Source organism: Anabrus simplex, chromosome 1 (genome assembly GCF_040414725.1).
Source record: "Anabrus simplex isolate iqAnaSimp1 chromosome 1, ASM4041472v1, whole genome shotgun sequence".
NCBI lineage: Eukaryota > Metazoa > Arthropoda > Insecta > Orthoptera > Tettigoniidae > Anabrus > Anabrus simplex.
Window position 1 is genome coordinate 1,333,150,729 of NC_090265.1, and position 72,089 is coordinate 1,333,222,817.

Here is a 72,089-nt window from a genome sequence, read left to right on the forward strand (position 1 = left end):
TGATCCCAGTTACTTAATAAATAATAAAATATATTTAGAGAGATCCAAAACACCTTTAAATGACAAATTAGAGATGATGATCAACAAACTTAAAATCATAGATGAAGAAATCGCTTCAATTAAAAGGAGAAAGAAACATGCGTGGTGGAATGGGGAATGTGACAAAGCAATTCAAGCAATGCACAAGGCATGGATAAATGATCAACAGAGGCAAACTGAAAAATCTCGAGAAGAACTAATCAATGCCAGAAGACAAACAGCTAAAGAAATTAGGACAATTAAAAGGAATTATCAAAAGGAAATGCTTAACACTATAGAGGAAACATTCAATCAGCATAAAACAAGAGACTATTACAAAACATTCAAGCAATATCAATCTAAGTTTAGGCCTACCCCTCCCACACTTATGTTAAGAAATAAAAATGGGAACATGGCACACAATAATCAAGATAATGCTAACATCCTTGCAGAATACTTTAAAGAGTTACTTAATTGTGAGGATCCTGTGGAAAATTTAGAATTTGACCCTAATCCAAAAAATAAAACTCCATTACAAAAGATTATACCACCAGTTTACAATGAAAACAGCAATTAATGCACTTAAAAACTACAAAGCAGCAGGATAGAATCAAATAGTAGCAGAAATATGGAAGAATGCTAATGATCAGACTAATCAAAACATACATAAATACATCATTGATATTTGGAACACGGAGAAGCTTCCCGAGGAATGGAATACAGCAATAATCCACCCGCTGTATAAGAAAGGTGATCGCTCCGATCCGAACAATTATCGGAGGATATCCTTGCTTGATATTACATACACGATTTTATCCAAGATTATATACACAAGAATCCAAGAACAACTCGACCAAGAACTTGGAGAATATCAGGGAGGATTTTGACCAGGTAGAAGCTGTCCAGATCAAATCATTAGTTTAAAATGGATAATAAAGTTCCAAAGAGTTCGAAGTAAGGGTCTAGTCATCACGTTTGTAGATTTTAAAAAAGCAACTGACAGTATTCATTGTGAATCATTATTAAAAAGCCTTAAAGAATTTGGCTTACACCAAAAACTTGTTAACCTCATTAGTATGACTTTTAAAAATACGAATGCAAAAGTTAAATTTAGAGGTGAATTATCAGAATCGTTCACTATAAGAACTGGACTTCGACAAGGAGACGGACTTTCACCATTGTTATTTAATTGTGCATTGGAGAAGGTTATGCGTGAATGGAACAAGAAATACCAACCAACTATCAAGATCGGTAGAAATGTGACAGAACTCAACTGCCTTGCTTTTGCGGACGATTTAGCATTACTTGCAAATACAATAGAAGAGGCTGAATTTCAAATTGAACAACTAGAAATTACAGCAAAAAAAAAATGGGATTACAAATTTCATTTGGAAAAACAGAAATGATGCCAACTTTTAAAGTTGATTTACCAGTTATTCAGCTGAACAGTAATAAAGAGATTAAAATTGTTCAGAAATTCAAATATCTTGGGGAAATAATAACATGGAACACAAATGAAAAAGAAGCAATAGAACACAGAACAACTAAATTTAAACAAGCACAAAGACTTACCTGGCCAACCTATAAAAAAAAATCTCTTTTGATAAACGCTAAACTGAAACACTATAATTCCATTGTTAAACCAGAGGCAACGTACGCTAGTGAAACTTTATTCAAATTAAATGTAATATCTATAACAGACAAATTACAGAAAACTGATACAAGAATTCTTAGAACAATTATTAATAAAAAACAGCAAGTTGATGGACAGTGGAGATTGTTGCCTAACAACATTGTCTATCGTGAATGTGAATCAATAATATCTACAATGCGTAAAATAAGAATTTCCTTTTTCTGTCACATATCAACATTGGATATTGAAACAACTATTTGATTACTTTTTGAAAAATAAAATCAATAATAATTGGTTCAAAGAAGTTCAGGATGATTTGGAAGAATTGGGTATAACTCGGCAACAAATCAAAGACAGAAAAGAGAAGAGGATTTTGAAGAACAAAAGCACAAGTCTCAAACTAAAAACAGTTGAATGTAAATAATATACTATATCGGACACACTAAGGGCTTCCAGGTTGGAGAGGATGAGAAAGTTCTGGGAGAAGAAAAAGAAGAAATTAACTCAAATGTATTGATTTAAGTGCTCCAATGTGGGCGTAAAGTATGTAAATAATAAATAAACTAAAAATATATGTATTTAAGAGCATTTTAGTCAGTTTTTTACGTACAAACAAAAATTCACACTGCCAGTTTTCTTTCAGGTCTGAAAGGATTGAAAGAAGTAGATGAATATTGTTACTTGGGTAGTAAAATAACTAACGATGGCAGAAGTAAGGACATAAAATGCAGACTAGCACAAGCAAGGAAGAGCTTTCTTAAGAAAAGAAATTTGCTCACTTCGAACATTAATATAGGAATTAGAAAGATATTTCTGAAAACTTTCATCTGGAGCATGGCATTGTATGGAAGTGAATCATGGATGATAACTAGCTTGGAAAGAAAGAGAATAGAAGCTTTTGAAATGTGGTGTTACAGAAGAATGCTGAAGGTGAGATGGATAGATCGAATCGCAAATGAAGTGATACTGAATTGAATCAGTGAGAGGAGATCGATTTGGCTAAATTTGACAGGAAGAAGAGATAGATTGATAGGACACTTCTTAAGTCACCCAGGAGTTGTTCAGTTGGTTTTTGAAGGAAGTGTAGGCAGTAAGAATGGTAGAGGTAGACCAAAGTATGAATATGACAAGCAGATGTAGGATGCAATAGTTACATCGAAATGAAAAGTTTAGCACAGGATAGGGTGACATCGAAAGCTGCATCAAACCAGTCTATGGACTGATGACTCAAACAACACAATAAATAAGGCATCATTTTCTAGCCTTAGATTTTTCATTAACAAGTTTCCAAACGTTCTGCCTAGTGGAAAGGAACATTTAGATAAAGAAACTGATATTCTGCACTCCCAGTTCTGTAACTTTCAGCTCAAAGAAACAGACCTGGCAAAAGGAAGAATTAATGTTCAATGGGCATTGGAAGGTGAGCTCCACCTCATTACCTTCACATCTTATTTTGTACTTCACAGATATGGCATTCTTTACGGTGTCATAGATCAGTCTTTTATGGCTGCTTAGTGTTCTCTATGCCTGACTTGACATGGAGTTCGTCCGGATTGGACAAATGGCACCTTATGTAATGGAGGATTGCCAAAGCATTTCTTTCTAGCTTATCTTTGATTTCAGTTATTTCTGATCTGTGGACAATTATGGCTTTTTAAAGAAAAGATGGAGCCGTTGGTCTACAAGATTACTTTCATCTCATACAAATGGTTCTACAAAAAGATTCAAACCTTATCTTGTTTGCCTCTCTTAGTTTAGAGTCATGACTGCTTAGAGTCAATGAATATTATTTCTTCAATCTCAAGGTATTTATCCTACTTATCTTTCCTTGGCTTGCCATAGTTATGTTAGTTTGTTTTCTGAGAGATCCCTGTTTAGTGTATTATTCTTTTATCATTTTGCTGCAGACTTATTTCACTGTCATTCTTTTCTCTTCATGCCTGCTTGTTATGTAGAGAGCGAAAGGTACCACTGAACCGATCATATGTTAGTGTGATGAGTTTGTTTATGGTTTTTTGATTGGAGACCTTTTATTTCTCTACTTCTTCAACGTTTGATTTGAGCTTATGTTCTGCATTATGGTTTAACGCTGATACTGTACGATTCATTTTTGCTTTGGTGAGTGTGATATGAATACGTGTCATGCGCCGGGTATGTTATTTATGTTATGTGGTTTGACTGGGTGAGCCAGACCTCTTTGTGGTGACCCAGATATCTGATCTGTGCTCTCAGGTCAAGCTCATGAGCTGTTGACTGATACATGTCATGCTGTTACGATTCTTGTCGTAACGTGTCTTGTTATAATATTTTTTATTCACTCTGATTCGCATATTTGGTCTCTGAGTGTGTGTGGGTATGGAATGGTTATTGGACCAGTGTTACTTTTCAGTAAAGGATTTTTGCTTTTGTCATTATTCTTATTTTATCTCACTATTGTTTCCGACTTCCTCAGGCAATTGATATGTTTATTTTGGGATTTTGCTCTCATTTACTTGCTTTATGACTCATGTTTATTTGTTTCCATAACTATGGCAACTCCTTTCTTACATCCTTGTATTCCATATTTGCTTTCTTTTCTGCCATTATTGGTTCACTGACATTTTGATTTCTGGGGATGCGGTCTCTTTGGAGATTGTTGAGAGCCATGTTTTTCTTTTTGGACAAAAAAGACTTGACTTTGTCTAGGGAACAATTATAATTTTATTCTGTGAAAGCTGTTTCTTTCACCTTATGATTCCAAATGGTCCTTAAGAAAGAAATACTTTGGATCACATTTTAATTGCCACTGTCTGGTAATAAATAAAAATAACTGTATCACAGTTCATGATACCTGTGTTGTGATGGTGTAAGATTCTATATGATTCAGGTTGAATAGTCAAGCAATTTGATTGTGATTGGAGTATCTTTACAAATCACGTATGTGAGTATTTGATCCCCCTGTATTCCCCATTTATTTGTTTTATGCCTATCTTCAAACCTTTTCTCTCTTGTTTATGTTAAAAAACCTAATTCATTTAAATTGACCTCTGCTCTACATTATTATCTCTTTGCTTTGGGGACATGCCTATTATACTTTGGTCCTCTAGTCTAAGAGGCCTGGATTCAGCTCCTGGCAGTTTTTAGCCAGTTTTGACCGATCCAGAATAGGTAGGTGTTGCTTGTGGCATTGGTAGGTCAAATGTAATCAGCTGATAGTGTACTTAAATATGAGAGACTATCTAAGGTGATGCTTACTATTTTATCAATTCCACACAGTAATGCAAAATGTGAAAGGATTTTTAGCAGAGTCACAAAGACAAAAACACAGTTCAGATCCCTGCTGTCTGAACAAACTTTGTAGAAAATGTTAACGTTAAAATCAGTTCTGCAAGGCAAGTGCTTTGAACAAAAATTTAGTTCCGAGTTTCTGAAGAGGGTTAAGTCGGCTAGGGGTGTGTTGAACAACAATTAGTCATAATGTGATCAGCATGTTGAAGGATGAGAAGTCACATGTTCAGGTATGTCCAGTATTTAATATTCACAAATAAACAATGAAATATATATATATGTAGGCCAAATAGAGTTGTTAATGTATCGAATTATAATGAATTAGTACATATTCTGCCATCAGTGATGCTTTGTAATATGTCACGATTCGCTGCCAAATTTTTCCTGAATTTTTACTTTTGAAAATTAACATGTCTGCAGTTGAGATTTTCTTCTGATGATGCAGAGCAAAGCTCTCTGAGAAACGTAAAGAATGTCACCTTATTTTCTTGACACGGCATAAACCCAAAATGGAAAATTCTATATTCCCATGGAGGGAATTAGATATTTTTCACCAATAGAGCATGTCAAAAATATATCGGATGTAAGGCTTTTCAGGCGTTTGCTCTATTAACCAGCGTTTCGTCTTAGGTCTCACACTAGACTCGTCAGAGTGGGATGTGTCAGACCCTTCCCACTGATGCTGGGTGTATGCAGGTGAGCTTAACTTAAACAAGTTATTTCATTCCTCTCCTCGAGAGAGGAGGGGCGGGCCATCAGCTCTACTGAGGAGCTCTTAGGCCGTAGAGCGGGAAAAAGGAGAAGAGGTAGAAACTTAAAAACGTAGGTGTGTGTCGTACACACCGTAAAGGAAAAAAGTTAAGGAAACTGGCGTAAGGGCACCATCACAACAAGCCGGGACCCAGGGCGAAGCCCCCCAAAGAACCCTGCGCGGGCAAACCCCTGCGAACACAAGAGGGAAAGGAGAGGAGAATTTTATTAAGAGTAACGTATCTCGGGCACGCATTACAGAAAGAGATTGTTACAGTGAATATGTACAATAGTATTTACATGGAATGTGGAGGGACGGGGAGGGTGGTGGTGGGGAAGGTATAGGGAGAAGGACACGGGTAGGATTGGAGAAGGAGATAATAGAGGTTGGTGGTGATGTTAGTGATGGAAGTGGCAAGGAGACGGAGAATTTCCAGGATAGAGAGAGGCGGGAGGTTGGAAGGAGGCGGCGGTTGGGTGGGTGGCGGGGGAGGGAGTGAGCGAGAAAGGGTGGGGTAGGGAGGAGAGCGGACGGTGCGGGGAGGGGAACGAGAAGGCTCCACACGATAGGTTCGCCGGTGAAGATGAACGCCATCAGTAAGCAGGCGGTGGACGTCGTCGTTGGTGGGCAGCTGGAGGCGAACCATATACGTTGGGCCTTGAGCGTTGAGGATGCGGAAGACGCGCCGTACCGGAACTCCTGCCTGGTGAAGATCGTGCAAGAGGTCGGTTTCTGCAATAGCAGGGTCAACGCCACGAAGAACACAGCTGAACGACGTAGGTGGTGGAGCAGGCGCAGGATCACCGGACGCAGTAGCAGAGGCCAGCTGTGCAGGGGTGGCGGTATCCATGAGCTCCGGAGGGGGCAGGGAGGGACTGGGAATGGGGGAGAAGGGTGGGGTAGACATGATGGGAGAGGGATGACTGAAGGTAAGAGTGGCAGTGGAAGAAGACGGGGAGAGACGAACAGAAGTAGTGACAATAGTGGTGGTGGTAGTAGACAGTGGTGGTGTGAGAGGTGTGATGGGAGGAGGGGGGAGGGAGGGGGGGCGGAGCCGTTACGGTGAGAGGGAAGTCAGGATCGGAGGCCAATTGTCGCAAAATATGGTCAGGAGTAGGAAGAGCTTGATACGCGCGATCGAAGAGCAGGAGGTCACCACGGATGACGGCATAATAGGCCAGTTGTGGGTTGTGGAAGAAGACTACAACATCTGGGGATGGCTGGCCAGAGGAAGCATCCTGAAGACGTAGAACCACTCGAACAGCAACCCCGGAGTTACAGAGCCATTGTCGGATCGCCTCAGGAGAATATGCAGTGTCCACGTTCTTAACGAGACAGGAAGAGGCCATAGTGGGGAGGCGACAGCCAACGAGGCGTCTGCCTGTTGTGCTTGTTGTGGGCCGGTTGAGACGGCGGAGAGGTGAGCGCCACCCAACCGAAAAAAGACGTGGACAGGCGAAGAGAGAGAGTGCAGGTGAGCTTATCAGAAGCCTATTTATGAGGCACAGTCTGATAACTGCATACGGGAGATAAATCTCCACAATAGAATTATTGCCCGCCTAGCAATTCCGAATGGAAAATTCTAAATTCCCATGGAGGGAATTAGATATTTTTCACCAATAGAGCATGTCAAAAACATATCGGATGTAAGGCTTTTCAGGCGTTTGCTCTATTAACCAGCGTTTCGTTTTTGGTCTCACACTAGACTCGTCAGAGTGGGATGTGTCAGACCCTACCCACTGACGCTGGGTGTATGCAGGTGAGCTTATCAGAAGCCTATTTATGAGGCACAGTCTGATAACTGCATACGGGAGATAAATCTCCACAATGGAATTATTGCCCGCCTAGCAATTCCGAATGGAAAATTCTAAATTCCCATGGAGGGAATTCCTAGCGTCAGTGGGTAGGGTCTGACACATCCCACTCTGACGAGTCTAGTGTGAGACCTAAGACGAAACGCTGGTTAATAGAGCAAACACCTGAAAAGCCTTACATCCGATATGTTTATAAACCCAAAAGCCTATATCATGTCTTTATTGTAGACTTGCTTATCTTGAGACAAAATTGCTTGAATATAGCATTCAGCTTCTGTTTTACTTTGGCCTCATTATCACCACATATCACATAATCATATGCAAAGGCAAGAGCTTTAAAAATTATTGTTGTTGAGTCTCTTAACACATTGAAGTCGAAGACGATACGCTGTACGGGCTGTGTCATTTATTGCAGAGAACGAAGCCCACATGATGTACGTTCTTTGGTTTTCATCATTGTTACTATGAAGCAAATAGTTTAGACATAGGACATAGTAGTTACATAGAAATAAAAAGGTTAGCACAGTATAGGGTGGCATGGAGAGCTGTGTCAAACCAGTCAATGGAGTGATGACCCAAATAACTACAACCAATCAAACGTACTGTGTGTGCTGATCGGCACTGCAATATAAGATTTGGTTCATACCGTTTGCGAAAAAATATAGTTGGTAGTGAACTACAGCACTACAGATCATATTCTTCATTCAAATCCTGTCAGAGCTGTGTTGATTCAACAGCAGTGTGCACATAATGACAGTTGCATGAGAACATGGACAAAATAAGTCAATTATATCAACTGAACAGATCTAACAGATCACACATAATATTTATGTTCTAATTATTATGTAGTTTTATCTCTTGTACAAATCATTCTGAACTGCCTAAAAACCAAATAAACTCAATATCAGCCATATTTCATTAGTTAAGGTTATACGTTGGACTTAAAAAAAAAAAAAATTCTCATTTCAGTCCACTATTTTCATGGTAATGGATCTATCAATTGTATTACAGTTTTTACAGATATGAAGTAGAAAGTATGAAATCAAATATAGTGAAGTAAAAAATTACCGAAGTTCAAAACTATTATTTCATTTTAAAATCTGAAATTAGTAAAAAAAAAAAAAAAAAAAAAAAAGAAATGGCCAGTCCAGAGGATTAAAATTTATAAAAGTGAGCAAGATCTGGGTATGTTAATTGTTTGCATTATTTCAGCCATTACATTGATCAACGAAAGTGGTGATAGTGTGCTGCCTTGTACATCTTGTCTAGTCTCAAACCACTCCGAATATCCATTGCCTATTTGGACACAACTCTGGCAATTCATGCAGCATTTTGACTTTATTAGTTAAAGCACATGGTATAGATCTATTCTCAAGGCATTTCCAGATATTTTTTTCTCTGTGTATTGTCGTAAGCCTTCTCAGTATCTAGAAAAATGAAGATGACATATTTTCTTTCTTCCCAGTACTTTTCCATGATCATCCTTGTACCAATTTTATTGACAATATTTTATTCCAATACCCAAAAAACGGTGTGAAGTTCTTTGTCCATTGGAGTCTACTACAAAATAATGAACAATCCATAACTGCCGATACAAGATGATATTGGTGATGCAAATACTAATTGCTTGCATTCAAAATAACCACCGATAAGAGATGCCACGAACTTGAGGAACAGCAACAACCAAACTTCTGTTGAATGGCAGAAAAGACTCAACAACAAATACTACCCAAAAATGCCTCCTGTGAAAAAGATGCTACCAGCTGGTTTCAACCTCCCTCATAGACTATGGTTCACACTGAACAGGATTCGAACCACCCACACAAACTGTCCAGCAATCCACTACAAGTGGAATAGAATTTCAATGCCTGAGTGTGACTGTGGTGCTACACAAGTGACAATCCAGCACATCATCACCGATTGCAAGACAAGAAAGTATAATGGCAGCGCTAGTGACTTTGCTCTCGCAACCTCAGAAATTATAGACTAAATCCAAAATTTAGATGTACATATACAGAATCAATCAGTACTGATCTGCATTTAGGGCAGTTGCCCAGGTGGCAGATTCCCTATCTGTTGTTTTCCTAGCCTTCTCTTAAATGATTTTAAAGAAATTGGAAATTTATTGAACATCTCCCTTCATAAGTTATTCCAATCCCTGACTCCCCTTCCTATAAATTAATATTTGCCCCAATTTGTCCTCTTGAATTCCAAATTTTTCTTCATATTGTGATCTTTTCTACTTTTAAAGACACCACTCAAACTCATTTGTCTACTAATGTCATTCGATGCTATCTCTTAAATGACAGCTCGGAATATACCACTTACCAATATAAATGGTCCGTTATTGGACATTATAAATTTTCCAGCTAACTCATTCCTGGTTGGCACTGCCGGTGGCTACAGTTAGCCTTCGCAGTGGCCTCCATGGTATGCACTAGTCATGCGTCTTGGTAGGTGTGCTAGGTACCAACTGATGAGCTCAGCCTAGCACACAGGGACGAAATGCTAGCAACCAGGAATGAGTTAGCTGGAAAATTTATAATGTCCAATAACGGACCATTTATATTGGTATTATAAATTTACTCATTCGGAACAAATATTTCTGATTCCCTATGGGAATCAACATTATATCATATACCACTTAATTGTGAAGAATTTAAGGCCTTTGAGAGTCCACCTACTCAATACAAAATAAACTTTATTTATTTGTTTACTAAGTCACATTAACACACGGGACATATTTCATCCTGAAGTGCAGGATATCTTCAGCCATAGCCTTGCTAGAGATTAAATTAATGCACATAAGAAAGAAAGAAAGAAAGAAAGAAAGAAAGAAAGAAAGAAAGAAAGAACATGCAATTGCTACTATAAAATCATTTTGTCCACTAAAAAACCAGGTCAGATTTAAAAATTGGTCTATTTTTCATTTAAGAAAGTCCTTCCAAAATCTTATAGTTTGAAGAGAGTAAAAACTTATTGCATAGCACTTGTTGCATTAAATATTCTTCATGCTAAAATCCAGGTGAAGTTCTAACTATATGGGAGAGAGGGGACATCTCAAAGGCAAGACGTGAGAAAACAGTCAGTAAAATATGTCAAATGCAGCAAGATCTTGTGTTGTATAGAAAAAAGTCTGTAAAGAACAAAAATATATTGTTGAACAGTTGAAACTGTGAGCAGAAATATGCTAACCATTATTATAAGGGAACATGTACTCACCCCCTCTCATCCTCAACGGCCGTCCTTGCTATTAATTGTTTTCACTTGTGTGCGTTTTTAAATCTGGTTGTATTATTAAATTCCCTTTGGTTACATTCTTACTGTAATGCATCTTACATCGGCCAAACTGTCAGGTCATTTGCCATAACATACGCAGGGCATATAAACACTAAAAATCATCGAAAGTCCTCGGCCATGAGCTATTCTCTGGACCACCTTTTGAGCAGACTAAAGTGGAAGTGAGTATAGACCAGGGGATGGCGCGGGCGACAAGGGCAGCGCCTTCAGTGTTGTCACACGATAGGTGAGGGGGCAAGAGGGGTGCGCTTCTCAGAGTGAGTTTTGGCAATGGTGCAATCAATGTGAAGCTGCCATACATACTCACTCAGTGGGTGTCCTGAACACGTGAGTGCAGTTTCAATCACAGTCTGTTTAAAAAATCAATGTGCTTCGCTTTTACAAAAACAGTGTATGTGCGTATTGTGTGCTAATTCATAATTCTTGTAGTCTCTTGTACGTTTGTAGGTTTCTTCTTGCTCGTTATTGGATATCATTGTGCAATGGATCCGAACAGAAATTCACCAGACTGTTATCAGTTGAAGAAGAAACGCAAGATTTTTACTTCTGGCGAGAGAAATATGATTCTGTCTGTTTATAAGCATTTCCGAGCGAATAGTATTGACGGCGGGATTAGTTTACCTCGTGTGCTGACCCCGGTTCTGATTTCGACTTGGGTGTGCAGCCACTCGATAGTGACACAGATTAATTACTGCGGCACAAGATAAGCTGACGCTGAAACCTCCTGCATGATAATAATAATAATAATAATAATAATAATAATAATAATAATAATAATAATAATAATAATATTTTTATAAAAATATATTTGTAATAACTAATTTATTGAAATTGTACTGGACAAAGCGGAGGTGGGACAGGTTTTTGCTGGATCCACAACTTCATCTGTCAGTTCCAAATTAATTCCAGTATGAGTAGGCCCATATATAATCCTCACTTCTCTCCCTTTTTCATAAATCGCTCGTGAGTAGCAACTCATTTCAATCAGAAATCAGGCCATATATTTAGATAATAATAGTGAATAATAAATAATAAAATATTATATATATTAATAATAATAATAATAATAATAATAATAATAATAATAATAATAATAATAATAATAATAATAATAATAATAATAATAATAATATTTTTATAGTCCGCCTCTGTGGTGTAGTGGTTAGCATGATTAGCTGCCACCCCCGGAGGTCCGGGTTCGATTCCTGGCTCTGCCACGAAATTTGAAAAATGGTACGAGGGCTGGAACGGGGTCCACTCAGCCTCGGAGGTCAACTGAGTAGAGGGGGGTTCGATTCCCATCTCAGCCATCCTCGAAGAGGTTTTCCGTGGTTTCCCACTTCTCCTCCAGGCAAATGCAGGGATGGTACCTCATTTAAGGCCATGGCCGCTTCCTTCCCTCTTCCTTGTCTGTCCCATCCAATCTTCCCATCTCTCCACAAGGCCCCTGTTCAGCATGGCAGGAGAGGCCGCCTGGGCGAGGTACTGGTCATTCTCCCCTGTTGTATCCCCCGACCCAAAGTCTGAAACTCCAGAACACTGCCCTTGATGCGGTAGAGGTGAAATCGCTCGCCGAGTCCGAGGGAAAGCAAACCCTGGAGGGTAAACAGATTAAGAAGAATATTTTTATAAAAATATATTTGTAATAACTAATTTATTGAAATTGTGCTATGAAATTGTAGTTAGTACATTAAAATTGTGAAAGCCTCCGTGGCTCAGGTGGCAGCACGTCGGCCTCTCAACGCTGGGTTCCGTGGTTCGAATCCTGGTCACTCCATGTGAGATTTGTGCTGGACAAAACGGAGGCGGGACAGGTTTTTCTCCGGGTACTCCGTTTTTCCCTGTCATCTTTCATTCCAGCAACACTCTTCAGTATCATTTAATTTCATCCTCCCCAGAGGAGTGAAACAGGCTTCGGCAGCCGGCTCAATTCCTGTCCTCGCCGCAAGATGGGACTTCATTTATTCCATCCCTGGCCCTGTCATTGACTGGAAAACAGATTGTATGTTTTCATATTTAAAATGTAGTTCAGTAAATTAATTGTTTAAAGATGTAAGCCGTTAAAAACCTGTATGGGATTCTAACACGCATACGTTAATGTACTAATTATTTTAAGTTCATTCGACGTTCAATCCGTGAGCCGTGCTGTATTATAGTGGTGGAGTACAACTTTGAATCACGTGCCGGCTCATTTGGCAACCACGGCGAGTGTGACGAGACAATGACGTCACTTCCGCTTTAGTCTGCTCAAAAGGTGGTCCGGAGAATAGCATATGGATAGTAGCAGGCATGCTTTTACTACCACCGAGCAGTATCTGAGTATTCTAAACAATGTAACCAAAGGGAATTTAATGAATACAACAGAAAACTTGTATATTTTCTTGGACCAAGGACATGATAATTATATAAATGGTACCATAGAGTTCAAAAATGCATTCGATGAACTAATACCCCAACTTCTTAGATTTCGTGGAATGAATAAAGAAAGTGTATTGGCAAGAAAGAAACCTCCATTCTCCAATCAGATGACAGTCTCTCCTCCTACTATGTCAACTTCCTCCACCCCTCCTTTGTTACACAACTGAACCCAGCTGGTCACCACTCACAGGTGTCAAACTAGATTCTTCTTTAGCTGTCCTGCCTTTTCTCTCTACTCCATTCTTTAAACACCTGTGTTCTTTTCTGACATGCTCCTTTTTTCCATTTTTGTACCTACTTTTGTCATTTGTCAACCAGAGTAGAATAAATTCTTGTGAGTTTTCCACTGATTCTTAATTAATCTTTCCTTTCATCCTAACCTTAATTCAGGATGAACTACACCTTGCCACATTAGTTTATTTTGTGTTTAATAACTAGAAGAAATACAATCAACAACAGTAATCAACATTGCCAAGGAACTGGCCTTTCCTTACATGAGGTCTTATTTGCAGCCTGGAAATCTTAGCCGTAAGCTAAGATAACAAAGATCAACTGACCGAAGTGCTTATAAGTGATTGCTATGGAAGTTTGGTGTGATTTAATGAAAAGTAGTGTTTTACGCACATTTTATTTAAAACTGAAAGCAGCCTTTTCATTTAGTCCTTGTATTCAGGAGATAGTAGGTTCAAACCCCACTGTCAGCAGCCTTGAAGATGGTTTTCTGTGGTTTCCCATTTTCACACCAGGCAAATGCTGGGCCTGTACCTTAATTAAGGCCACAGCTGCTTCCTTCCCAGTCCTAGCCCTTTCCTGTCCCATTGTCGCCATAAGACCTGTCTGTGATGGTGCGGCATAAAGCCAATAGCATTTAGTCCTTCTGCAACATGTTCCTTGAAACAAAACCACACTCTCTTTTCCTTCAACTTATCCGTATCCCATTTTCTTGCATTCCTTCTTTTATCATTCAATATCTTCAACTTTAGAGGGCATTTCATGACCACTAAGTTATGGGCAGCATTCGTGTCTGCTCTTGAGAAGGTCTTGCATTTCAACACCTGGGTTCTGAATCTCTGTCTGATCATAATGAAATCTATTTGATACCTTCTGGTGTGTCCTGGTCTTGTCCACATATACAGCTGTTGTTTGTGGAATTTGAACCAAATATTAGCAAGGACTGAATTATGATTGGTGTAGAATTTATCCTACCAGCCCACTTCCTCTTTCATTCCTTTGTCCCAGTCCATATTTTCCAAATGATTATTCTCTCTTCTTTGACCTACTATTGCATTCCAGTCTCCCATTACAGTTAGAATCTCATCTCCTTTTCCCTTTTCATTCATTTTTTAAGAATTTCTTCATCATGTGGTGAACTTGCAGGTGTATAGGTGTATAGACTTGCACTACAGTATTGTGGTGGGCATTGCCTTGGTTTCTATCTTGACAAAAATGCCTCGAAATTATCAGAAACAGAAAGGAGCTACATCAAGGTGTAATTACGAACCATGATTGGAAAGAATTTGGAAATTTATTGACATCTCCGGTCGAGCTTGTCATGCTTCTCCTACCTCCTACAGCTTGTTCATCTCCTAATGTTATTCCACGCTATCTCTCCACTGACAGCTTGAAATGTAACCATATAGTCAAGCATCCCATTTCCCTATTCCCAAGTCTTACCAGCTCAAAGTTTGCAACATTTTTGTAACACTATTCCTTTGCCAGAAACACCCAGAACAAATCATGTTGCTTTCCTTTCGATCCTTTCTAGTTCTCGTATCAAGTAGTCCTGGTGTGGGTCCCATACACTGGAACCATACTCTAATTGGGGTCTTTCCAGAGACTTATATGCCCTCTCCTTTACATCCTTACTAAAACCCCTAAATACTCTTATAACCGTGCTTATGTCCGACACATCAAGCATAGAGTGGTTGTGACAGTAGTAGCGATGAATGATATCTTGATTTTACATACGCTTTTGGTTGAAGTAGCAATGAAGCCTTACCATGGAAAAAATCACTGATAATCACATATGGACTAGAATTAATTTGGGATTCTCTCACCAAAAGAAATCTTCAAGACATCGAAAATGTGAAAGCAATTTACTTGAAAAAGATACTGTGCCTGTCTAAATTTACTCTATCAAGATTACGTCATGTGCTCACAAGAGAACTTTTCTACACAGAAGAACTAGTATTGCCATCTACAGCTGCATTCAATCAATTACAGGCAGAGCTTCTAGCCAAGAAGAGAGAAAACCGGAAGAATTCGCTGTGCGGTTAGGAGCACGCAGCTGTGAGCTTGCATCCAAGAGATAATGGGTTCGAACCCCACTGTCGGCAGCCCCGAAGATGGTTTTCTGTGGTCTTCCATTTTCACACCAGGCAAATGCTGGGGCTGTACCTTAATTAAGGCCAAGGCCACTTCCTTCCCATTCCGAGACCTTTCCTGTCCCATTGTCGCCATAAGACCTATCTGTGTCGGTGCGACGTAAAGCAAATAGCAAAAAAGGAGGGAGAAATATGGGAAACATTTTTATACAACAGAGACCATGACTAGTATGGACTGGATGATGGCAGACCATGAACTTAGGCACATAGTGACTAGAGTAGTAACACACGGTGTATACCAAGAAAACTTTTCGCACGCCAAACAAGGAATGTACTTGTCTATTGTGCGAGGGGACTTGGGACATATATCATGTTGTGACCTCTTCTAAGAGGCAGATTGGACTAAACAAAATTCTGTTTAACTTAATTATGTAATTTCTATTGGGCTTAGTAATAACATATTGTAATTAGGATATGTCTGAATTAGTTTAAAATTATTATAGTTTATTGTGGTATCTTATTAGAAATTAGCGTGCTTATTCTGTTATTGTAAAATATTTGTGTAGTATTATTTATTTATTTACATATTTTATGCCCACATTGGAGCACTTAAAACAATACATTTGAGTTAATTTCTTCATTTTCTTCTCCCAGAACTTTCTCATCCTCTCCGACCTGGAAGCCCTTTGTGTGTCCAATATAATATATTGTTTCCGTTCAACTATTTTTAGTTTGAGACTTATGCTTTTGTTCTTCAAAATCCTCTTCTCTTTTCTGTCTTTGATTTGTTGCCGAGTTATACCCAATTCTTCCAAATCATCCTGAACTTCTTTGAACCAATTATTATTGATTTTATTTTTCAAAAAGTAATCAAATAGTTGTTTCAATATCCAATCTTGATATGTGACAGAAAAAGGAAATTCTTCTTTTGCACATTGTAGATATTATTGATTCACATTCACGATAGACAATGTTGTTAGGCAACAATCTCCACTGTCCATCAACTCGGTGTTTTTAAATAATAATTGTTCTAAGAATTCTTGTATCAGTTTTCTGTAATTTGTCTGTTGTAGATTTTACATTTAATTTGATTTGAATAAAGTTTCACTAGCATACGTTGCCTCTGGTTTAACGCATGGAATTATAGTGTTTCAGTTTAGCGTTTATCGAAATATTTTTTTTAATAGGTTGGCCAGGTAAGTCTTCATGCTTGTTTAAATTTAGTTGTTCTGTGTTCTATTGCTTCTTTTTCACTTGTGTTCCATGTTATTATTTCCCCAATATATTTGAATTTCTGAACAATTTTAATCTCTTTATTACTGTTCAGTTGAATAACTGGTAAATCAACTTTAAAAGTTGGCATCAGTTCTGTTTTTTTTAAATGAAATTTGTAATCCCTTTTTTTGCTATAATTTATAGTTGTTCAATTTGAAATTTAGCCTCTTCTATTGTATTCTGTTGTAGTAATTAGGCGTAATCCCTCCATTATTCAAAAAAGGACAGAAAACTAATCCAGATAATTACAGAGGAATAACCCTTTTGGACTGCACTTACAAAATTTTCTCCTGCATAATTTACAATAGGATAAAAAACATTCTGGAACCACAACTTGGAGAATGCCAAGTAGGATTTCGCCCATACAGAAGTTGCCCAGACCACATTCTCAGCCTGAAACTAATAATGGAATATTACAAATACCCACAGAAAACAGCTGCTTATTTAATTCATTGATTTCAAAAAGGCTTATGATAGTATGCACAGATGCACTATTTTAAAAATACTCAGATCATATGGCCTTCATCCTAAATTAAATACAATTATTGAACTAAATTTAACCAACACGATTTCAAAAGAAAAGTTCCGGGGAAAAATGCCAAATGCCAAATGCTTTCACAATAAATACAGGCCTCAGACAAGGTGACGGATTATCTCCACTGCTTTTCAGTATGGCTCTAGATTACGTCATGAAAATCTGGCAGAAAGAAAATCCACATCAAATCAAAATTGGAGCAATACCCTCAATAAGGACAAACTGCCTAGGGTTTGCAGATGATTTAGCTCTCTTAGCCCTTGACATGGAATAAATCCGTGCTCAGATCACCATTCTCCAGAAAACTGCATTAAAAATAGGATTACAACTATCCTTTGAGAAAACAGATCATGCCCATGAAACCCCTTGACATAAATGAAAGCAAAGCAAAGTCACCTCTGTACGGGCCATGAAGGCCCTTGGAGGAGTGGAAGGTAAAGGCTTCCACCATTGTTAACCTCGGCACATGATGGGGTAGAGTGGTTAGCTCTATGCCCGGCCGCCTTTGCCCCCAGGAATTAACCTGGTACTCATTTTTGGTGCAGGCTGAGTGAACCTCAGGGCCATATGCATGACATAAATGAAGTCATCATAAATGATCAAAAAATTAACATAGTCTTACAATTTAAATGCCTTGGAGAAATCATTTTTTTATGCACAACTTAAGCAAGGAAACAACATGAGTAAATAGAACCAACAAAATGAAAAAAGTACAATTTCTAACCTGGTCAACTTATAACAAAAAAATGCTTGTCAATAGACACTAACAAGGGAACACATACATGTGTTAAACTCGGATCCAGTTGAAATTGGGTAGGAACATTCGTGAGAGGCAGTAGAATGCTAAGGTGCAAACTGCATGAGCCCAGCACAAATTTGAATGCCAACATTGAACAAATAAATAGTCGTAAAATTAAAAGTGCAGTGGGAGTATCAGGGTGTGGCGGAGAGGTAGGGAGGAGCGAAGCAGCGGACGTGATCCAACCGGACCATGACAAGCCGCGCCAGCAGCCAGGCAGCGTATAGTTAGTGCGTTCCCCGTAACTTCCCGATCAGATGTGCAAAACGTAAATATGTAAACAGCACGTGAAACGATTGTCTGCAAGTACGATGTATAAACAACGACGACAGTCATCATCATCATCATCATCATCATCTGTTTACCCTCCAGGTTCGGCTTTTCCCTCGGACTCAGCGAGGGATCCTACCTCTACCGCCTCAAGGGCAGTGTCCTGGAGCTTCAGACTCTTGGTCGGAGGATACAACTGGGGATAATGACCAGTACCTCGCCCAGGCGGCCTCACCTGCTATGCTGAACAGGGGCCTTGTGGAGGGATGGGAAGATTGGAAGGGATAGACAAGGAAGAGGAAAGGAAGCGGCCATGGCCTTAAGTTAGGTACCATCCCGGCATTCGCCTGGAGGAGAAGTGGGAAACCACGGAAAACTACTTCGAGGATGGCTGAGGTGGGAGTCGAACCCCCCTCTACTCAGTTGACCTCCCGAGGCTGAGTGGACCCCGTTCCAGCCCTCATACCACTTTTCAAATTTCGTGGCAGAGCCGGGAATCGAACCCGGACCTCCAGGGGTGGCAGCTAATCACGCTAACCACTACACCACAGAGGCGGACAACGATGCCAGTAAGGTTTGAAAAAATTCATGCCCGACTTCTTTTTACTCGTAATTAGTGCAATAGTGATTGTTTACAAGAAAGTGGGGGACCGATGACCTGCGATGTTAGGCCCCTTAAAACAACAAGCATCATCATCATCATCACAAGAAAGTGGACAAGGCACAGATACTGTGTGCACCATACACATCTTACAGCACTGTTGCTTTCACAATTATTACATTGACTATTTGAAGGTTCTTCTTTGAAAGTATAATTGATTGGATTAACAAACTGTGAAGGTTTCTTGTTAACATAGCCACATTTGTACCAACTGTACTGCCACATGCTATGAAAATGTGGAGAGGAGAACTGGTTATGCGTCAAAATTTGCACTTTTGGAAGGTTGTTATTTAAATGTATACCGATGTCTAACGAGTTTAACAAAATTAAATCATACAAAATATGAATAAATTGCTTCCAAATGCACAAACCCAAAACATCAAATGGCTGGACAAGTCCAGTGGATCATTTCGGAATTGTTTGAACATTAATGATTTTCTTACTCCCAACTTCAGCATTTAAAATATTTTCTTCCTTCTGTCCGGTCCACGAATCCAGAAGTAAAACACTGTACTCTGGTACTAGCTCACAATAAACATTCGGTAACCATTTCTGCACAAGTTCTTTGGTCAGGTTTCAGACTTAAAGGCAAAGTGTACAAATTTGGTGCAGTAAATAGGTTTTTTCTATATTAGGACCAAATCTGTCATTTTTTTCTTTCAACACCACTAGCAACTTCGGCAGGAGTTGTCCATCTGCCGAAATGATTGACTGCATTGTGTACCTATGCGTTAGCAAATTCATAGACTGTGCTTCCGCTAATATGATTTTTTATCCTCGTTCATTATGGGTCCTGTCAGAATGGAACTATACATGGAAACCAGACTGATCAATATTAAACATGCACTCTGGGCTGCAACATTCTACTAATTGCAAACACTTCTTCCACAAAAAGTGTTACGTTACAATTAGTATCTTCTTGTTCAAATAGGCATTTTATAGACACAATTTTGCAAATCTTTCTTGATCTAATTTTAAATTTGTTTTTAAAACACATTACCCAGGAATGAGTTGCAAAAAATGTGTCATAGCTAACTAGATGAGCGTAGATAGATAGATAGATAGATAGATAAAGAATGAGTGAACCCTGCCTTGGCAGGGCTCCACACGTAGGTCTGTGAAGACCCTTTGTGTCCCTTAAACGAGTTTGCCTAGTCCAGACCTAGTGCTCCCATAAAGGATACCAGTGTCCGGATGTTCGCATTCCTGATGTCTTCCAGGCTCACGAAATATGAGCCAAAGTATTGATGTCTAGTGCTTGCAAGAGCCTCGCATTGACATAACTCATGCGCGGAGGTCTCCTCCACCCTACCGCATCTTCTACACATCGGATCCTGACTGATTTTCATGATGTGTAGGTGTTTCTGTAAGGTATTGTGGCCTGTCAACAGTCCAACTACCATTCACATTCTGGTCCTATACAAATTTATCAGGACCTTTTTATAACTTTGGCTAGGCCCTTTGATAAGTTCACGTGCCTGCCTTGCTATAGTTAACCTCTTCCAAATATTTAAGTGAGACTGGTTTGTCCACTGGGATATTACCAGTTTCACGCTTTGGAGTGACACTGCCAGGAAGGGCTCTGGTACTATGAAAGGACCTTTTGAGCCTTGTTTCGCTAGTTTGTCAGCTTCTTCATTTCCACTGATACCTGTGCGCCCAGGGACCCATAATAGGGTAACTGAGCTAAGTTCACACAGCTGATCTAACATCCTTTGGCATTCACATACCATTTTTGATGTTGTTTTAACTGCACATAGTGCTTTTAAAGCTGCCTGGCTATCGCTGCAAATGGTGATGCATTTTCTGTGTCCAGGCATGCTCCATATATATACAGCACAGGCCAGTATTGCATATACTTCGGCCTGGAAAACAGTAGCGTATTTACCCATAGGAAGGGAGAGCCTTGTCTTAGGCCCCCAGACCCCGGCACCTGTGCCCGTCTCTGTCCGCGAGCCATCTGTGTACCATGTACAGCCCCCAGACCTAAGACGGGCCCCAGCATCCGTGGCCCACTCCTCCCTTGTGGGTATCACCACTGTGAACTTATAATTCAAATTAAAACTAGACTTCATCAGGTCCCCGATCATCATTGTCGTAGGGCAGGTCTGGTGAAGCTTTGTAAGAATAGAGGCATGACCTCTATTCGGATTCTTGAAGGACCATCCTCCGAGTGACCAGAGGCGGTAGGCACTCATTCCCGCTATTTCCTTAACATATAAATGTAAGGGGGGAAGACCTAGGATGGCCTCCATTGCACATAATGGTGTAGTATCCAGTGCCCCTGTTATTCCTAGACACGCAAGTCTTTGGTCACTGTTTAACTTGGTGGTCACTGTTTTACTCTTCGAACCTGGCCACCAGACTAAAGATGCGTAGGTGATCATGGACCATACAATAGAAATATAGAGCCACTGGATCACCTTAGGTCCTAGGCCCCAAGCCTTTCCGACGGTCCTCCAACAGGCCCACATAATCTTGCGAGCCTTATCCACCTTATGGTCTATATGTTTCTTCCAGCTCAGTCTTGCCTCAAGGATTACCCCTAGGTACTTAACTGAGGTTGTCTTAACTAATTTTTTCCCAAATAGGAAACTCCTCCTCCTGGCATTTTTTAAGTATTTATATTGTGAACAATTTTGTTTCATTGTCTACTTTCTTTGAACTTATGATAAGTCTTCTTCATAACTTTTTTTTTCTACCATTGTGTCACTGTTCTCCAATTGTTGCTCCCACCTGTAAAGCTCTTCCCAGCACTTTAATTTACAAAACCTGTGTTTTGACTAATGCGAAGCTCCTCTGTTTCCCACCTTTGTTTCACCAACATTCGACGACCTTCTTCGTATAAGTTTTTGGGATTAGGCATCATTCAGCCATTGTTGTGGATGCAGGGTTAGGAGCATCATTTTCCGAGCCAGGTTCAAATATCAGTGTTTCAATATTGTCTTCCTCGAAAACAAAGTCATTATCTGACAAATCCAATGTGCCATCCAGTTCAACTGTCTCATCGGTATCCAAAACCCCGTTGAAAGTTAGACCTGTAAAACGGAGACAAGAACACAAGTCCTGTGAACGCTTGTTTTTCTCTCAAAAGTATATATATATTGATCTACTTACAATATAATTTCAATCCCATATTTCCTTCATCTTCCGAAAATGGTATATCTTTTTTGTCACACTCTGCAAAACAATTCTGAATGCACATTACTACATTCCACAGATTGAATGACTTCAGTAGTGGGTGTTTTGTTGTATCTAGGTGTAAAAAATCAATTATTACCATACAAGCTTAAAGTAAATATACAGTTACCATTCATAAAAATGAATAAGTACGTCAGATATTACCTGTCACTGTAGGAATGTTGTCTCATCGGATGACTAATCAATATGTACCTCTTGTTCTGCTTTGATGTTTGTAATCGGGAAGATGTGAGTAATGTGCGAACTGCAGTGCGGTGAAGATGGTCCGGTGGTCATTCTACTCGAGCGAGCAGCTCGTCTATACGCTGCCTGGCTGCTGGCGTGGACAGTCATGGCCCGGTTGGCTCACGTTTGCTGCTTCGCTCCTCCCTACCTCTCCGCCACACCCCGATACTCCCACGGCACTTTTAATTTTATGACTATTTATTCGTTCAATGTTGGCATTCAAACTTGCACTGGGCACATGCAGTTTGCACCTTAGCATTCTACTGCCTCCCATGAATGTTCCTACCCAATTTCAACCAGAACCGAGTGTAACACATGTATGTGTTCCCTTGTAAGATCCAACACTACAAAACTGTAACTTTGCTCAAAGTCACTTATGCTTGCAAAACCTTGTTCCAAATTTAAAATGAAAGAAGAACTGATCAGCTCCTCAAAACTTAAAGAAGAATTATCAGAACTTGTATAAATAAAATGTACCAGGTTGAAGGAGTCTGGATAATCTTCTCCAGTGAAACTGTCTATCGAGAGATTGACCCAGTTACAAGCACAATGAAGAAGAAAAGAATTACCAGAAAACAGGATTTTACGACAACTAGTGATGAGAAATCTGAGAAAGAAGACAGGAGGGCATTGGATCACAGAAATTCAAGAGGATTCCAAAACAGTTGGATATGAAATTACAGATGCAGAGAACAAGAATAAAATGACCACCCTTCTTAAGAATCACGAATTTTCAACCAAAATGATGCACAGAAGGCCTGTACAGATTTCAGACGAATTAAGAACACTGTGATCAGAACGAATGAAAAAGTACTGGGCAGATAAGAAGAATCAAGCAGTACAACCTTCAAAGAAAAATTGTACATGGAAGACTAAAGTGGTCTAATGTGGCCAATCAAGTTTATAATAATAATAATAATTAGGGTAGGCTTAACTGCAGTTTAGAATTGTGTAATTCTTGTGTATTCCTTTCTTCTTCTTCTTCATGTGCCATGTCCTCGCAGAACGTTGGCGATCAGTAGCATGATCTGTTGTTTGTTCATAGCTGTTCTGAACAGAGTAAGCTTTGTCACCCCAAACCACTGGCTCAAGTTGCCGAGCCATGATGTCCTACTTCTCCCCGGACCACGTTTTCCATTAATTTTCCCTTGGAGTATTACTTGCAGAAGGTGGTATTTAGAGTTCCGCATCATATGACCAAAGTATTCTAGTTTCCTTCTCTTGATGGTAGTGAGAATTTCTGGTTCTTTGTTCATACGGTGCAAAACGTCTATATTGGTCATTTTAGCTGTCCAAGGTATCTTAAGCATCCTGTTATTCAGTAATTAACAGCAGTTTTTATCCTGTTTGGGTGTGTAGGATAAAAATATAGTACGATTAAGTACTAATGTAGTGTAGCAGTATATTTATTACCTTATTGTTGTATGATCCTTGTGTACTATCCTAGACAATATTTCTTTCCTTAATTTTTTTTGCACAGAATAAGATCTTTTATTTTTCCACAAAGAATGGCTGAGCAGTGCAAGTATAGGAACTGTCGGTGTGGCCAGGCATTAAAGAGCATGAGGGAGGAGTTGGAGAGTTTGAGGGAGATAATTATGATTCTCTCCAAAGACAGAGATAGCTGCAGTCGCTTAAGTGCAGCCAGTATCCAGTATTCGAGAGATAGTAGAGGGAATTGTAGAAGACAGGTGGTCTAATAATTTAAAGGGAAGGAGATTTCAGGCTAAGGGCTCTATTCAGGATCAGAATTCAGGACAGGTGTCTGTGAGAAATCGGTATGAGTCACTGCAAGTAGAACAACAGAGGAAAGACGAGGAACATGGAACTTTTGCTGGGAAGTATGGAAGTAGGAGGAAGGGAAAAAGTAGGAAAGGGAAATGTGGAGTAGAGCATAGGAAAAGACAGATGTAACAGGATCATGGGAGGGAGAGAAGGGAGGAGAAAGTAGCTTTTGGAGCTGTCAGAAAAGATACGGCTGACCAGGATGGGAGGGGATCAAATGAGGAGGGCAGGGTTGAGGCTCTGGTCATGGAGGATTCTATTGTTAGACATCTGGTGAATGTGTGTGGAGGAAAGGGAACCAGGGTAGAGTGTTATCTAGAAATTAGGTTGAGGCAGATGTTGAGGAAAGTAGAAGAGAAAGAGGACAGAAAGGAGAAGGTGGTAGTGTTTCATGTTGGTACCAACAACATAAGGCAAGCAGGTATAAGTACCAACATAGTTGGCGACGTGTGGGATCTGGTAAATACAGAACGGGTGTAGTTTAAGGAAGAGGAGAATGTTATCAGTGGAATACAGTATAGGACGGATACTGACTGGAAGGTGATTGGGGATTTAAATGCGACTGTGCAGTGGGTATCTGGGAAACAGGGAGTGAGTTTTCTAGGTCCTAGTGGCAATATCGTAACCAATGAGGTTTATCCGAGGTGCGATTTTTGCTAATCGAAAACTTATATAGTGGGTGGGTAGGAGATAGGGATCTGCGCTCAGATGGCATTCACTTAAACCACGGTGGTACGTATAAGTTACGAAATTTGTTTAGAAGGATTATAGGGAGATACATTAAAGGAAACGGGGTGGTCTAGGGAGCGGTGATGAAGGTACAGGGATCTGGAAATTAAGTTGGGATGACATAAAAATGTTAGTGTTGAACTGTAGAAGTATTGTAAAGAAAGGAATAGAATTAAGTAATTTAATAGAGATATACTTACCAGGTATTGTAATAGGAGTTGAATCATGTCTATGAAATGATATAAAGGATGTAGAAATTTTCTCATGGAACTAGAGTGTGTATCGTAGAGATAGGATAGGAATGGTAGGAGGGGAGTATTCATTCTGGTGAAAGAAGAAGCTATGAAAAAGTTATAGATGAGATACATAAAATTCTAGGTGTAAAGCTAATTTTTAAAGATAATAGGCAACTAGATGTCTTTGGTGTGTACAGACTGGGAATGGGTAGCGCTGACCCTGATTCAGAATTATTTGATAAGATAGTGAGCTACGTGGGAAACGATATGGAAAGGAAAGTGATTGTATCAGGAGATCTCAATTTATCGAATGTCAATTGGGAAGGTAATGCAAATGACAGGAAGCATGAACAACTAATGGCAAATAAGTTAAAATGGGAAGAGTGTCTGATTCAGAAAGTGCTGGAACGAAATAGAGGGAAGAATATTCTGGACATGGTGCTGGTAAAACCAGATGAGCTCTATAGAGAAACTAAAGTAATTGACGGTGTTAGTGATCACGAAGCTGTTTTTATCGTCGTTAAAAATAAATGTGATAGAAAGAAAGGTCTTAAAAGTAGGACTATTAGGCAGTACCGTATGGCTGATAAAACAGGCATGAGGGAGATTTAAAAAGTAACAATGATCGGTAGAAAATGGTAATTAAAAATGTAAACAGACTCTGGGATGGGTTTCAAGCAACTGTTGAGGAATGTGAAAACAAGTTTGTACCCTTAAAGATAGTAAGGAATGGTACAGACCCACTATATTATAGCAGAGAAGTAAAGAGACTAAGAAGGAGGTGCAGACTGGAAAGAAATAGAATTAGAAAAGGCTGTGGAAGTACGGAGAAATTGAAGGAACTTACTAGGAAACAGAATCTAGCAAAGAATTAAGCTAAGGATAACACGATGGCAAGCATAATTGGCAGTCATACAAATTTTAGTAAAAAATTGAAGGTATGTATAGCTACTTTAAGGCAGAAACAGGTTCCAAGAAGGACATTCCAGGAATCATTAATGAACAAGGGGAGTGTGTATGATAGGATCTTCAGAAGGTGGAAGTATTCAGTCAGTAATATGTAAAGATTGTTAGTTACAATGATAATGTCCAGATAGAGGAGGTGACTAATACTAAAGAAGTATTAAAATTTACCTATGGTACCAATGACATTTACAATGAGGTACAAAAGTTAAAAATTAGAGGAGTGGCTGGAATTGATAAGATTTATGGAGATATAATAAAGACAATGGGTTGAGATATAGTACAATATGTGTCATACTTATTTGATTATTGTTTGCATTAAGGACCTATACCAAATGAATGGAGAGTTGGTATAGTTGCCCCTCTTTATAAAGGAAAGGGTTATAGACATAAAGCTGAAAATTGCAGGCCAGTCAGTATGACATGCATTGCATGTAAGCTTTGGGAAAGCATTTCTCTGATTATATTAGATACGTTTGCATAATTAATACCTGATCGGATAGAAGGCAGTTTGGGTTTAAGAAATATTATTCCACTGAAGCTCAACTTGTAGGATTTCAGCAAGATATAGCAGATATCTTGGATTCAGGAGGTCAAATGGATTGTATCACGATTGACCTGTCTAAGGCATTTGATAAGGTGGGTCATGGGAGACTACTGGTAAGAGTGAGTGCAATTGGAGTAGACATAAGAGTGACTGAATGGGGCGCTGTATTTCTAGAAAGTAGATATCAGATAATTAGAGTAAGCGAAGCTTTTCCTGATGCTGTAATAATTAAGTGAGGAATTCCTGAAGGCACTATTATTGGACCTTTATGTGTTCTTATATATATATATAAATGATATGAGTAAAGAAGTGGATGATGTTATTCTGTATAAAGTAATGAATAAGTTAATAGTGAGCAAATGCAAAATGTTTTTGATAATGTTGTGAGATGGACAGTATGCAATGGTATGTTTATAAACGGGGTTAAAACTGAGGTTGTGAGTTTCAAAAATAGGAAAAGTCCTCTCAGTTTTAATTACTGCATTGATGGGGTGAATGTTCCTTATGAGGATCATTGTAAGTACCTAGGTGTTAATATAATGAAAGATTTTCATTGGGATAATCACATAAATATGAATGTAAATAAAGGGTACAGATCTCTCCACATGGTTATGACGGTGTTTAGGGGTTGTAGTAAGGATATAAAAGAGAGGGCATATAAGTCTCTGGTAAGACCCCAACTAGAGTATGGTTCCAGTGTATGGGACTCTCCCCAGGATTACTTCATTCAAAAACTGGAAAAAACCCAAAGAAATGCAGCTGGATTTGTTCTGGGTGATTTCCAGCAAAAGAGTAGCTTTACAAAAATGTTGCAAAGTTTGGGCAGGGAAGACTTGGGAGAAAGGAGATGGACTGCTCGACTAAGTGGTATGTGACATTATAAACTGACTCATTCGGGACAAATATTTCAGGTTCCCTATGGGAATCAATATCTGTATCATAAGCGGTAAGTTCCGAGCTGTCAGTGGAGAGATGGTGTGGACTGATATTAGTAGACGAATAAGTCTGAGTGGTGTCTTTAAAAGTAGGAAAGATGACAATATGAATATAATGTTGGAATTCAAGAGGACAGATTGGGAGAAATATTTGTTTATAGGAAGGGGAGTTAGGGATTGGAATAATTTACCAAGAGGGATGTTCAATTAATTTCCGATTTCTTTGAAATCATTCAAGGAAAGGCTAGAAAACAACAGATAAGGAATCTGCCACCTAGGCGACTGCCTTAAATACAGATCAGTATTGATTGTTTAGATTTAATTGTAATGACCGTTGGCTGAAATAAATGCTTTATAACCGTGTGAAGAGATCTGTAACCTTGTTAGTATGATTACCCTATAGAAGATCTTTCCTTATATTATCACCTAGGTAGTTAACAGTGTTCCTTGATGAGGTACCATCACCTCACCAACACTGCTGCAGTTGGTGCCGAACTATGTCGTTGCTCCTACAGCAGCCAAATGTTCCCGAGTTGATCTGGGAGTTGGTATTCCCCATCTGTAAAGGCGAGCCACTTGGTTTATAATTTATGTTCTGTACAATAATAATATGGGTAACAGTTTCTTGAAGGGGAACATTCATTACTTGAATAGGTATTCCTTTTCATCAGATATAGTTTTGAAGTGTCATTTGATTTCAATTTTAGATGTGTTGTTTGGACTTCATTAATGTTTTAAAATTAGGTTTGTAATTTGAAACATACCAGTTTGTTTTATTTGTTGTGTGTGGTATATAAGCATATGTTTTTTCCAATCCAATCATGGCCGAAGATGACCCAGTGTATACAGGGTCGAAACTAGTCCCAATTATATGAGACACTATACAAGTTCTACCCTTTGACAGCAAACAAATGTCTGTATGGAATATAATGAAATTTATAACATATGATAAGAGAATTGTAGGCTCTAAAAACAGTTGAAATAGGCAGGCATATAGGTTCTTAAATTAGCCAAAATAGGCATGTAAATAGGCACTAACATGTAAAATAGGCATGAAAAAAAGACTTATAATTTAATAACACGCTCTATTACTATAAAAGGAATTTACAACCAGCAATGTTTCAGTGTTTTCCGGCAACAATCTTGTTCTCCTGTCGTACAGAATGTTTTGTACTGAGAGAAATCTTTCAAAATCACAGGAAGTGATTGGACAAAATTTCAATGAAGCCACTTCATCTGGTTTTAGTTCAACTGCTTCATCTACCTCACCTCGTAGCACCCTGGCTACATTTACCGTCGCTTTCCATCATGGATTCTGCTGTAGGACTCTTATGGACTTTTTTGCTGACAGCGGCTACCTTCGCAGAGGTTCGGCCAAAACCTTTCCTGACTTCTTCCACAACCCTAAATGACTCCACCTGGGGAAAAGCCACTCGTCTCCAACTCAGTGATTGCTTCCGGCAGCTTGTCGAAGTTTGAGGTCTATAGAAAATTGTTGTTGGTCGCTGTTCACAGTGGACTGGTAGAAAAGCGGTGATTACAACGCTTCCTGTACTTGTGTCAAATATATCGCAGTATTCCTATGTTGATCTATATGGTATATTTCACCGGGCAAGTTGACCATGCAGTTAGAGGCCCCGCGGCTGTGAGCTTGCATCCAGGAGATAGTGGGTTCGAATCCCACTGTCGGCAGCCCTGAAGATGGTTTTTCGTAGTTTCCCATTTTCACACCAGGCAAATGATGGGGCTGTACCTTAACTAAAGCCATGGCCGCTTCCTTCCAACTCCTAGGCCTTTCCTATCCCATCGTCACCATAAAACCTATCTGTGTCGGTGCAACGTAAATCCACTAAAAAAAAAAAAGGTATCTTTTCACATTTGATCTGAAAAATAATGAAATTGACTTAAATTACAATATTCTTATATTTCTACTGCTGGGCTGATTGGCAATAATGGTGTATGACCTCCAGAGAGGCCTGGTGCGGGTCTTTTTCTCATAGACGGCCTATTAGGTGACCTGCATGTCTCTGAAAATGAGGGTCCTACCTAGGACGATGTCTAATGCTGAAAACGCCACACACACACATTCAGCCCCAGAGCCATTGGAATTAACCAATTAAGGTTAAATTCCCCGACCCAGCCGGAAATCGAACCTGGGACCCTGTGAAATGAAGGCCAGTACGCTGACCATTCAGCCAACGAGTCGGACAGTATAAACATGCATTGGTTTCATTGAAAAAAGAGAAAGACTATTAGAGGTGATGTTTCTAGAAGTACAAAACTTTGTAGTAGGAACAAGAGATTTCATAATTTACATGGAAATATGTCCTAAAAATGTTCAGTTATAATCTGGCAGTTTCCTATCGAGTTCACTGAGTAAAAAAATAATAAAAATGACGTGAAACGATACCTGAGTAGCGTAGAGGCGAGATCCTTCCTATATGCTTGCCAGAAACTCACCAAGCTGCCCCTAGCAGTATCCTTACTTACATAGAAGAATTAAAATGGAGGCACTATAAATCTCAGATTTGCGAACATTTTAAATGTTGCTATTCACCGGGTTTGGTCAGCCTGGTCAGCTGTCATGAAGACTATTTTCTGTCGCCTGCAATAGATCCTGCATCATGTTTGCTCACAAGGCTGCCACCCTTGTTGAAAATTAAAAAATCTGCATGATTTGAAATTGTCGTGGCATGTGCCCATACACTTACTTTTTGTCACAATTTAGCAAGACTATAAATGGGATGCTAGAGCTTATGCACCCCAGACTCTTTGCTTGCCCCCCGCCCCCACTAGCACAACGGTTACGAACCGGACCTCACCAATCCAGGCCAACGGTCTTTCCACTGGCCTAGTCTTGTAAAGATAGTCTTTGCAGCCTTGTTAAACACGCTGTGACATCGTGCAAGCCATGCCATCTTGTATGTCTAGCCTCTGCAACATTGTCCTAGTTGCACCACATTGAATCTTCAACCTATGTTTCGCGAAGGCTTAGCAGAAGCGTAATAGAGTTCACTAGAGCCTACACATAGTGCTGGTGAAAGTTACTCATAATTTTTTAAAATTACATTTCAGTTGTAGTCCGCTTCTGTGGTGTAGTAGTTAGCAAGATTAGCTGCCACCCACAAAGGCCCAGGTTCGATTACCCCCGTCGGGTGGGGGACGCACATGTAGAATACATCCGCGGTATTCCCTGCCTGTCGTAAGAGGCGACTACAAGGGGTGCAAGGGGCTCTCAACTTGGGAGTGTGGGTTGGCGACCACGGGGCCCTTAGCTGAGTTTTGGCATTGCTTCAACTTACTTGTGCCAGGCTCCTCACTTTCCTCTATCCTTTCTGACCTCCCTTGGTCAACTCTTGTTCCTTTCCGACCCCAACAGTGTTAGAGCATTCGAAACCTAGGGAGTCTTTCATTTTCATGCCCTTCGTGGCCCTTGCCTTTCATCATCCATTACTTCATTTTTCGCAGCGACAGATCCTTCTTTCTCCTTCATTTTTCTCTCTCTCTACCCCCTGTGGGTGGGGCACGCAGGCAAAAAATACACCCATGTTATCCCCTGCGTGTCGTGAGAGGCGACTAAAAGGGGCGACCAAGGAATGATTGAATTAGAACCATGAAACTACCATCACGCGGGGAACACCATGGGTTGCCTGTACTTGCGAGTAGTACCACTATATTAGGTACGAAACAGGTTTATGATTAGTAGCAGCAATGAGTTGGTTCTCCTGTGGGTTTCCAGTACCTGTAAGTCGTACCCATGTGAGCACACCGCGGGTCTGGGCATTGCCTGTGAGTTGTACCACTATATGAGCGACACCATGGGTCTGCGTTGCCTGTGATTAGTACCCACTATGTGAGGAACACTAGGAATACAGGCACCCGTGACTAGTACACCTAGGTGAGGAACATCATCGGTTTGTGTTGGCTATGAGTGGTGCCACTGTGTCAGAAACACCATAGGTCTGCGTTACCTGTACGACGAACAATACATGTGAGTAGTACCATCATGTGTGGAACACCGTGAGTCTTCGCTACTTTTGATTAGTACCCCAACATGACAAATACCATGGTTCTACTTTACTAGCAATAAGTACCATTCGGAGGAGCCTTTGACCTGGTTTTTGGACCCCTTTAGACATCAAGCATCCTCGATTCAGGATTGTGCTTTATAAGGGGTCCCTTGGTCAGTAATACTATTATTTATGGTCTTTTTTGTGTCGGATCCACTGGTTTATGTTTTTTTGTTTTTTGGGGGGTTCGTGTCCATCCATTCATTCTTCATGACATATTTTTATTTTGGTCAGTGAATGATTTTGACCTTTTTGTTTTTCATTTCATTTCATGCCATTAGAGGCCGATGACCTCGATGTTGGGCCCCTTTAATCAACAAGCATCATCATCATCATCATCATCATCATCATCATCATCATCACCGGGTTCGATTCCCGGCTCTGCCACGAAATTTGAAAAGTGGCACGAGGGCTGGAACGGGATCCACTCAGCTTTGGAGGTCAACTGAGTATAGGTGGGTTCAATTCCCACCTCAGCCATCCTCGAAGTGGTTTTCTGTGGTTTCCCACTTCTCCTCCAGGAAAATGCCGGGATGGTACCTAACTTAAAGACGCGGCCACTTCCTCCCCCCTTCTTTGCCTGTCCTTTCCAATCTTCCCTTGCCTTCACAAGGCCCCTGTTCAGCATAGAAGGTGAGGCTGTCTGTCCTCCCCAGTTGTACCACCCGACCCAAAGTCTCACACTCCAGGACACTGCCCTTGAGACGGTAGAGGTGGGATCCTTCACTGAGTCCGAGGGAAAAACCTACCCTGGAGGGTAAACAGATTAATAAAGAAAGAAAAAAAGAAAGAAAATATTTCAGTTGCAAATCTCTATTTTCATGGGAATTGAATCAGAGTTCAAAATACCGATTTTTAATTTTCATCCAATCTGTGACAAGAGACCACCGGTGTTCTAACTCCTCATTCAGTAATTAAATGATTATTTACATTTTAGCAATATAAATTATTATAATTTGGTATGGCTATTTCTAGCCAAATGCAGCCCTTGTAAGGCAGATCTGCCAATGCGGGCGGGCATATAAATTATTGAAAGTTCACGACTAATACAGCATTGCAACAAAACAACATTCCACAATACGTAAATTAATAGGCCTATAAATGCTACAATTAAATGCGATCGTAGTTCAGTCACAAAAAAAGATAAACGGAACAAACAAACTTACCTCCTTACAGCAAGCTTGGCAGACTACCTTTCCATCCGTAGTGAAATTGGGATCCCCTGTGATCCACCGCTTCAGCCAGTAGGACTTAGACGATTTTTCTTTGCAATTACATTTTTTTACGTCACGCCGACTCAGGTAGGTCGTATGGGGACGATGGGATGGAAAAGGCCTAGGAGTAGAAAGGAAGCGACCGTGGCCTTAATTAAGGTGTAAAAATGGGGAACCCGGAAAACCATCTTCAGAGCTGCCGACAGTGGGGTTCGAATCCACTATCTCCCGGATGCAAGCTCACAGCTGCGCACCCCTAAGCGCACAGCCAACTCGCCCGGTAATTTTTCTTTGGGCGTTGCCACAGACACACTTCTTCTTTACAGTAAATCACAACACGTTCTGAAGGTAAAGCGTACGCGTACAACAGTTCACATCGAGAAGGAGGTATGAGGGTTGGACGTTGATTGGTTCTCGCATATCTTAAAAGGTTGGAGGGGTTGAAGGGTTCGAGGTCAAATTGTTCCTTGTTTCTCCTGATGGAAATTTCTCAAGAACTATTTCTTATTACTTCCAAAAATTCCTTTTTGTTCCTGGGGTAAACAGATATTGAGAAATGAGAAGATAATACTGTCGAGCACATAAGTTACAATATAATGCACTGCAAGAAAATCGGCTTGTTTAAAATAGATTCAAAGGGCATCAAATAGGCAATTATACTCCAAATAGGCACAAACCCCTGAAATAGGCATTTATAGGCGCAATAAAACCAACAAAATCTAGCTTAAAGCACCCTAAATCATTTTTAGAAGCATCACTGAATCCAAATAAATCAAAAGTTTTTCTTGCTGTTTTGAGTATTCAAGTTTCTCATAATTTTAATTTCATTTAGTTGTTCTAATGATAAGTAATAATAATTTCAAATCTGGAGGTACTCTGGAAACAATGATTCATCCCATTCTACTAGTCCTTCTGTCCATAAACTTTTAAAAATTGTTTTTTCTTTGAACAGCACTGGACTGATGAGCCCAAAGGATCAAAAACCTGTGCAATTTTTTATGCAACCTCTCTTTTAGATTTTGGTGTCTGCTTTGGCAACTCAGTGTGAATATGAAAACAGTCTTTAGCTGAATCCCAGAGTAGTCCAAAAGTCTTGCTAGCTTCTTGTTTGTCTAGAACCAACAAAGTTCCCTTGTTGCTCTCTTTCTCTAAATCTGTCTGAATCTGTTTGTTGTTGGACCTCCATTTGCATAATTGCATACTTCCATTCATTAATACACAGGGTTATTCCAAATTAGGTACCTGAAGGTTTCAATTAATAATTTCTAAACTTCTGATCAAATTTTATTCAGATGTTTGTCAAACCTCATTCCATGTCATCAAGTTTTAGGCCTAGCCAACAGACTGCTCTATGCACTCTCCTCACTCATCTGGCAGGAAACGTGACACAGCCACTATGGAGGTGTACAATGGTGTGTTTATGCTTGTCACTTCTTTGGACTTTATGCATACATTCCTCTCACTGCATCCACAATGTAGTCTGCTACACAAGGGCATCTCTGTCATTTCTCTCGGTGTGCCACACAACCTGTTTCCATGAATCAATCATATCATGCTTTGATAGTTTTCACCTATCGCAGAGCTTTTGGATACTCTGCTCTGAAACTTCTTTGTACGGTAATGTGTGATTTTGTTTCATGAAATCACAGACAACATGGTCTGCTCTCCGTGCCATTGTACACCTCCATGGTGGCTGCTTCGCATTTCCTACCAGATGAGCAAGGAGAATGCATGGAGCGAAGTCTGTTGGCTAGGCCTAAAATTTGATGATATGGCATGAGGTTTGACAAACACCTGAATAAATTTAATATCAGTAGTCTTGAAATTATTCATTAATACTTTCAGGTAACTAATTTTGAATAACCCTGTACTTCATAGCTCTCTTCATAAACAAATCACATCTTCCAGTGTGTTTCCTCCACTCAGGCAATCATCCATGTAGAAGTCATCACAGATAGTCCAAGTAACTGCTGAAAAATTGTTCTCGTAAAGATTAGCTAGTTCATTGTGGCACCTCATTGCATGCTATGGTGCTGATGCTGTGCTGTATTGTACTGTGTTAAGCTGGTATATCTTTACAGATGTTGAAGATATACTTTCCACAAAATCTGTTGCAGATCTCGGTCTACAGTGTATATAAGGATAAACTTTTTTTACAACAGCTGTTATGACGTATTAATGGCTGCAAAACCTGAGAATGAAACGGAAGAGATCCCTCTACATATTAGGTCCAATCATGAGTTTATCATTGGGTGATGTGCTGGGTGACATTTTTGCCAAGGCATCAAACACAACTCTGACTTTGGTAGTGTCGCTTTCAGGATGTAAAACTGCTTAATGGTGTATGAAGTATGAATTCATTACTCCCTGTGTTTTGTCTTCCTTGAGCAAAGTCATGTATTCAAGCATACGATACTCATTCATGAAGTCTACATATGTGGCCCTGAGTTCTGCTTGTTTGGAAAGTCTCTTCCACAGTTTCTTTCTTACATGTTCTTCTGATTCTTCAAGAACGGCTTCTGGTTGACAGTCCTGTTTCATTTCTTGAGACAGTGTCCGAGAACTGCCTTTCACATAAATTTTCTTTGTTTGTGTAGTGCATAACTGTCAACAGATTCCTCTTTCCAGAATTTTTCGATCTGTTAATGCTATCTGTTCACTGGTGAACTTCAGGCATGTAGTTTGTTCTTGTGAAATTTCACTTACCTCGCCTCCAATGATCTACCCAAAACAAGTATTTTGTAAAGCTGGCTTTCCATCAACGATATTCCTGGGTTGACAGATCACTATTTTGCAATGAAGTTCTGTGCCGATAAGTATTTTGATATATTCAGGCTTGTTGAATGTTGGATCAGCCAGATGAATGTGGCCTGGAAAAATGACTTTCTCCCTACTAATCTCCAATTGAGGCTGTAATAGATGGCAATACCAGAAATTCTGCTTCTGTTTCAAATTTGTAATTCCTTGAAGTAAAATGCATGTGAAAGAATTTTCTTGATTCTTCTCTAGAGCAGTCAACTCCACTGATCTGAATACTTCACTTGGTATTTGGTAACTCTAGCCTTTTGAATAGATCCTTTGCAATCAAATTTGAATGCAAACCAGGATCTAAAAGGGCTCAACTTCGACATGTTTTCTTTCTTCCTTAAGCATTTTCTGCATAAATTAGTGCTTTTGACAATTAAATCTGTAAAAGTTTCAAACAAATTTATTAAGAAATCACCATTCCAATACTTTACAGTCTTTAAGTTTAAGATGCAAATATTACATATATGTTAAAATGGGACATGTTCCGCTTAGGCTTTGTAAGCATCTTCAGCCATACTTAACCTAAAGCTGAGTCAGGGCCCTGAACTGGGTTCCTCATTAAGGTATAATGCATGCTTTAATACAAGATAAAACAGTCATAAAAATCTAGTCTGTGGAGAAAGCGATGCTTAAATGCAACTAAAATTCAATAATGAACTTGCCATAGTATTATATGTATATGGAATGAATACTAGTGTTTGTCTAAAAAAGTACAAGTTGGTTATTTGTAGAACGAGACATAGTCATAATGATATGATGTACATTTGGATTGTACAGATTATTTTATATTAATGAAGCGTGGATTAATTAAAATATCGAAAAATAAATCTTCGAACGTTGTTGATTGAGAATCAGGTACATAGAATTACAGTAGAGTTGTTAACTCCAAGTGGTTGCGTGATAAGTTCAAAAGGCACTTGAAGCATAAGTATAGAAGTGTTGTGTCTCATTCTAGAATAATCCTTGTAATAGATTGTAGTTGTGAGCTGTTTAGCGTAGATTCAACAAATACGGTGTTCAATAAAGCCTTAGATGTGGGAGAATTCGCAATGTAGCGTGTGTTGAAAACTGAAATGTGTAAGAAAATAAATGTAAGTTTTGAAATATAGAGAACATTCTATTAATGAGTGGAAGTTTAACAATGCTTACCCTTAGTGTTGACAGAGAGGTGACTAGCCTTGTTAGTTGTTTGAGATGATCTGGCAGTTGTTATTCTACTGCTACGTGTATTGTAGGGGTGTGTCTGTGAAGGCGGAGAATGAGTCGGGAGAGGGGAGATAGGCAGAGCATTGAGGACATTAGGAGTAGGTGGAGGGCGTGTGGCATGAATCGGTGACTTGGGAGTGGCTACTATTTCATTAGGGAAATTGCTGACGTGTTTATAATTAAATATTTTCATGAAATTATTTGTATTTATGTTGAAGGCTATGAGTAATTTAGGGATTTGTTCAATGAATGGGCTATTTGTGTCAAGAACATCATTTAGATTACTATTAATGTTATAATGCTGGTCTAGGCATTATAGAAAGAAACCTGGACTGGGACACAGTGTTGGAGGAGGAGTGGTGGAAAGACCGAAGAAAGTGGAGAGGAACCATATTTGCCCCTACCCGGCTACAGCTGGATAAAGGGAAATGATGATGATGATGATGATGATGAATGCTGGTCTAGAAAAATGTAAGCGTTTTCAAACTCGGTCATCACTTTACTCTTGTTGACGTGTTTTATAATATGAAGGTCTTGTTCAATCGTGGTAAAGTTATGGTTGGTATCCTTTATATGATTGCTCATAGCGGAATATTTTCTATGTTTTGAAGCACTGTAATGTTCCAAATATCTAGTTTTGAAACTGCATCCGGTTTGTCCTATGTACGTAAAGTTACATTGGGCGCATTTGAGTCTATAAATTCTGGAATTCGAATATTTATTGTGTATTGAATTTATGGTACTGGAGTTAAAAATATATCACGATTCATGTTATGAGTTTTATACACGATTTTGACATCATATTTCTTTAGCAGATTGGTTATATGGTATACAGCCAGGTTAGTAAAGGTAAAAGCAGCAAAACTTCTTTTTTTCGGTTTTTTCGGGAGTTAGTTTTGAAGCGGCTTTTAGTTTGATTTTACCTATAATTTTATTGTCCATATCTGGTTTGTAGCCATTGAGTTCAGCTAAATCTTTAATGTAACCAAATTCTTTATTTCTGTTAGCATTAGAAAGTGGGATTTTTAGAGCCCTGTGAATTAAACTGTAAAAAGTCGCCTGCTTATGAGAATGTAGATGCAAGGAATCATTCTTTATAGTCAACGGAGTGGACAAAGGTTTCCTGTAAATTTGGAATATAAATTTATCCTTAGCCCTTGCTAAATTTAAATCCCACATCTAAGGCTTTATTGAACACCCTATTTGTTGAAACTACGTTAAACAGCTCACGACTACAATCTATTACAAAGATTATTCTAGAAGGAGACACAACACTTCTATACTGATGCTTCAAGAGCCTTTTGACCTTATCACGCAACCACTTGGAGTTAACAACTCTACTGTAATTCTACGTACCTGATTCTCAATCAACAACGTTCGAAGATTTATTTTTTGATATTTTAATTGATCCATGCTTCATTAATATCAAATAATCTGTACAACCCAAATATATATCCGATCATTATGACTATGTCTCGTTCTACAAATAATCAACTTGTACATTTTTAGACAAACACTAGTATTCATTCCATGTACATATAATACTATGGCAAGTTCATCACTGAATTTTAGTTGCATTTATGCATCGCTTTCTCCATAGACTAGATTTTTATGACTGTTTTATCTTGTATTAAAGCATTCATTTTACCTTAAAGAGGAGCCCAGTTTAGGGCACTGACTCAGCTTTAGGTTAAGTATGGCTGAAGATGCTTACAAAGCCTAAGCAAAACATGTCCCATTTTAACACATATGTAATATTTGTTTCTTTGTAAAGTATTGGAATGGTGGTTTTTAATAAATTTGTTTGAAACTTTTTCATTCTGTACTCCAATACAGCTATCATTATGAGACTCATAACATGTAAAATAAAATCTGTAATGTACTTTTACCAAAGTTTATGCTAGGTAGGGCAGGTGAAATTTGATGCTCAACACAGTTCTTCACACTTGTGTTACTTTGTTCCTCACCCCCTTCCCTTGCTGTTACTGTCATTCTCTTGATGTAAAAGGGTATTGTAGGAGTGACCATACTTCATGAACTTAGACCTCTTAAAATTTTTTGCAATGTGCCCTGACTTTAGACAATTGAGACACTGTCTGTTTTCTATAAGAATATCCCTTCTTTCTACAGGGGGTCTTTTGAGAAATTCCTCACAGTTAAAAACTGGATGACTTTTACCACTCAGATGATAGCTTGATTATGTTGCCTCATAACAACTTTATTGCCTTTCCTTTATCTTTCGTATTTAGCTTCATATGTAATGTCTTGTTTTCATTTTGTTGCAATATATGTGACTAAGAGCACTCAGTCAGAAACTTCAAAAAAACCCTCAGAGTGGGCATGTCCTCCATATTACACACTTTCACTCTTGCCTGCCAATCCCTTTGCTCTACAAAATCTAAATTCTTCTTTTGAAATAAATAATTAAAGTGTCCCAAAGCTGCACGGGCTGCTCCATTGTTTTTAGTGAGCCAATTTGATCATGGGTTGGGTCAGGATCATCCTGCTACTGTATGTGACAGTAGACGGTACTACCTGTAACTCTCTGGCTGAGGGTCTGGCGGCCAGTACCAAACCAGGCAAACTAAGGGAGAACCAACAGCTGTGGGTGGCGGAGTTCTCCCTTAGCAGGTATGATGAAATCTGTGTGTAGGAAATGACACACAAATTTATCACAATGCTGCTGCCTTGCAGATTGGATAGAGGACTATCAAAGACTTTAACCCTGGCAGAAGAACCTCACCTTGTGTTAGGCCCAGCAAGCCAGTAAGGGGAGAATTTTTTTTGCCAAATCACTTTCAATAGTAAAATGAGCCTCAGTGATAAGACTGAAGTTAAATGGAGTTATTCAAAGAATAAAATTCACAGACAGGAAAAAAATTTGAAATAGCAATGTTAAATAATGTAACCCTGACTGCTAAATGTGAGGAGCTTTTAGATCTCATGGAAAGAAGAAAGAGTGAGGTCCTTGGACTGAGCGGGGAAAAAAAAAAAAAAAAAAATGGTAAGGGAAAGAAAATAAATTGCTGTGGAAAGGGTACAAGGTACTGTATGGAAATAAGAATGAAACAAGGAATGGTGTGGCATTCATAATCATCAAGAACATTGATGCTGTGGCCGATATAGAATATGTTAAGGAACAAAGTATTAAGCTACATCAGAAAATCTACAAAAACACCCTGACCATTGTTCAAGTTTATGCTCCACAGACTGGGTGTAGTAAAGAAGAGAAAGATGACTTTCTTCAAGAATTAGAGGACAATGTTGAACAAAACAATATTCTTGTTGTGAAAGACCTGAATGCTCAAGTGGGAACTGTAAGGACAGGATATGAGGCAGTGATCAGACCTCATGGATATGGAAATGGGAACCTTGAGGCTGAATGTCTCCTGGACTTCTGTATAAAAAATATAAAAAACAACCTAATAATCAAGAACACCTGGTATCTCAACAATGCCTGATGATAGACTTGCTAAGAAAATCTTTAACCACTTCAATAAGCCCAACAGGAAAGGCAGCTCTTATGAAAAATGGTTTGTTAACACAAAGAAGGTTTTGTAAGAAATGAACATCACACATCAAGACATCCACAATAGAACCACCTTCAGAAAAAGTTACACACATTTAAGGGTTTCCTAGAGCCAGAAACAGTGACCAAGAAGAAACAACAATGGATGGCTGAAAGGAAAGAAGCAGCAAGCAGGAGGATGAAGGAGTACTGGCGCCAAAGTAAATTTAAATCATGAGGAGTTATCTACGTGGTCCACAGCTGGCCAATCTCAATAAAAGAAGAAGACAAGAATACCTGGCTCAAAAAGCAGTTGAGCCATAAGGTCACAAAGTACAGCTGGAATGGAGAGCAGAAATCTCTTACTGACTATGTCATTGCAAACAAAGAAGCTGGAACATTTATTAGAGATGTGAAAGTGCTGCCAGGATAAAGTCTAGTAATGACCACAGGTTACTAGTAGCCACTTTAGGAAACATCATGGTAAAAAAAAAAAAGGAAAAAATACCAAGCATAAATCCAAGGTAAAAGTTTGGAGAATTTGGAAAAGTAGATAAGATGAGAGTTAGAGACAAACTACCGAAATGTGAAGTGGTAACAGATGAAGAAGAATAGCTTGGCTTTTAGAAAACCCTGGTGGACACTGCAGTAAATATTGTTGGCAAAACAAGTAGCTGAGTAAGGGAGAAAAAATCCCCATGGTGGAATGAAAATCTCTGAAGAGCAATAAAGGAGAGAAATGAAATGAGGAAACTGAAAGTTAAAGAACGTCAGAAAGGTGTGTCAAGGAATGAAGGGACATTAGAAGAACTGTACTGAGACCTGAAGCTTAAAGTGAAAAATGTCATTTCTAATAAGAGAGAGAAAATCTGAACTGAATTCGCACAGAAACTGGAAGAGGAGATCAAGGAAAACAAGAAACTCTTATATCAAGTTGTGAGAAGCAAGAAAAACAACTATAAAGGAATGGAGAAGCACTGGGAAAAAGGAACAGATGTCATCTTCATTTTCCTAGATATTGAGAGTAGACAAAAAATCTGATAATGCCTTGAGAATAGATCTGTGCCATGTACTTTAATTAATAAAGTCAAAATGCTGTTCTGTATGAAACTTTCCAGAGTTGTATTCAAATAGGGGATGGATATTCAGGGTGGTTTGAGACTGGGCAGGGTGTACAGCAAGGTAGTGCACTATCATGACTTTTATTCATAATTGTAATGGATGAAATAAGGAAAAGTGTTAAGAAACTCAACAACAACTCTGAGTTTAACGCTCTTGCACTTGACATAAATGGTGATATAAGGTGATAGTGAGGCTGAAGTAGAATAGAAGCTGAATGACTGGAATGCTATATTCAAGCAATTTGGTCTCAAGGTAAACAAGTCCAAAGTGACAATGTTGCCTGACAGTCAACAGATCATCTTGACTAACATCATTCTAGATGGATCAAAATTAAAACATCAGTTCCATTATCTTGGATATATAGTAATAACAGATAGCTGACCATCTTCAGAAATCACTAGTAGAGTACAGAATGAAGCTCACTTTTATCATCTTGTGAGAAAACGTACTTGGGATAAGCAATTTCCTTTAAGATCAAAATTAATACTCTACAGGAACTTCTTCATACCAATTACCACATAGAGTCTATAAACCTGCATCCATACCAACAGAAATATCAGCAAACTACAAGTAATAGAAATTAAGTTCTTAAGAACTATAAAACTATAATTCAGAAAACGTGGAGGGGAAAAATAAGGAACTATGAGAGATGCCATCTTGCCCAAATGAAATAACCTCTTAGTGAGGTCTGTGTTAAATCCAGGCTGAAATGTTGGTCATCTCATAAGAATGAACCCACAAAGAACAGCTGGAGTGTGGTTTGAGAAGGAACTCGAAGGCAAAACTTCAAGAAGTCGACCAAGGAAGAGATGGATCGATCAGATTAGAAATGATTTAGCTAGGCCAGGTCTAGATTTGCAGCTGGTTATGAAAGAAGACATCTACATGGACACAAGTAAATGGAGAGCTCTTATTCACTACACCTGGGAAACTGGAGATGGTTCAGGATGATGATGATGATGATGATGATGATGATGACGACGATGATGAATGTGAGTTTGGATGTGGAAATGGAGCTGTCTCAGAGATTTGGATAAATATTCTTCTTTGACACTGTGGAAAACTTGAATAACACTTCTAAACACATCTCAAAGATCTCCATATGATTGTAAGGGGTGGTGTAGGAGGTAATAACAGTAGGGGTAGACCAAGGTATGAATGTAACATGCAGATTAGAGCAGATGTAGGATGTGGCAGTTATGAAATGAAAAGGTTAGCACAGGATAGAGTGACATGGAGAACTGCATCAAACTAGTCTATGGACTAATGACTCAAACAACAACGATAACAATAACAACAACAACAACATCTGTATGAGCAAATTCCAAGTATTTATGTAATTTTCCTCTGAAATCATAAATCCTTGTATCACGTTTCATGCTTCAACCCGAAGCATGCCTATCGAATATTGTTGCTTTTGGACGTTCGTTAGTTGCCTGTCATTATGAATGGTTGCTTCAAACTATTCTTAAATAAGAGCCACTTAGTGAGTTCTCCATTGAATTGGGGTAGTTTAATTTCAGGTAACTTCTGTATTCGTCGATTGTGAATTTCTGTAACTTCCCGATTATGAATGGTGTGACTCTCTTCCTGAGCAAGCTGCACTGCTATATTGTGCTGAGTGTGCTCTGCTTTGTCAATGACCATCTGAATAGATGTAACTATTTTAAAATAATTTCTTCTAAAAGTGTTTGTTAGCTTTCACATTATGAAAATAGGTATTAGAGTATCCAGTAAAATGACAAAGAGATTTTAAATCATTTCACTATTCAAGGGAAAGGTTTCAACCCAACCAAGGGTCATCCTCAGCCTCATAATTCTAAACATCACCAAGTTATACAATGTATGTACAATCATTAAAATCCCTTACCATATACATTATTACAAGACATAAAAGTTCTTCTTCTTCTTCTAATTTAGAGTTTGTCTTACCTAGTGGCAGGGTCTGCTGTGTGGATTCATTGTCTCCATTTAATTCGGTCTCATGCCATGTCTGGATGTATTCTTACAGCTTTCAGGTCGTTGTGCACTATATCAGTCCATCACTGTCTTGGTCGTCACTTGGGCCTCTTCCCAGCGACTTCCAATGTATACACTGACTTTGTCTTCTGCATGCAACACGTGCCCAAACCAGCGCAGACGGTTTTCCTGCATTTTCTGCTGGATTGGTGCAACACCAAAACATTTCCTAACATTATCATTGAAATATGATCCAGTCTAGTGATGCCAGCTGTCCACCTAAGCATCTTCGTCTCCATGATGCTTACAATAAGATAAGGTAAATTTCAGGGTTCCACCTTTTCAATACAATACAATTATATTGTTGAATGTATCAAAACTTGTTTAATATGGTACCGGTTTTGACACTATGTTTGTGTCATCATCAGCCGATCATTAAAAGGAGCAACATACATACATACATACATACATACATACATACATACATACATACATACATACATACATACATACATACATTATCATTATAGACTGTTATGCCTTTCAACATTCAGTCTGCAAGCCTCTGTGAATTTACTAAATGTCACCACAATCCTCTATTTGCAACTAGTGCTGTGGCCTCATTTAGTTCTACACCTCTTATCTTTAAATCATTAGAAACTGAGTCTAACCATCGTCATCTAGGTCTCCCTCTACTTCTCTTACCCTCCATAACAGAGTCCATTATTCTCCTAGGTAACCTATCCTCCTCCATTCGCCTCACATGACCCCACCTCCGAAACCAGTTTATGCGTACAGCTTCATCCATCAAGTTCATTCCTAAATAATTCTTTATCTCCTCATTCCAAGTACCCTCCTGCAATTGTTCCCATCTATTCATACCAGCAATAATTCTCATTACTTTCATGTCTGTTACTTGTAACTTATTAAAGTTTAAAAAACATGATTCTTCTTGTTGTAACGTATTGACGTGATAGTCTTGATTAATCTTGATGTGAGGATGAAAGCCAAGCTTTAATGCTGAGTCTTAATTGGGTATGTGTTTAAAATCTTGAATATACACATTATAATCTTGAAGTAGTTGTCTTGTTGTGACATAGTAAAATGGATCTCTAAATACAGAAACAACCTTTATATATAATTGATGTATAAGAGCAGCTTTAAAGTTTTTAGTGTTGTGCTATGTCGAGCATTGGGAAGCTATCAAGGTGAAAGCCCTTTTTTTTAATATATAAGACTAAGGCTTCTCAGTTCGATGAGTGGATTTTTCGTCAAGGACTATCTTACTTTTAAGTGTTACACTTGTTATTTGTGTGTCATGTGTGTGAATATTGCCTTGTATATTTTGTTCTTTTGCTCTTTTTAGGGGCCGATGAGCTTAGATGTTAGGCCCCTTTAAACAACAAGCTTCATCATCATGCTCTTTTTAATGATCGGCTGATGACGCAAGCATAGTGTCGAAACCGGTACCATATTAAACTAGTTATGATATATTGCACAATATAATTGTATTGTATTGAAAAGGTGGAACCCTGAAATTTACCTTATCTTATTGTAATTTTTAGTTCAATACAGACCAACCATTAAGTTTTTAACTTTAAATTCATGATGCTTAGTCGATGTTCTACCTCCTTTGTAGCTGGCCGACACTCGGTGCCGTAGAGAGCAGCAGGATGAATAACAGTTCGGTAGATCTTAGATTTCAGATGGTCCTTCATCTGATGGTCACAGGTGACGCCCGTTGTTATTTGCCACTTCGGTTAGGCTGCGTGTATCCTTGTATTGATCTCGTCAGTAAGTCGGCCATCGTCAGAGATTGTGGAGCCAAGATATTTAAATTTCTCTACTTGTGGTAGATCTTTACCATTAACGTGGACGTTTCCAACTTCTCAGGATCTAATGTCATTTATTCTGTCTTCTTTTTGTCGAGGCACAGGCCATATTGCACCTGCAGTTCAAGTTTATTCTCAGCAACCAACATGACATCAGCAACAGCTTGCACATAACTCCTTGGTTCTACGTAGAGCATATGTACCCACTTAACAAGGTGCTATGGAATGCTATATTCTCATAGCACTAACCAGATTAGGTCATGTGGAACCCAACCAAAGGCCTCTTCAAGATCCAGAAAAGCGAGATGAAGCGGCTTATTCTTTTCACGGTGTTTCCCAACTAACAGCCGTGCAGCGTGGATTGCATCTGTTGTGCCACAATTTTTCACAAATCCAGCTTGGTTCATTGTAAGTTTGGCTATCTCACAAATCCTTTTGTCGAGAATATGTTCAAAGACCTTCATCGCATGGCTCAGAAGTTTGATCAAGCGATAATTAGAACAATTGGCAGGACTTCCCTTCTTCTTGAAGACTGGTACAGCAATGCCCCGTCACCAGTCTAATGGTATTTGACTTCTTTGGTGATCTGGTTGAAAAGCTGTGTTAGCCATATTGCCGCATCCCACTGTTGAGAGTACCAGAACTCTGCCGGAAGATCATCAGGGTCAGTGGCTTTCCCTGGTTTCATCTCCTTCAGAACAGCTTGGACTTTGGTGATGTCAATTTCCTTCACTGGGCCTTCAATAGGGAGGTGGTTGGGATTGGTGGGTGGGGAAATTCCTTGGTTGAAAGTTTCTCAAACTAGCTCTGACAGCATTCTCGAGCTTCAGCAGGTCACCTGTTTTGTAATTGATGCCGTAAAAACGTTGGATGTCTTCCATTTTGCGGTGCCTCGATTTAAGTAGCCGGTAAATGTGCCGCTTGCCTTCGCGTGTGTCAAGTTTTGCATATAGGTCTGCATATTGGTTTGCTTTTGTTACAGCAATGACCTTGTTCGCCTCACTACGGGCTGCTTTGTAGGCATTCCAACGAGATGGTATTTTATCTGAAAGAAACTCATGGTACCGGTACATAAAAGATATTTAGATATTCTATTCTTCCACCATCAATTACAGAAAATGTACAGAAAATATATAATATATAATATATAATATATAATGACAAAATAAGACACTTAAAACACCAGATGTGAAATTCAAATACAAGATTAGGTAAAATGACTATTTGTAAACAAGTTCTGTTGGACTGGAAGTCTAAAATGTGTTACTCAGTTCACATTATTTCCTCGTGTGTGTCCCATTTGTTGATAATACAAGTTTACACAAAGTTAAAACCTTAAATAATGTTTAAAAATGTTGGCCAAAGGTATGTGGTTAATTAGAAAACATCAGCGGTTATAAAAGAGGACCAAATAGGTATTATCCTGTGACTAAACTTCTTATAAAATATAAGTTGTAGACCAATTGGTGGATTAGGCTCAAGAGTATCCTCCTGATTATGACAATGTAGGGAAATGTTTAAATGGCTTTTGTCTGTATTCCCCACATGTCGAAGTGTTGGCAATCTGAAGGACCTATTCTCCTGATTATGTGTCATTATGGATAAAATGTTAAGTTCTTGAGCCTTCACATTCCTCGAGAAATATTTCCGCAGCAGAAGTGGTGTTCCCGATTTCTGTGTATTCTATTTCGGTTTGTGACTGCTCAAAGCAATTCCACACATCTTCACATTTTCTCATTTTGACCTTTGTTTTGGATTTGACGTATATTCAGGTAAAGAAGTGCTATTGGTTTTATGACACCATTTGTTTGACTTAATTTTGTGAAAATCGACATTCTTAGAATAAGGTTAGGAATTAGAGGCTATTTGAACTTAACATATACGTACTGTATACAAAACTTACAAGTCAAGGCTTTCAAATTGAATAATTGTAACAGAAATAATGTTTGGGAATGAGATTCTATTTGGCAATACTCTTACCCTTCAATTTTTTTCTTTGTATTTGTCCTGATAGACAATGATGTTTGGATAGTTGGTTATAGATTTAGGCTAACGATGTCTGGTTGTGTATGCTGTAATGCATCATTTTTGTGTGTTCTGTTGCTTATAAACGGACTAATTGAATACCATGTTGGGCACCCATGTTCTTTAATTGGTTTAAAATAAAATGTAATTGCTTATTTTTGTGTTCCTGTTTAAGCTTTATTGCATCAGACATGCATCTAACAATACAACTACATCTATTTTTTTTCTTAAAAACAATGCGTGAGTGACAGCACTCTGGTCAATGTAATTTGAATCTGGAATTCCTAACTAGTAATCTGAACTGTGTATGAACAATGTGTAGATGTTGAGTGCTCAGCCTGGAGGCTGGTTTGGACCTCAACAGCTTAGCCATCAGCTGTTAGGTGGCCCAGACATCACTGAAGAGGCATACTAGGGAAATGAGGAGTGAGGTAGTTTCCTGTTGCTGTTCTTACTGAGCCAGAAGTTGCTATTACATCTCAATCTGCCCAGCCCACTGAAATGCCTGCATCAACTGACCCTATGAGCAAAATTTTCACACCATTCGTAACAGGAATGGCATTAATAACATCACTCATATCTCGGTCACTTTCATGTTGTCAAGGCCAAGGATGAGAATGAGACAGGTCAATGAATGTACAGTAACAAATTTTTTCTAGCCTATACCAGAAGACATAGTGCACTGTAAACACTAGGTCTTGCCAGCAACGGCCTATGAACAATGTAAAGAATTAAATTACATTATGACAAGTCTCAGTAAAACAAATGCTAACTAATTTCTCAGAATGCACTATTTAATAGTATTTTAAATTCTATTCAGGTGTATTTAGCATTCAATAGTGTATTTTATGTTCAAAACAGTGCAATATATGTAGAATTTTCTTGATCATGCAGGTGGGGATGCCGCAGTGGTGGGTGGTGAAGATAATGAAATGATGTTGACCCTGACTGAATCAGAAAGGCAAGAACTTGCATTAAATCCTGATTTAATCACTCGGTACCTCCCAGAAAATCTATCAAGGCCAGAACCACCATCATTAGATATCAACATGGAAGACCCTTTCATTACAGACTATGTAGAAGAAGCAGGTATGTCTACCAAATGTAAGATTTAACTGTAATAGGTTGTCTACAATTCTTAAACTTCTAATACTAAATTTATATTAAATTTTGAGGAGCTGAATCCTTATATATTTTATTAACCAAAAGATATTACATAATACAAAGTTCTTTGTTATTCTAATTTAATACGGTATGTAGTAGTTATTTCCATTCTTAACACTTAATAGTCCAATTCATTTTAAAGAGTAACATTTGTCCAGTCCTAGTGAATTTTGAACAATGAACTCATTAACACTGATTATTCACCAACAAATGGTGAATAAGCTAATTTGGGAAGGAGAGTTGAATCAGAAAGTGATGGAACCAACTAGAGGGGAAAATATTCTAGACATGGTGCTGATAAAACCAGATGAACTCTATAGAGAAACTGAAGTGTTAGATAATATAAGTGACCATGAAGCTGTTTTTGTCGTAGTTAAAAATAAATGTGATAGAAAGGATTGTAATAAAAGTAGGACTATTAGGCAATACCATATGGTTGATAAGAGAGGCATGGGGAAAGTTTTATACAAGCATGATCAATGAAAAATGGTAAATAAAAATCCTATGAGATGTGTTTAAAACAGTTGTTAAGGAGTGTGAAAACAGATATGTACCTTTAAAAGTGGTAAGGAATGATAAGGACCTATTATATTATAACAGGGAGATGAAGAAATTGAGAAGGAGGTGTGCAGATTAGAAAGAAGTAGATTTAGGAATGGTTGTGGGAGTAAGAAGAGATTGAAGGAGCTAATTTGCAAATTGAATTCAGTGAAAAAATCAGGCTAAATTTAACATGATGGCAAACATATTTGAAAGCCACATGAATTTTAGGGAGCAAAAAAAGGATATGTACAGATACTTTAAGAAGAAAAAGGTTCCAGGAAGGATATTCCAGGGATCATTAATGAACAAGGTGAGTGTATATATGAGATGGTAGAAGTATTCAGCCAGCAGTATGTAAAGGTAGTTGGATATAATAATATAATGTCCAGATAGAGGAGGCAACTAATAATGGCAAATTACTGAAATTTACATACGAAAATATTTTATAGCAAAGATACAAAAGTTGAAAGCTAGACAGGCAGCTGGGACTGATAAGATTTTTTGGGATATATTGCCATATCTGAAATATTTATTTGATTATCATTTGCAGGAAGGAGCGGTACCAAATGATTGTACAGGGAAAAGCGTGACAAACATAAAGTGGATAATTACAGACCAGTCAGCTTGACATGTGTTTGTAAGCTCTGGGAAAGCATTCTTTCTTATTCTATTAGGTACGTTTGTGAAATCACTAACTGGTTTGATACAAAACAGGTTGAATTTAGGAAGGGTTATTTCAATGAAGCTCAACTTGCTGGATTCCAGCAAGATATAGCAAATAGGTTCAGGAGGTCAAATGGACTGTATTGCTATTGACCTATCCAAGGGTGGGGTATTTTATGGGATATTACTGAAAATGAGGGCTATTGGACTAGACAAAATAGTGGTTAATTGGGTGGCTAAATTTCTAGAACTCAAAGAATTAGAGTAGGTGAAGTGTGATCCTGTATTGATTAAGAGAAGGAGGTGGGGGGGGGGGGGGGTGTCCACAGAGCAGTATTATTGGACCTTTATATTTTCTTTTATATAAATGATAAATCACAGATAAGGCTATTTGCAGATGATGTTATTACAGAGTAGTAAATGAGTTGCAGGACTGTGAGCGACTGCAGGGTGACTTAGATAATGTTGTGTGATGGAGAGTGGAAAATGCTATGATGGTAAAAGGGGTGAAAAGTCAGGTTTGTAAGTTTCACCAAGATGAAAAGTTCTCTCAGTTTTAATTACTGTGTTGGTGGGATGTTAGTACTTCATGGGGAACACTGTAGGTACCTAGTTGTTAACCCTAGAATGGTAGACATAATCACTCACCTATTATTAGCAGACATACGTAAAAATGACGTGTCAAAGGAATTTTTGGTAAATTAGCAAGTAAATCCATGTGTAAGTTATCTATATTTACAAAAAAAAAAAAATTTCACTTGTCACAATACAAAATGAAGCTAGTTTCACAGAACGGTGCACAAAACCTACAAAAACTGTTAAATGTTCCGTTGAAAATGAATAACACATAAGAAATGAATTACAAAGTTCTGGTTTTGCCTCAACAATGGGGTAGCATGAACACACCTAAGACGTACAATATGCCAAACGATAGGGCACGGCCTGAAGAGTATCAGATACTTACGTTATCATCAAGTGGAACATTCAGGACATTTCTTCTTTTGATGTTCGCCGCATATGGGCCTGTTGCAGGAGCAGTATGTAGTCATCATTCTTTTGATGCTCGACGGGCAGAAAGCACAGTACTTCCTCTGTCCCTTGTAATCTGGAGCTGACGTTGGATTTTTCCCATCATCTTGTCCAAGCGAGTTCTTTATGAACGTCTTCACCTTCGTTTGCATGGTGGGGATGGATAGCCTTTGTGATTGCCATGGAGCTGCTAGTTGCTTGTGGAGTTCTATCATATAATCCAACCTTGAAAGTGCCTTCTTTCCTCCAGGATGGAGCCTGCACAAATTGTGAGAATATATAATGAATGAATTTATGCAAGCTATATTCATCATATTAAAGAAAAAGCACAGTAGCCACCATTTAGTTTTTCATCCACAGTCCATGTTTGAACACATCTGGTCAAATACGTCAACTCCACATTTGCTTTGGTTATAACAAGGGATCATTTCTGGCTTGTTGTCATTCACACTGATTGATGCATCATCATGCAGTTTTGAGATGACTGTCACAAGTTTGTTTTTCTTTGGCATGTAGGACACTGCTATCACATTTTCGTGAAAAATGTACAAACTGGATCCAACTTTCCTGTGCATAAACTTGGGGTCCTTGAACTCAGAAGGTAGTTCTGGTTTGTCCTTTTGAATAGTTCCAAGAGCAGTAATATCTTGTGCCAACAGGGATTCAATTAGGGGTACACTTGTGAACCATCTGTCCATTGTAATATTCCGGTTAGTTCCTTGTATGTTAGCAGAGAGCTTTTCCACAAAATACTAAGCTGCTGGCACGTTTGCAGATGTGGTACCTTTTCCAAGGTAAGGGATGGCATCCTGCATGTAATATGTTCCTGCATCACACATCATGATTATTTTTAGCCCATATTTGTCAGGTTTTGCAGGCATGTACACACGAAATATGCATTTTCCACAAAACCCAACCAACCTCTCATCAAATGTCATGTAAGAACCCGAAGTGTAATTTCCTTGGCAATTCTTCAATAACATTTCCCAAATGTCAGAAATAGGAGCAAGTCTATTCGCATTTCTTCTCTCCTCACAGGTACTTTTGTCGTCAAATCTCAGGCAATTTGTGATGTTGAATCTTCTTTCTGACATAGTAGCCCGATATCGTTCACCACATAAAGTAGCATCAAACAATTTAGATGCTGCCAGATGGTTATTCTTCAGAGCTGCAGCTAGTATAACCAAAGAAAGATAACCGAGAAGTTCGTCCATAGTTATACTACTTACAGTAGGGCCCTTCCTTTGTTTTTCATTATAGTTGCTTCTTTGGCGATCCACTTCCTCATTCGTATATATGAGAATTGTTTCGAGTATATCCATAGCAAAGAAGGAACAGAAGCAAGCACTAGGTTCAGAATAGCTTGAAACATTTGGGTTTACCCGTTGACGAATATGTACAACATTCCTTTGTGGAGTTTTCCCTTCATTTTTCCTTTTCTTTGTTGCCCACTGAAATCCATTTCGCCCAGTCATTATGAGTTTATGACTCTGAACTAGAGAATTAGAAACACTTCTACTGGGAGCTCCACGTTGAGTAGATATTCTGGAGGTCTTCTTTTGCCGTTTCTTGCTGCTATTTCCTCTATTCTGTAATATTTTCTTCCTTTTTCCACCACCTGAGACGGGATCCTTCTTTCCGGAGTTGCTATGTTCTTCCACCTCTACGTCACGTATTACTTCACTCAATTCTTCATATATGATATCATCTTCAATTGGCACATAGTCTTCACCAATGTCAGAATTATATTCCTCAGAATCAGAGCACACTTCCACATTGTCTTCTTCACCTTCCGACTCATCTGACAGCTCTCCTAAAAGCGCAGCTATCGCCTCGTCATTATCCAGATACTTCGCCATTCTGCAATTAGAAATAGTTATTATTAATTAAATACTTATTGTACATAAATGTATGTGTGTACTTTTATATTATATGTGTTAATTATTTATATCATATACGTAGTGTAGTTGAAGAGAAGGTCCATTATTGGTAGACATACGTCAAACAGACATGCAAAACATTTACATGCATTGGTAGAGTACATCATACTTACGTGTAGAGTTTCAATGGACGAGAGCTATAGACAAACTGGTGGGAGCATGGGTACCATTCGTGGCCACTTCCGTTTCACAACTGATTAGCGGATGCACTTCCGGCCGGACAAGCGATAATGTTGAGTGGGGGAAAGGAGGGATGCGCCTGCTCATGACAGACATGTCATTTTTACGTAGTCTACCATTCTAGGGTTAATATAGGGAATGATCTTCATTAGGGTTATCACATCAATAAAGTTGTTAAGAAATGTTACAGATCTCTTCACATAGTTAGGAGAGTATTTAGGGGTTATAGTAAAGAGAGGGCATATAAGTCTCTGGTAAGATCACAATTAGAGTATGGTTCCTGTGTATGGGACTCACACCAGGACTACTTGATTCAAGAACTGGAAAAGATCCAAAGGAAAGCAGCACGATTTGTTCTGGGTGATTTCTGACAAAGGAGTAGTGTTAGGAAAATGTTGCAAACTGTGGGCTAGGAAGACTTAGGAGTAAGGAAACGAGCTGCTAGACTATGTTGTACATATTACAAGTTATGAATTTCACTCTTGGTCCATATTGAGCTTCGGTGTAATGTTAAAATCTAATTTTTATTTGGAAATTGTCCATCTTTTCAATACAATATATTTTCTTTCCACATTAGAACCTTTACATTATTGTTGATCCTATTAATGGGACATGTTTCACCCTTATTTTTGGGCATCATCAGCCATATTTCTTAACTCCAATATCATAAAAATACACTGACTGACAGAGCAAATGCAACACCAAGAAGGAGTGGTCAGAACTTTATGCCAATTGCAGGGTAGACTGACGTCACTGAGGTATGCTCATGATGTGAAATGCGCCGCTGTGCTGCGCACGTAGCGAACGATAAATGGGACACGGCGTTGGCGAATGGCCCACTTCGTTCCGTGATTTCTCAGCCGACAGTCATTGTAGAACGTGTTGTCGTGTGCCACAGGACACGTGTATAGCTAAGAATGCCAGGCCGCCGTCAACGGAGGCATTTCCAGCAGACAGACGACTTTACGAGGGGTATGGTGATCGGGCTGAGAATGGCAGGTTGGTCGCTTCGTCAAATCGCAGCCGATACCCATAGGGATGTGTCCACGGTGCAGCGCCTGTGGCGAAGATGGTTGGCACAGGGACATGTGGCACGTGCGAGGGGTCCAGGCGCAGCCCGAGTGACGTCAGCACGCGAGGATCGGCGCATCCGCCGCCAAGCAGTGGCAGCCCAGCACGCCACGTCAACCGCCATTCTTCAGCATGTGCAAGACACCCTGGCTGTTCCAATATCGACCAGAACAATTTCCCGTCGATTGGTTGAAGGAGGCCTGCACTCCCGGCGTCCACTCAGAAGACTACCATTGACTCCACAGCATAGACGTGCACGCCTGGCATGGTGCCGGGCTAGAGCAACTTGGATGAGGGAATGGCGGAACGTCGTGTTCTCCGATGAGTCACGCTTCTGTTCTGTCAGTGATAGTCACCGCAGACGAGTGTGGCGTCAGCGTGGAGAAAGGTCAAATCCGGCAGTAACTGTGGAGCGCCCTACCGCTAGACAACGCGGCATCATGGTTTGGGGCGCTATTGCGTATGATTCCACGTCACCTCTAGTGCGTATTCAAGGCACGTTAAATGCCCACCGCTACGTGCAGCATGTGCTGCGGCCGGTGGCACTCCCGTACCTTCAGGGGCTGCCCAATGCTCTGTTTCAGCAGGATAATGCCCGCCCACACACTGCTCGCATCTCCCAACAGGCTCTACGAGGTGTACAGATGCTTCCGTGGCCAGCGTACTCTCCGGATCTCTCACCAATCGAACACGTGTGGGATCTCATTGGACGCCGTTTGCAAATTCTGCCCCAGCCTCGTACGGACGACCAACTGTGGCAAATGGTTGACAGAGAATGGAGAACCATCCCTCAGGACACCATCCGCACTCTTATTGACTCTGTACCTCGACGTGTTTCTGCGTGCATCGCCGCTCGCGGTGGTCCGACATCCTACTGAGTCGATGCCGTGCACATTGTGTAAGCTGCATATCGGTTTGAAATAAACATCAATTATTCATCCGTGCCGTCTCTGTTTTTTCCCCAACTTTCATCCCTTTCGAACCACTCCTCCTTGGTGTTGCATTGTCACTGTCAGTCAGTGCATATTCAGGATCCTGTTTATATTAATCTTGTGGAATTCTTACAGTGCTATGTTATGAAAATTAGTTAAAATATGCTTTTTGCAGTATGTAAGTGTCCACATTTGACTAGATATAGATGGCCAGTGGGATTATGCATATACATTGAGTAAAATACTAAACCTAATATAAAAGTAGTGGAATAACATTAAACAACTTTAATTTAAAATTGTTGAACAAGTTTGGCAGATTTTAGCACTCAGTTTTATTTTTCCACTGGTGTACTGATTCATTTTTGAACACATACTCTTGAAGGTACAATTTTATTTCACATTGGAAAATTCTCTAGCAAAGTTATTATACTAGCTGAACGTCTAGTAAATTTTTAAACAAACTAAAACAACAATAACATTATGAATAAACTATCTGCTAGGTTTATAACTTATTGAATGATGTTGGCTAGTTTAAATAGTAATTCTTAATGTTTATCAGGGCATGCCCTATCAGGTTTTTATATAAATCCTTAAAAGTCACTCTTTCTAGATTATATTGTCATGCTGTCAAATCCGGTGTCACCTCTGAAATTTTAACTTAGCAATTGTTGTTGAGTTGTTAAGTTGCTTGTTGTTGTTTAGCTGTTGGGGTAGCGTGCCGCTTGTCGTTAACGAGAATCGAATAGGGGACTACTTAATTTGTTATGTTAAAGATGGAAATCTGTAGTTTTGATTTGAAGAATGAAGGTGATTGAGTGTCTGTAATGAGAAAAAATGTATTTCTTAATATTGAATGTGTGTTATTAATTTAATGGGGAATTGCGTTGGGTCTATTACTTACCCCCTGTGGCTGGCTTGTCTTGGCGATGCTACCGGATTGACTGGCTGTAACTGAACCTGTGCACCTAGTGTTGTATTTGTGTGTGGCCTGCGGAGGTGGGGTGGGTTGGGGGAGGGGCGGGGCGGGGAGGGTGGACATTGTATTGGTTGGTCTTGGAGGAGATTTTACTGATGGTGGAACTTTTATGGGAGGAGATTTGTTAACATTTTTAAAGGTACTCTCTTTTGTTTTTAATATTTGTAATAATTGTGGGATTAGCTCATAGAGCTTTTTTTGTGTCTATTGCATTGTTTAAATTGAGGTTTTCATTGAAATATTGGTCTAAAAATGTAGATATTTTCATACTCATTCATTAGTTCGCCTTATCTTAAATTCTTGAGAATTGTTAAATCTTGTTCTATTGTTGTGTAAGTGTGTCTAGTTTCCCTCATGTGTATGCTCATGGCTGAAAATTTATAATATTTATTTTCATTTAAATGTTTCAAATATCTTGTTGAAAAACTATGTCCTGTCTGTCTGATATACGAGGCAAAACATTGAGAACACATTGAGAATCTGAATATTGATCATTATTGAAATTGACAACGTTATGGTTTAGAAACATAGTTTGGTGGGTGTTTTGTGTTTTAAAAGTGATTTTAACACCCTGTTTTTTAAATGGGTTTGAGATCGATAAATATTAGGATTATTGTATGTGAATGTAGCAAATGAAGACTTTTTTGTTTATCTGGAATAGGATTTGACATTAGTTTCTTCTTGTCTTTCCTAATTATACTGTTAACCATTTCTATATTGAATCTGTTAAATTTCAGCTATGCTCTCTATATAATTTATTTCTTTATTGCGATCTTTGGGTGTGAGGGGAATTCTGAAAGCTCTATAAATTAAGCTATAATATGCTGCTTGTTTGTGGGAATTGGGATGTAATGAACTGTTTGTAATTGTAATTGTGGAGAAAGTTAGCTTTCTATAGATTTGGTACTCAAATCCGTTATTCTTATATGTAGCAATGATATCTATAAAATTTATAGATTTATTGACTTCGTCTTCTTTAGTAAATTTTATATTCCGATCTAGGGTATTCAGGTATTCTAAAATATTGTCACTATTGTTGAATTCTTGGTCTATTATGGTAAAAGTGTCATCCACATAGCATAGCTATAGGCTTAGTCCTTTTATTTCAGTTAATATTTTGGTGTGTTCTAAGTGATCCATATAAATATTTGCTAAAATACCTGAAACAGGATCTCCCAATGATAAACCCTTTTGATGATACATTTTCCCATTGAAGGTAAAAAAGTTGTTATCTAGCACAAAGTTTAATATTTTAATAAATACATCTATTTCTAATTTGCTGAGGAGTCTATGCTTGATTAGATTTTCTTTAATAATATTAACTGTTTCTTTAGTTGGAATGTTTGAGTACATGCAGTGGAACCTCGATTTAACAATTTGGCTAAACATCACATAAAAGAAGAAATATGTATACTTATAATCTTACAAACACCACTAAAGCAAACCAAACTACAGCCCCAATGGGCCTTCCGCCTACCAAGTGACCGCTGCTCAGTCCGAAGGCATGCAGATTATGAGGTGACAGGTCAGTGTGACGAATCCTCTCGGCCGTTATTTCTGGCTCCCTAGACCGGGGTCGCCATCTCACCATTATATAGCGCCTCAAGTAAAGATAGTCGTAGAATGAATGAACCTGGAACCAGCCCTCATATCCAGGTAAAAATGCCTGACCTGGCCGCGAATCGAACCCAGGCCCTCCAGGTGAGAGGCAGGCAAGTTTGACCACGGGGCCGGCTTCAAACATTAATTACTGGTACGCGACTTAAAAATTTTGAAACTTTACATTCAGTTTTACCGGGGAAACTTTGTCAGTTTTCTTTGAAAATTTCTTTCAGTTCAGCAGCTTTGAACAGTCAAACTGTTCAAAAAGCCTAATAACACCAAGCCAAACAACAATCGACCACAAGCAGTTTTTCAATTCTCTAATCTAATAACATAAAGCACATTGGATACAAAAGCGCTCAACATGATGGCGAAATCCCTTTTTTTAATCTTCCGTTGTAATATGGCCTCTCACCGAGCTCGATAGCTGCAGTTGCTTAAGTGTGGCCAGTGTCCAGTATTTGGGAGATAGTGGGTTCGAGCCCCACTGTCGACAGCCCTGAAGATGGTTTTCTGTGGTTTCCCATTTTCACACCATGCAAATGCTGGGGCTGTACCTTAAATAAGGCCATGGCCGCTTCCTTCCCACTTCCAGCCCTTTCCTGTCCCATCGTCGCCATAAGACCTAACTGTGTCAGTGCGATGTAAAGCAACAAGAAAAAAAAAATTGGCCTCTGGCATACTGTTCGTAGTCAGTTTATGGAAATCTTGTATGGTACCGCATAAATTAGGCCTACATCAACTTGTAAAGGTTATTATGATAAATGTAAGAAATTTATTTCTCTTCCACCTATTCAATACAACTCAATATGTTAAAGTTAGAGTTAAATCCTCATTAAAATAAGAATTGGTACAGGTTTTACACTTTCCCACAGGGCATCATCAGCCGTATCATTACCTCAAACCATATCAGGTACTTGGTTAAAATTGATCTAAAATCTACTACAAAATTGAATACATTTAAAAACTTCCAAACCGTATCAGGTACCTGGTTAAAAACAATCTAAAATCTACTACAAAATTGAATACAATAAAAAACTTCACTTTATAAAGCCATCATTATATGAGTAACTTGATTTAGTTACAAGTGAAAATTAACAATATTGACGGCCTTGAGCCATGCTCAATGTTGAATATGAATTAAAGTTTTAAAATATTGTTACAAAATCATGAAAGTGATTATAGAACAATAGAAATGATTCTATACAAAATAATAAGGAAATGCATTCCAACACTGTGCCATTCTTTGTAATATTGGACCTTGGCATGTGTACTTGATATAGTCTTATTCAAAAGTAGCAAATAAGTTCTAATTTTTTAGTTTATACTAGCCCAGAAAGACATTATATTTATGTTGTAGTTCTACTTGAGCACCTATGTTGAACAATTTATTAGAGAACAACTTAACCCCTTAAGCAGGGAGCTCGGTACATACCAGCTCACTCTCAGGTGGGGAGTGATTTTCCTGATTGAAAAAATATTTAATTACTAGATTAAAAACAATCTTAGACTAAAATTAACTATTGAAGGGCCAAAAGAAAAATGTTTACTTGAATATAATATATTCAATTCTTGAAAAATTTGATTATTTTAATTTTCAATACTTTGTGCAAAAATGTACTAAGTGCTTTCACACTGTGATATCAAGATTGCTTCTTCCTAGCAGCAAAACTCTGGTTTCTGTTTATACAGTAGCTTTCACCTGAATATTTTAGGCAGTTTACTATCAATCTCTGCCTGGAAATAAATGTTTCAGTGTATGTAAATTGTAGATTTACTAAGTTTGTAACGTTCCAGACGTCACAGTGTAATTATGTTAATTTTATTATGTGTGATTAATTCAGGAATTTAACGTCATGATATTTATCTTGGTATGTAATTGTATTATAATTCATGGTTGATCATTTGCTCACTATCATTTCATTACTTTGTAACTACGACTTGTAAACGAGGGCTGAATATCCTAATATTCACTTAGATTCTTGCGACATTCGTTTAAATTTAACTTGCAGTAGATTTCCTCTATCTTGCCACATCACCGAGGAAGAAGGAAGGACAAATTTAGACATCAAATTCTGGGAAAAGCAAGCACGTGTTCAAGCGTTGTAATGACAGCTACCGTATTTCGACCAGAATAATTCAAGCTGATCACCGCCTATTTTTTTCAAAGGAGCGTCATGTTGCCATGGATACTGAGTGAAAGGGCTAATAGAAGAACAGTTGATATCATGGTTGGAACCCATCAACTCTAATATCTGGAGTGGGGAGAGACGTGTCAACTGATTGGACCACGTGTAGCGACCTGTAATTAGAGCCAGAGAAGGTTATAAAAGGGCGTGTTGGAGCTCTTGGCATCATTCTGCATTCGTTATTATTATTCTTCTGGATTCTTGATTCGTCGATCTTGTATTTCGCTGTAGGTCTGAGAACTTGTCTTATGGTTGTTGTACCATAGTGGACTAGTGTGATAGTTTATCACTTCTACATTAATTACTTCGTTACCACGACGTGGTACTTAGGAATTTCTGAATTAGGGGTGTATAGCCACTCTCATCAGGAAGTACGTACAGCTCGGCTACTAGACCGGTTTGTACCAGTCTAAGACAATAGGTAGTATTAAACTAGATAGAAATGAAACTTCAGGGCACATTTTCAGTAAAGGTGGAAGGATTATTAATTGAGTATCCTCTCTACATAACCCAAGGAGGTTTTTCTAACTATGACTTAGGGCTCATCTCCAATATATGGGATAGAGCATAATAGGGAGTGTTAGTGTCGAAGCCATCTTCCAATTAGTGGTCGGTGCACTTAGCAAGGCAGGAATGGTACTTAGCTGCAGATGAAGATATCTCAAAGACGACCGGTGATGTTCCAGCTACAAGGATGGAAGCTTTCCAAGGACCAGCAGAACAAGACTACATGGTGAGCAAGCGAGTTAAAAATATTGCAAGTTTTCGCGAAGTAGAGTCATTCAACTTTTTGTTAAATTCATTTCCTATTTTAAATTCAGTTCTCGTTAAACTGTCATCATTTATATTCAATATAATAAATAGTAATTTCCTAGTTCACTTTAATCAATCTGCCTTAATTAGCCTTTTGATTTCTAATTCTCCTGCTTAATGATTAGTGCACTATCACCCCACCCCTGTGATAAGAGTTCGTCCAAGCTTGATTGTAAATTTTTATCTTTAAGTCATCAACTTAAAGATTGGCGCCCTTAGCTTGCATGGTTGCATTTCTCGTTCAATGATTGTTCTCCGAAAGGGGAAGTCACAAGTTTACATGTACTTAAAAGATGTACAATGGAATAAATTATAATACTCACGAAATTTTCTGTTAAGTTGTTTAGCGCTTTCGAGGGACAAGCTTATATAGCCTCCCTACAATTACTAAGTGGCATAAACGGACTATATTACACTACAATACAGGTAATATTTACAGTATTTACAGTCTTCACAGTGTTATGTCTTTTACAGCTGTTCATTATGATACACACGGAAGCAGGTCATGTTATATAACCTGCCTCGCCTTCGCATAATTTATATAATTCCATTCCAAAACGCAATCGTTTTCTTGTTATGTAAACTTTCCACCCTAGCGACCCTTTCCATAGCAAGAGGTTCTCATCAATAGACATTTTGCCATCATGGTTATAAGCTAATACCAATATAAATGGTCCGTTATTGGACATTATAAATTTTCCAGCTAACTCATTCCTGTTTGCCAGCGTTTCGCCCCCGTGTGCTAGGCTGGGCTCATCAGTTGGTACCTAGCACACCTACCAAGACGCTGGCTAGTGCATACCGTGGAGGCCACTGCATAGGCTAATTGCAGCCACCGGCAGTGCCAATGCACTATGAGAGACTTTGTCTCCTTATCAAAAATTGATGCCTGCCTGGCCATCAGATGATATAGATGTTGATTCCCATAGGGAATCTGAAACATTTGTTCCAAATGAGTAAATTTATAATACCAATATAAATGGTCCGTTATTGGACATTATAAATTTTCCAGCTAACTCATTCCTGTTTGCCAGCGTTTCGCCCCCGTGTGCTAGGCTGGGCTCATCAGTTGGTACCTAGCACACCTACCAAGACGCTGGCTAGTGCATACCGTGGAGGCCACTGCGTAGGCTAATTGCAGCCACCGGCAGTGCCAATGCACTATGAGAGACTTTGTCTCCTTATCAAAAATTGATGCCTGCCTGGCCATCAGATGATATAGATGTTGATTCCCATAGGGAATCTGAAACATTTGTTTCGAATGAGTAAATTTATAATACCAATATAAATGGTCCGTTATTGGATATTATAAATTTTCCAGCTAACTCATTCCTGTTTGCCAGCGTTTCGCCCCCGTGTGCTAGGCTGGGCTCATCAGTTGGTACCTAGCACACCTACCAAGACGCTGGCTAGTGCATACCGTGGAGGCCACTGCGTAGGCTAATTGCAGCCACCGGCAGTGCCAATGCACTATGAGAGACTTTGTCTCCTTATCAAAAATTGATGCCTGCCTGGCCATCAGATGATATAGATGTTGATTCCCATAGGATCCACTTGGTTATAAGCTTCCGAACATTTTGCTAACAGGTGGTCAAATACTGGATTGATCTTGTATATTTTTGGAGGAAGTTGTGCATTATTCACCTCATTGTCAGAGATATGTATATAGCTGTGGAGGAAAATCTAATAATAATAATAATAATAATAATAATAATAATAATAATAATAATAATAATAATAATAATAATAATAATAATAATAATAATAATAATAATAATAATAATACGTAGCAATGTGGCAACCCCATCGCCCAGTGGGAAACCACTGCAATCAGCCACTCGAGTATTGGCGGGAAAACCATAGCTATTGGGGGGTATGGAGGAAATGCCTACTCCCAGCCCTGACCAACTAGGGTGAACATTATCCTGGCAGAAGGTATAAAATGCCCTCTGGGGCTCATTTCCTCAGTTGTAACAACGCTGCCGATATTCAGGTAGCCCAACTTAATACTTCAGCTTGTGAAGTAACCACGGAGCACATGATAATCACTACTTTACCCCAGGGGGTTAATTCCCCCTCGACCTCAGTCGACGCAAGCAGGTTGTCGGATTCTGGGGAACCTGTATCGTGTGCGGAGGGAGAGTCAGAGCTCCCCAATACCTCAACATCCTCAATACGCCGGTCGCACAAGATCAGACCCAAGAGAACTTTTAAATTAGGAACCATCAACATACAGACCATGATCAGAGTGGGCAAACTGAAACAAGTCCTGGATGCAATGAGAGAACATGGAATCAGCATACTGGCTCTACAGGAAATGAGATTCAGAGATGAAGATATAGTGGAATCAGAAGGATATGTAATATTGAAGGGAAAACCGGGTATCAAGATGAAACAACAGCCGTTTATGTTTGGTACGGCGTTTATAGTAGACCAAAGCTTCTTGAGTAGTATCATTGACTGGAGGAGTGTGAATGAGAGACTGTTATACTTGATGATGAAAATTGGCAATAAAACTTATACGCTTGTCAATGCACATGCCCCCACAAATGATAAGAACAAAACAGACAAGGCAGGGACAGAGAACTTCTGGAACACACTGGATAAGGTAGTAACGGGAGCAAACAAGAGAGGTGTCATGATCTTGCTGGGGAATTTCAATGCACAGCTAAGCACTGAAAGGAGATTCAAAGGCCCTGTAGGGGATTACCCTGCACACAAGAGAACAAGTAAGAATGGAGAAAGGCTTGCGAACTTGTGCAAAAGACACAAGATGAGAATCATGACCACACACTATAAAGCCAAGGTGAGTAAAAAAACAACCTGGGTAAGTCCGGGCAATAGAATTGGTGAAAGGCAGATAGACCACATAGTGATCCGAGACAAAAACCATGCAGAGATCATGAACACCAAAGTCAGGAAAAACAGCAGAATTGAGTCTGACCACTATCTCACTGAAATCAAATGTAGATGGATATCAAACAGAACTGGGAGAAACACAAACACAAACTCACACCAGATCGACAGAGAACTGCTGAACAAAAACCGAGATCAGTACATGAAGAACCTGACTTAAAAGACAAGGTTAGAGAAGAATCCGAACGATTGGCCACTAATAACAAGGGAAGGAAGCATGAGTGGTGGACAGAAGAATGTGAAGAGGCAGTAGAGTGCAGGAGGAAGATGTGGGTAAGGTGGCAGAATAACAAGAAGGAAGAGGACCTGTCAACATTCGAGACAGCGAGAAAGATGGCTGCCAAGACAATCAGGAATGCCAGAAGGAAAAGGTGGAATGAGAGGCTGGAAGAAGCTGATCATGCGTTTAAGAAAAACAAATCATGATCCTTTTTTAAGGAGATGAAGAGCAAGATAAAGGGTTATGAGGCGAGGGAACCTTTTGTGAAAGGACAAGATGGCGAGTTGAAAATAGGTGAAAAAGACATATGTGAGGAAATGGTAAGATATTTCAAATATCTACTGAACACAGAAGCACCCACAGGGAGTATGACTCTACAGTACAGCAGAAACATCAACCAAGGATGAGCACCCACCAGAACAGAAGTTGTGAAGGCAATCAAGGATCTCAAGAACAACAAAGCGGCAGGTAATGATGGTATATGCGCCGAAGAGATCAAATGGGATGGTCCTGCAATGAAAGAAATCATGTACAGAATAATAATGGACATCTGGATAAATAAGAAGATACTTAGCGACTGGAAAGAAGCCATAATTATACCAGTACATAAGAAAGGAAACAAAAGAATACTGGATAACTACAGAGGTATCTCACTGCTAAACATTGGGTACAAGATACTCTCGAGATTATTGCTGAACAGAGTGCAAGCACAGCTTGAATCGACCATAGGAGAATACCAGGGTGGTTTCCGGAAAGGGAGAAACTGCATAGAACAGATCTTTGGACTCAAGAGAATCATAGAACACAGACACAGGAAAGGAAAGGACACAATAGTGACATTTGTAGATTTCGCAAAAGCCTACGACTCGATAGACAGGAGCACACTACTGAACATCCTACGTGACAGAGGATTGGATTTTACAACACAAGCATTGGTGGGGGAAACATTGAAGGCTACAACCGCTAGAGTAAAATACCGGAGTATGTTGTCAGACAGCTTTGAAATTAAGACAGGAGTCTGACAAGGGGATGGTCTATCGCCAATATTATTTAACCTAGTTTTGGATGAAGTGGTGAAGCAGTGGAGACAGTTGAATAGATCCATGGAAATTGAAGGTGTACAGATTGGATATCAAAAACAATGTCATAGTGGATTGCCTTGCCTTCGCAGATGATATGGTGTTGTTACATGAGAAGGAAGAAGACACAAAGTTGGCACTACCAAATCCAGCTGAGACTGCAGCAAAGGTTGGTCTAAAAATAGCCTACAACAAGACAAAGGTACTGAATACGAAGACCAATTGGAACGTAAAAGGCCAAGTGGTAGAGAGAGTCGACAGCTTCCGGTACCTAGGTGAGAACATCACGGGTAAAGTACAAAGCAACAAAAGTACTACAGACAGAGCTCAACTGCTGCTGAAACTATGATATGCAGCCATGGCTACATATGAAAAGAAGAACCTCTCGAGGAATGCCAAACTGCGACACTACATGATAACCATCAGGAATGCTGTATTATGTGCAACTGAAACGCTGACATTGGGCAAGAGAGCATGCATACAATTGGAGAAGGAGGAAAGAAGAATCTTGAGACATATATGGGGCACCAAAAAGCAAGGTGAACTCTGGGTACACAGATCAAGGCAGGAACTATATGTGAGTATAGAACCAATCTCGAATGTGATAAAAAGAGAAGGTTAGGATTTGTTGGACATCTCATGAGGATGGATGACAGTAGGCTGACGAAGATATGGAACGCAACCTGCTTAACTGGAAATAAGTGGATGAAGGAAGTCAGAGAAGATTGGTAGACTGTTGGCATAAAGGAAAAATATCCACTGATGACAGTACAGAATAGGTCCAAATACAAAAAGCTCATGGAAGGTCACAGATGGACAGACACCAGGATCCAGATTCAGATCACGGAAGCCGAGAGAAAGAGGAGGAGTGAGAGAATGAAGAGGTATTGGAAAGAAAGAAGATGTACCGAATAAGTCACTCGTGATCCTAATAATAATAATAATAATAATAATAATAATAATAATAATAATAATAATAATAATAATAATAATAATAATAATAATAATAATAATAATAATAATAATAATAATAATAATGTTATTGGCTTCACGTCCCAATAACTACTTTTATGGTTTTCTAAGACACTGAGGTGCCGGAATCTAGTCCCGCAGGAGTTCTTTTGCATGCCAGTAAATCTACATACAAGAGGCCGACGTATTTCAGCACCTTCAAATACCACCGGTCTGAGCCAGAATCGAACCTGCCAAGTTGGGGTCAGGAGGCCGGCCAGGTGAGAAAAAAATCTCTTCTGTGTCATCAGCTCATAGAAAATAGGCATAGTGAACAAGCAATTGCGAGAAATAGTGTCCTAATTTAGGTTTCTGTACAATCCCCCGCGGCAACAGTATGGCCATAAGAAGCTTTATTTCGTCCTTATTTGTTCGGACACGGTCTTGATCTCGATTCCTTCCTTTCGTCTTACTAAACTGGGTGTTATGTGCGATTTCCTGCTCGGCATCTTTTGTCTGTTCAGCTATGTTCTGGCATATCTCGTCATAAAAAAGTAATTAAAATATTTCGCTCAGTTTTGTTTTCCCTAAAAACAGTCTCTTTACATAACGATGGAAATTTTAATTAAAGCAGGAATTTCTTTGTCCATTTTCAGTATAAGTTGATGAAGAACTTGCAATGGTTGGATTGTAATCAGTATTATCGTCACATCTGTCACTGTCATGATCACTACTTGAACTGGAATCGAACATGTGTTGTCTCTTTAGCGACTGCTGAACATTCGCGTCAGCTACGCCCAAACTCTGTACATTCGAGCCTGCAGTACTTATTCCAGGTAATTTCCTGTCACTTACGAATTCCCCTTCAGCAGAACTGACTTCACTAATATCACAATTCTCCCCACTAAATTCCAACATTTCGTTTATCGTGACCCGTAAATCATCTTCCTCTAACAGTGGGGGCCAGTAATTTGTTATAGATATTTTGGCAGGAAAAAATGTAAGAAAAAGGATCGAATAGAACCCTGGTCTCAGCAGTTTGGACAGAAATCAAAAAATATGACTGTATTACGGATGCGTACGATAATAAAATGTTGTGTAACTCGCGATAAACACACACTCCAGTTGTGAAGGAAGAACTCAAGACTGGGGATAGTAAATCAGGTCACAGTTCTAAAATGTAATCAGAGAGGTCTGTTCAGTGTCATAATCTCTAGAAATCCCTTCTACAGCAATATTATTACATCCAAGGGACAATTAGGTGATGAGCTAAAGCTTCAGTGTGGAGCTATTAGGCCTTAAGTCATTCTTGCCTGGACGTCAGTTGCGTTCTTTATGTTGCAACTCATGGATGACACATTGGTATTGGGAGAACATAGTTGAAAAAATTCACATCAGAGGGCAGACTCATCTGGAATACGCTGCTGAAAAGGAAATAAACCTCTGCAGGCAGGCAACTGAGAAAAAAATATAATTTGAGTCGGCGGATATATCCGCGTTCCCCACCCAGCAAGCGATTTGTAGCTGCGGATCTTGCCGCATCGCCCACCGAACGGGTTAATATAACAACATAAATATAACGTCTCTTCTGGGCTAGTTACGAACTATTTAAATAAAAAAATTAGAACTTATTCGCTATCTTTTGAATAAGACTATATCAAGTAGACATGCCAAGGTCCAATATTACAAAAAATGGCACAGTGTTGGAATGCATTTCCTTATTAGTTTTTATATAATCATTTGTAAGGAAGAAGATGGTCTAATGGCATTTTGACAGCCTCAATAAGTTGTTCTCTAATAAATTGTTCAACGTAGGTGCTAAAGTAGAACTACGACATAAATATAATGTCTTTCTGGGCCAGTTAAAAACTAAAAACTTAGAACTTATTTGCTACTTTTGAATAAGACTATATCAAGTACACATACCAAGGTCCAATATTACAAAAAATGGCACAGTGTTGGAATGCATTTCCTTGTTACTTTGTGTATAATCGTTTGTATTGTTCTATACTCACATCATCATTTTGCACCAATATTTTTAAATTTTCATTCATATTTAACATTGACCATGGCTCACGGCCATCAATATTATTAATTTTCACTTGTACCTAAATCAAGTTACTCATATAATGATGGCTTTTTAAGTGAAGTTTTTTATTGTATTCAGTTTTGTAGTAGATTGAAGATCATTTTTAACCAGGTAACTGATATGGTTTGGAAGTTTCTTAATGTATTCAATTTTGAAGTAGATTTTGGATCAATTTCAACCAAGTACCTGATATGGTATGAGGTAATGATACGGCTGATGATGCCCCATAGGAAAGGGTGAACACATACCAATTCTTATTTTAATGAGGATTTGATCTAACTTTAAGATGTTGTTGTTGTTGTTGTTCGAGTCATCAGTCCATAGACTGGTTTGACACAACTCTCCATGCCACCCTATCCAGTGCTCATTTTTCATTTATACGTAACTATTTCATCCTATACCTGCTGTAATCTGCGTGTCATATTCATACCTTGGTCTACCCCTACCGTTCTTACCACCTACACTTCCTTCAAAAACCAACTAAACAAGTCCTGGGTGTCTTAAGATGTGTCCTATCATTCTATCTCTTCTTCTCATCAAATTTAGCCAAATCAATCTCCTCGCACCAGTTCGATTCAGTATCTCTTCATTCATGATTCAATCTATCCATCTCACCTTCAGCATTCTTCTGTAACACCACATTTCAAAAGTTTCTATTCTCTATCTTTCTGAGCTAGTTATCGTCCATGTTTCACTTCCATACAATACCACGCTCCACAGGAAAGTCTTCAAAAACAACTTTTTAATTCCTATATCAATGTTTGAAGTGAGCAAATTTCTTTTCTTAAGAAAGCTCTTCCTTGCTTGTGCTAGTCTGCATTTTATGTCCTCCTTACTTCTGCCATCATTAGTTATTTTACTACCCAAGTAGCAATATTCATCTACTTTCTTTAAGACTTCATTTCCTAGTTTAATATTTCCTGCATCACCTGCCTTCATTCGACTGCACTCCATTACTTTTGTTTTGAATCAACTTCAGATTTTTTTTCTTCACAATTGTTTTTTGCGTCAACTGTTCTAAAACATCTACAAGATCTAGTTACATATTCCAATTATATTGAATTGTATTACATGTATATGTATATGTACAGTTCTGCGACCGAAGCAAGTACTGGATCATTAATCTATTCATCAAGTTCCGTCGGCGTTTGAGAGCACAGTGCTTGACGTTGAATACGTCGCGCTGATCTTCGGGAGCTGCCAATTTACTTCAATTGAGCTACTCGTCTTCGGCTTCTGCACGGTTTTGGGTCTTCTTATTTGTTGGATTGTGTTATAAGTTATCGCCTAATAGTGTATGCAAGCTGACTCATCTTACTGTTCTCCGCTTCTTGTAAATATTATGAGACGATATTGAACTTTGCGTGTGCTATGCTGCTGCTCAGAAGATTGTGCCTTGCTTCTTTTAAGTGACTTACCTTCTACTTCTTCTGAATTTTACATTGCCTATCCCCGTTGTTTTACATTGCCTTTTCAACTGTTTTTTGTGGGGACTTGATCTTTTATTTTCTTTCTTTCTTACCTATGCATTGTTTTTTGCGTTTTATTCGGCTGATGATGACCCGGATTGGGGTCGAAACCAATACCGATTCCACTTATAATTAAATAGGAATGTAACACTACATTTCGTACTTATTTGTATTGAATAGGTTGAACTACCTTATTTATTATTTCAGTTTAATTGTTCAACTTCAGATGGCGTTTCATGACCAACAAGTTGTGGTCAGAGTCAATGTCTGCTCCTGGGAAAGTTTTGCAATCCAACACCTGGTTTCTGAATCTCTGCCTAATCATAATGGAGTCTATTTGATACCTTCCAGTGTCTCCAGGTCTTGTCCACATATACAGCTGTTGTTTGTGGTGTCTGAACCAAGTATTGGCAAGGACTAAATTATGATCAGTGCAGAATTCAACCAGCCGACTTCCTCTTTCATTCCTTTGTCCCAATCTGAATTCTCCTACTGTATTACCTTCTCTTCCTTGGCCTACCACTGCATTCCAGTCTCCCATCCCAATTAGATTCTCGTCACCTTTTACATATTGTATTAAATCTTCTATCTCTTCATATATTCTTCCGATTTCCTCATCATCCACTGAACTAGTAGGCATATAGACCTGCACTATTGTGGTGGGCACTGGTTTGGTGCCTATCTTGACGACAATAATTTTTTCACTATGCTGGTCATAGTAGCTTGCCCACTGCCCTACTTTGTTATTCATTATTAAACCAACTCCTGCATTTCCCCTGTTTGATTTTGTGTTGATAATTCGGTAGTCACCTGACCAAAACTCCTGTTCTTCCTGCCAGCGTACTTCACTTATACCAACTACATCTAACTTTAGTCTATCCATCCCCCTTTTCATATTCTCTAATCTACCACAACAATTCAAACTTCTAACACTCCACGCTCCGACTCAGAATGTCGGTATCCATCTTCCTGATGATCGCCCCCTCTCGTGTAGTCCCCACCCGGAGATACGAATGGGGGACTAGTTTACCTCCAGAACATTTTACCCGGGAGGAAGCCATCATCAGTACATCATTTATACAGAGAGAGCTGCATGTCATTGGGAGTTAGTTACGGCTGTAGTTTCCCATTTCTTTCAGCCGTGTAGCAGTATCAACACAGCTAAGCCATGTTGAGTATTATTACGAGGCCATATCAGTCAATCATTTAGACTGCCGCCCTTGAAACTTCCGAAAGGCTGTTGCCCCTTTTCGATGAACTTTAACATACTGAGTTGTATTGAATAGGTGGAAGAGAAATATTGTACATTTCTTACATTTATCATAAGATTACTTTCAGTACGGATTCGTAATGATTTTCATTACTTGTAATTTTAAAGGTTATGTCAGTTATGTTGAACTCGAGAATATGGTTTCGAGCAAGACCAACTACAATACCTCAGACCAAGACCGACTCCAGTCCTCAGACCTTAATGCTACTCTCGATCGTTCAAAGATGGTGAATCGAGTAGCCGGATATGTTGGAAATGTGGGTTTGTTTTAGTTTAGTTCTTTGTAGAATATAAGTGTGCGAGTGTATTTGTATGAGTCAATGGACACTTAGGATCTGTAATTATACCGGTACGCAGTAATGTGAGAAAGTGTTTATTTTGATCATGTTGTGAAACAGGTTTAAGTCTAACTATGGCAATGCCTCTCATGCAACTATTCTTAAGTTTTCTACAGAATAAAACATTAAGAGAGAATATACACCATATACATCGTGGTTATTTTGAAGTCGATGACAAAACTGTAGTGTGCATACATCATTTTGAGAATAAGTCTGAGGTTAGGGAAGAGTTTCCTCTAATTCCAAACGGTGAACCTATTCGTGTTCCTAGAAAAATATTAATATAGGTATTGTGAAATTCCGTCATTGTCTATGTGCTTCTAAGCATTGAGTGATTTAGATGCAGGTGTATTTTACAATAATCTGTGCCTGCCTGTGAAAATGTTTGGCTGGATCTTGGAGTACAGTAATAATTAAACTTATGTCGTAATGGTTCACCTTTGCAATACTGTATTATGCAATGTTTAAATTACATTCCTAATCTAGGAACTAGTTTCGGCCTTGGCTAGTCATCATCAGCCTTAATGCAAAACTGTACAACCACATCCAATAACTAAAACAAATGTACAAACACACACAAATGACATTAAAAGGTGTTGAGAACAGCTGGGATGAACTATGTGCACAACGTGTAAAATATGACATCATGAAAATGCTGAAAAGTTCTTTTGTTGGACATAGTCAATGGTTGAATCAAGAACGGCACACGAAGATATGGTTAAATAACTAGCATGTTCTTAATTTGTAGCTGGTAGACATTCGCAATTCAATGTGGTGTCCATGAAATTAACCTGAATAAATGATAGACAAAATTAATGAACTGAAGGTGAGAGAGTGCTACTAAAATGGCAGAGGTTGTATGAGACCTACTTTTCGTTACGGCATGTGGTGCGTGGCCTATTGTTGTGTGCCTCATACTAACGATTCTGAGATTCAAAGAAAAGGGAGAGGGAGGGGCAAGGAGAAAGGGTGGGAAATGAAAGGGGTGAGACAGGTAGGGGGTATTAGGCGTGGCCGAAGGATGTAGGAAAACAGGTGGCTGCTGAGGAAGGTGCTGTGAATAGTATGAAAAACTGAATTATGACTTATTGGTTTGACGGTTTTTAAATGGGAATTAGAAGGTCAAACCGGATATTTGGATTTTCTGAAATGTCATTGAGATTATAATTTGGGTTAAAATATTGATTATATATATGAAGCAGCTTTCTATAATGATAAGGAGGGG

The 72,089-nt window shown here is 38.9% G+C and overlaps 1 pseudogene; it reads left to right on the forward strand.

The window, feature by feature from the left end:
• The first annotated feature begins 24,874 nt into the window (after positions 1-24,874).
• LOC136859284 (U4 spliceosomal RNA) lies at positions 24,875-24,953 on the forward strand (annotated as a pseudogene).
• Positions 24,954-72,089: the final 47,136 nt, after the last annotated feature.